This window comes from Talpa europaea, assembly GCF_964194135.1.
Source record: "Talpa europaea genome assembly, chromosome: 14".
Taxonomy (NCBI): Eukaryota; Metazoa; Chordata; class Mammalia; order Eulipotyphla; family Talpidae; genus Talpa; species Talpa europaea.
This window is the reverse complement of record NC_140082.1, coordinates 35,726,579-35,798,667: the sequence shown is the minus strand read 5'-3', so window position 1 is coordinate 35,798,667 and position 72,089 is coordinate 35,726,579. Positions and strand designations below refer to the sequence as shown.

Genomic DNA, 72,089 nt, shown 5'->3' with positions numbered 1-72,089 from the left:
TTTCCAAACTGAGCAATATTGGTGGGGAGACATTGGAGTAAAAAGGGAGCTGGGTGGTCTAAGAGGCTTCAGGTTTCAGGCTATTTCAGAATCAGTGGTTTCTATTTTAATTAACAAAACTCTTGTACTGACTTAGACCCAGCATTTTAGTAATAGAGGATGAAAAAGGAGGTATTGGGGTCTTTAAAAAGTGAGACAGATCCAAGATAGCCTAGGACTCTTGTGTTAACACCAACTCTCATACAAATGATATAATTCTTTACGAGTAAAATAACTCCTATAGTTTTCTCTAGAAGCTATGAGATGCTACTAAAATATGACTATATTTTATTTCATCAACAAAATTTCTTTTATGGAAACCAGAAACATTTAGAAAGGTAATAACACATTTCTAAACATCCCACGGGAGAAAGACGACATTTCTTTGAGTTTTTAGAAAGTCTACTTGAGGAGATAGCCTCATTAATATGTGGTTACCATGTTTTCTTTGATTTAAATCAAGAAAAATGGCGCTGCAGAGAAACATTCATATTTAGCAATCTAATAGCACAGCTTTAAATCATCCACAGTTCAAGTAAGAAATTATATTTTGACCAGATTGAAAGTAAAAAAATCACAGTAGTTTTGTAGTATGCACCTAAAGTATTACTTAAAGGAAAAGTTTTTACATAAAATGACAATATTGAAGAATATAATCCATTAAAATCATTTATTAATGTCTTCACCTCAAGAAGATAGAAAAAAGTACAAATCAAACTCAGAGTAAGTAGGAGGAAAGAAAGAATAAAGATCAATGGGAAAAGATGAACTAAAAAACAATTAGAAATAATGAAAGTAGAAGATGTTTCTTTAAAAACTTTTTGGAAAGTGATTTGCCAGTTATTTTTTTCTTATACTCTGATTCCAAAATACTGCTTCAGGAATTTTATTCTAACAAATAATATGAAATTAAAAAGTATTTGTACTAAAGATATTCATTAAAGTTTTTTTTTTAATGTTAGAATGAAAGGATATATAAATGTCAATGAGTGGAATATAATATCAGCATTAATATTGATGCTTACAATAATTCAATGAAATGAAAATGTGTATAAATATAAAATGCAAAGCATATTATGGAATTATGTGTGTATATATATAGAGAATATGGTATAATTTAGTATGGTATAGCATACATGTATGATATAAAAGCCAAAAAAATGAAAAAGTACTAATGTATTACAATGAAAAAGGAGTCATTTCATTGTGATTAATGGTATTGATAGAATCCTAGCAACATTATTCTGAGAAAGAAACCAAATCTCTAAAGAAATAGAATTAATAATTTAAAACATTGACAAAGCACCAGTCTCAGATAGGTTAACTTTAAATTATATCAACCTTAAAGATAGAAATAACACCACTTACAGAACTTCAAAAACAAAAGAAGACCAAATGTTCTAACTCATGTATTTATTATATGTGTTATATTGTATATAATATATGTATGTATGTGTGATACCTTTTTTTTTTAAGATTTATTTAAGCATACAAGAACTGGAGTACAGGCCAGAGGTGTGGAGGTGAGAGGATTCACCAGAGATAGAGTGGGGAACAGAACAGGCAGACTGACTGAAATACACTGCTGAGGGGAGCAGTGGGCGAGACAGGAGAGGTCTGCTGCACCAGGTGGGTCACCAACCTGGCCAGGGTTCGAACTCATGCTGCAATGGCTGCAGATAGTTTCATAGTGCTGCATCTTAATTCCTTACTCCACCAGGGAGGTCCTGTATTATACTTTAATGGAGTTGACAAAATTAATAAAAGAGAGCTTTCCGCAATAAATTAGAACTTCAAGCTTACTCACTTTTGAGACATTTTGGGAACTCACCCTATTCTATACACTGACATGTTAGCTATAAGCAATAATTAAACGCACGCAAAGAACTTAAAATGTGATGTGTTCCTAATAATTAAATGGAATTCATAAATATATTTAAGCTTAACCTTCCTACCTTAGAGCTACTTTGAAGAAGCTAGGAAAACTTGAAACTGGCTAAAGGGATAAAAAAAAGCTCACAGGAAAGGAAATGTTTTGTCCAAATCTCATGATGGAATTTGAGTGAACATGATTGATTTTGGAGCAGACTGACCATTTATTTATATGTCAAAAGTTTGGCAAATAGTTATTTAACTATAAATACTATGGGAATGGGACTCCCTGGTGGCTCCAGGGGTTAAACACAACACTATGAAGCTATCCGCAGCCACTGCAGCAGGAGTTCAAGTTCAATCCCAGCAGGGAGCTACCCACATGGCACAGCAGACCTCTCCTGTCTTGCCGGCAGCTCCCCTCAGCAGTGTATTTCAGTCAGTCTGTTCTGCTCCCCGCTCTGTCTGTGATGAATCCTTTCACCCCCTGCACCTCTGGCCTGTATCCTAGGTCTTGTATGTTTAAATAAATAAAATCTTTAAAAAAGAAAAGAAAATGATTTTCTAAATTACAACATCTCTCTCTATCCAAATTACACCTGAAATTCAGTCCTTTCCTTGCAAGGAAGGACTCATCCATTTTCCATTTTCTCTCAGGAGAGGTGTTTAAATCTTGCAACTGGACTCCTCTGTGCGTCCACCTGTCTGTTGGGGGCACAGGTCCCTTACTCCCCCTTCCCAGCACCACTTACCTTTCTGCTCCTGGGCCCAGTCACCTGAAATTCTGTGAATTTCCTATCCTTGTTCTCTACACCATAGATATTGCTTCCACTCTTCTCTCTTCTCCCACTTTCTCCTGCCCAAGCTCTTCCCATTTTTCTACCTGAGGAGGGTGTGGGTTTGTTATAGGGCAGGGAGAGGGGCAGCCCAAACCCCGCAAACCTGCCTATGGGCTGCCCCTCTCCCTGCCCTATAACAGGTTCTCTGAAGAAGCCTTTTCTGACCCCAAGTCCCCTGACCTTACCCTTGGTCAGTGTTCTAATAGACTCCCCTTTCTGTCAGATGCCTGGTTCTGTTCAGCATTTCATCACCAGGAATAAGGATGGGAACTGGAATAAAGTAAACACACAGCCCTCGTAAATCAAAGAAGGTGGTGGTGTGACAGCTAATTTGCTTGTCTCTCTTCCTCTTCTTCCATGTTAGTTCGGCAGCAGTTGTTCTGAGACAGGTTTTCTTTCCAAAGCCTGGCATGTGTTCAGTTCCCCTTCCTGGTTCGTTCCTCTACTTCTATTCCAGGTTTAAGAGAAGATGTCTTACTATGTGCTGTTAGCTATTTGCTGTAGGATTTCACAGTTTGTGGAAGACATAATGCATACATGCAAACACCTGCACCTATAAATAAAATATGCCAGTTGGCTTCAAGAATCTAATTTTTGGGTATCACTGTCTGCAATCACTGTCTGCAAAGACAGCACTGAATCCAGAAAGAATATCCCTCTCTGCTATCAATAACTGAAGCAAGATTTTAGCGTTTGCAGGGGTTAGACTATTTGCTTAGCTGGAGTGTTATTCTGCATTGGATTTTACCTTGAATTTGAGGGCCAGGGATTGTGTTTCACTCTCCTCTCCTAGACTAGACTTCAGTAGATAGTTTACTGGGGAAGGAGGGTCCAGTTCACAGAAGGACAGAGGCACAGCTCATTACCTCCACAAGGTTTTTTACTCATGTAACATTTTATTTATAGAAACGGTGTGGTTTCTGTAGATATATAATGTTTATAAGATACATATTTTCAGGCTTCCCTGGTGGCTCAAGGAGTTAAGCACAGCGCTATGAAGCAATCTGCAGCCTCTGCAGCATGAGTTCAAGCCTCTGGCCAGCCAGGGAGCCACCCACATGGCGCAGCAGACCTCTCCTGTCTCACCCGCTATTTCCCTCAGCAGTGTGTTTCAGTCAGTCTGCCTGTTCTGTTCCCCACTCTGTCTCTCACCCCCTGCATCTCTGGCCTGTACCCCAGCTCTTGTATGCATAAATAAATAAATCTTTAAAAAAAAATTAGTGTTGCAGTGGCTGGTGATTGCTTGATAGCACTGTTTCTTTAACCTCTGCACCACCAGGGAGGCCCACCAATACAATTAATGAACATTTGTTTCTTTTTCTATTTTTCTTTTCTTTTTTTTTTTTTTTAAAGATTTGTTTATTTATTTTACACAAGAACTGGGGTACAGGTCAATAAATGATAATGATGATGATGATGATGATAATAATAATAATAATAATAATAATACGAATACAATTTTACAAAAGGGCCTCCCCAGTGACACAGCGGGTTGAGCGCAGTGCTGTGTAGCTGTCCGCAACCTTTGCAGTGCAGGTTCGATCCCAGCCAGCCAGCGAGGATCCCACATGGCAGGGCAGACCTCTCTGTCTTGCTTGCTGCTCCACTCAGCAGTGTATTTTGTCAGTCTGCCTGTTCTACTTCCCGCTCTGTCTCTGGCGGATCCTCTCACCCTCCCGTGCCTCTGGCATGTACCCAGGTTCTTGTATAAAAATAAATAAATCTTAAAAGCAAAAAACAATTTTACAAAAGATTTTTAAAAATTTAGACACGAAGACAATGCCAAATGAAAGAATGAAGAAAGTTGCTGCTTTCCGGCCTGCCGGTGACTAAGCAGATGCTTCTCTTTTTCTTTCTCCTTTTCCTAATAAACCTGTCCATTTAAAATATTTAAAAAAAAAAAAAAAAGACAAGAAAGTTAAAGTCAAACATTGCGGTGTCCTTATCAGGCCAGGCAATGTCAGATAACAGGCTATTATTTGTAGAGAATTGCTAATTTAGGGGAATTCCGTAGGAAAAAGTAGAATTAGCCTATTCAATTCTGAAATATTTTTTCTTGCTAAAGTATACACACACTCACACTCACTCACATGCTCTCTTTCACATTCACACTGTAACAGGGTTATCCCTGGGAAAGGGGGAGGTTCCTGGTTTCCTGCTCCACCCAAAAAGGAGGGTGGAGCTGAGCAGAGAGACAAGCTGCAGAGGAGACTGAGAAGGAGGGAAAGCAGGATGGAGCCAGAAGGAGACCCAGAGGAGGTACATGGAGCCAAGAGACAGGTGAAGAAACTGCACTTGCCTTTTGGTCGTGGACTGGGTGACACAGATGTGGGTGAGAGACCCGTGGGGAGGTGACAATGGTGGATTTTGTCTTGATTTTCATTTTGCTCTTTTTCCCTCCAGACTTGTCTAGTTGTTTTTGATGCTCTTCTGTGGGTTCTCACTGGAAGGTGCCTTAGACTTGTGGGAGGCTTTGGGGCCTTGCTCTGGGCCAATCCTGCTTGGGTGGACTTTTGCCCACGAGGGGACGGGTAACTTTGGGTGCTTGATTTAGAAACTATATTCTTTGCCTTTCCTGTATTGTTCCCTAATTGTATTAAAGTTCCTTCCCATTAAAGTCTCATATGTTTTCTGTTGATGCGCCAGATGGCAGAACCCATTTAGAGCAGGCAGGTTTGCGAGATCTGGGCTGCCCCTCTCCCTGCCCTGTAACAATACAACCTGCTCGTTTAACTTACACACTCATCCTCCTTTCTTGTTCATCCCCTTCACTGCCTCCCTGAGGTCAGAGTCTCAGCCCTCAGTTTCCTAGTCTCTCCTACATGGTACTTTTAAAATAAATATTCCATTGCTAGGATCGAATTATCTCTTGCCTTCAAGAGGTGCACAGTGTTGAGAATGCAAAGCGCTCTCTTACGTGGCTTTATTTTTTTTTTAAGATTTATTTATTTATGCATCCAAGAACTGGGGCACAGGCCAGAGGTGTGGTGGGTGAGAGGATTCACCAGAGACAGAGTGGGGAACAGAACAGGCAGACTGACTGAAATACATTGCTGAGCAGCAGGCAAGACAGGAGAGGTCTGCTGCACCATGTGGGTTGCTCCCTGGCCGGCCAGGGATCGAACTCATGCTGCAGAGACTGAGGGGAGCTTCATAGTGCTGTGCTTAACCCCTTGTGCCACCAGGGAGGCCCAATTATGTGACTTTAAACTATCATTTTACATTCCATTCCTGCCCAAAAGTAATGCAAGTCACATTTTTTGGCACCCAGGCTTCACTTGTTTCCCCATCACTCTTCCCTGATTGGTCAGACACATTTGCTGTTCCTCCTCTTCATGCACATAGTGATTTTTTTCCACATACATCAAATCTGTATAGTGCCAACTCCTTTAATATCCTCTTGTCTTATCATTCGTAGTTTTGGTTTTACAAAAACAGATTTTTTTTTAAAAGATTTATTTATTTATTTATGCATACAAGAACTGGGGTACAGGCAAGAGGTGGTGGTGGTGGTGAGAGGATTCATCAGAGACAGAGTGGGGAGCAGAACAGGAAGATTTACTGAAATACACTGCTGAAGAGGGAGCAGCATCATGTGGGTCAGCTCCCTGACTGGGGATCAAACTCACGCTGCAGTAGCTGCAGATTGCTTCATAGTGCCAAGGCTTAACTGCTTGTGCCACCAGGGAGGCCCCCAAAAACACAATTTATGTTTAAAATCACTGACTGCCAAACCCTGTTCACCCTGCTTCGCTGTCCCTATAGCAATCTACACCTGTTTTTGCAACTAGATGACAATTGATGTAGCTTTTATTTTATTTGGCTCCTTGAAGTCAATGTGATAAAATGGCAAAATGAGATATGCAGATGTTAAGTTCTGGTAAGATTTCAGAGCATTTGATTTTTGGTGGCTGGAATAATAAAAGTGAAACTAATAAAGGAAATGTTGAAATTTCAATGAGTTCTGAAGAAAGGTGAGAAATTAGGTGAAGGGGAAACAGCAAATTCAAGATAAAAGAAAACTTGAAACAAATCTAGACTCCAAAATGTTCACATAAAGACTGTGAAAGTGATAAAGATAGGGTTGGCTGAGTAGGAGTGGGGTACTTAGTTTTGGGGGGGATTGGTAAAGCTTTTAAATTTTTTCTTCAATAAGCACTAATGGAACTAATTAAAATTTTTGCATGTTTCGGGCCTCCCCAGTGGCGCAGCGCAGCGGTTGAGCGCTGGGTTGCGAAGCTGCCCACACCCTCTGCGGCGCCGGTTCGATCCCCGGCTGCTCCCCAGCCACCAGAGGAGGGTCCCACATGGTGCGCAGACCTCTCCTGCCGCCCGCTGCTCCCCTCAGCAGTGTACTTCGGTCACTTCTGCCTGCTCTGCTCCCCGCTCTGGCTCTGGTGAATTCTCTCACCCTCCCGCACTTCTGACTGTACCCAGTGCTTGTATAAACAAAACAAACAAATAAATAAATAAAAACATGCCTCTATTAAAAAAAAAAATTTTTTTTTTGCATGTTTCCCAGGTTTGCATGCTTCATTTTAACAGATGAAAGAACATGTCAGATCAGAAAAAGGAAATACCATGGTCCCTGCTATGGACTAGCTCATGAGGTCCGGGGGCCAGGCAGTCTGAGGTCTAACGCTATCGCTACCAGTTTGACTCTGATTTTGGGAATTAGTCTAGGCTGTGTGTACCTATTAGTCTTCTCCAAAAAGGGAGTTACAATCCTATCTCATTTCTTTTCCCCTAAATTCTAGGTATTTTAAGGGTATGTGGGAAACAAGGGAAGCTGCAGGGGGTCTATATAGATTAGGGGAAGAAAGGATGGAGGTAGAGCAGAGTTAATCACCACATAGTCTTTGAAGATGTAGCCACAGCTCAGGGAGTCTATCCTGTCCATCTGTCTTCTCCTGTTGTCCTCACAGGTAGTGCAAAATAGCATATTTTAATAAGAGTGATCATATATTAACTGAATTTTAATAAAAACAAGAAAACTAAACCTCTTTGGTGTATCCACCAGCATGAGAGCATTGCTTTGGCAAAGGCTCACTTTTAAATTATATTCACTCAAATGGTGCTTTAGCATAATTAGAAGGGTGATATTCAAAGCCTTAGAGCACCTTCACAAGAGCCATTTAGTACAACCTGGAAGGTTTTATAACCAAAAAAAAAAAAAAGGAGGAAAAACAGCACAACCAGTGGATACAACACACAAATCATAGCTCTCCTTGGCTTAAGAATCTGCAATGGCCTTAAGTATGTGTCTTCATCTCAGGATCAGGGACACAGAAGGATGGGAAGGTAGAGGCACCACCTTTTCCGAACAACTTGCCTAGAAGCCCCAAGGCAGGGATATTTGTGCCAAAGAGAGTACTGAAACCTGTTCTTGTCCAGGCCAAAACCAATGAAGATCTGACACCTTAGCCAGAAGCTAGAGCCAGTTTTGTTTATCTTCCCCATGGTTCAATATTCTATTTCTCCAAATGAAGAGGAATTATCTCCAAGATACCAAGATGCTGAGTGAAGCATCAAGCCCCCAAAATTTCACTTATAGATTTTATTGTCCATGTTAATTTTTCATTTCATCATTCTTTTTCTCTCCAGCTTTAGAGACAAAATGTAAAAAATTATATAAAAAGTATAAAATGTGACGGTTTTGATACATATGTATATTGTGAAATAACTATCATAATCAAGTTAATTCCACACCTTTCATCTCACTAGGTGAATGAGATATTCTTAAGATTAACTCTCTTAGCAACTTTCAAGTGTACAATATGGTATTATCGACTATAGTCACCAAGTTATATATTAGAGACTCAGAACTAACAAGTGGAAGTTTGTACCCTTTGGTCACCACCACCCAATTCCCCATCTCCCAGGACTTAGCAACTACCTTCTACTGGCTGTTACTGAGTGTGGCTTTGTTGATGTTATTTTACATATGGAAGTGATAGCCTACAGTATTTGTTTCTCTGACTTATATCATTTAGCAAAACATCCTCCAGGTCATCCACATTGTCACAAATGTTAGGATTTGTGTCTATTCTTTTTTTCCTTTTTTAAATGTTATTGTTGATTTTAAATGATATAGACTTAAAAAAATGAATTGACATTTAACCTCAAAAGAGTATAGACTTAATTACCTCTGGTCTGTACATCTCTACATAGCCCTTGGAGGTTGTTGGAGAGGCCTTCATGTTGGGGGAGGCCATCAAGAGGAGTGATTACCAGCTGACCAAGGAGCAGAACCCAGCAATCAGGCTCCTCACTCTCTTCCCTCTGCTTACAATGCTATTCCCCTAGTGACAGCCTTAGGTAGTAATGTGTTTGCTGAGACCATCTGGGCTGAGTCCATGACAGAACCCCACTCTGTACAGACGCTGAAGGTTCTGTCAGGCAGAAACAGAGAGCTCCCTACCTGGCAGCCTTCATGTAAGTTCCCTGACTGACTGAATGGCCATCTGCCGATCTAGACCCAGCTGCCTTTCTTGTTACTTCTTGCCTTCGTAGTACAAGGGGCCAGCTTTGAATTTCACCCAAGGCACTTTCAAGATTACAAACCAACACACATGCTGCTCATGTTGTGCTTTTGAAAAGCCTGGTCATCTTCAGGTCAAATCCTCAACACACTGGAAATGCAGATCTTACTTTTTAAAAAGTCACTATTTTGTCCTAAGAAAAAAAATACAGTATTTGGCTTCCACAGTTGTTTGACTAAGCTTCTTCTATTACCCTGCCTTGCTTCCCCACATTTCTAAATCATTCTGACGGAAGAAAAAAAATCTTTGGAGAGAGCGATAACCCCAAAACATGTGACTGAAAATTTGATATTTTGCATAGTCAGAAAGACTTTTCCTGCTGAGAAAATGTTTTCTCTGTTACACAGATGTGCTTTTCAAAGCCTTGGAATGTCCTCTTTTGAAAATATGTTGAGCAAACTAAATTTTTAAAGAAAATAATTATATCCTGAATTTAGCTTTGCTGAAAGAGCATGCAAGAATTGCAATCATGCTCTTTGTGAATGTTTTAACGTTTTCCTGGAGTTTATCACGTGAGGATGAAATGAAAGGACTAGAGTCCCAGAGTTAATGTAACTCTGATTTTTTAAAGAATGAGAAAACGCATAGAACTAAATATATATATATATATATATATATATATATATACACACATACATGCCAACATGTATATTATCATTAATCCTCAGAATTTGAAAACCTTGGCTTGCCATATTCAAAATCCTTATTGGTCTTCATCACCTCCTCTCACCTTTTCTTGAAAAGTCATGCCCTACAAAAGCCAAACTGCTTGTATTTCAGTACATCTACTGCATTTCCTTCCCTGCTTTTTTTTTCTTAACCACAATCATTGTGAAGTTATCTGTAATTTTTTTTTGACATCTCCACTTAAGCTCTCATTCAGAAATCTTCTTTGAATCTGTAGGCAAAGTTTCCCTCACTCATTTACACTATAATCGGTAATTCATTAAACACACATATTATACGTAGGAATATATACACAAAAACAAATATATGAAAGTGAAAGTGTTTGCTTTCATAACAGGACTAAACCCCAGAAAAAGGTGGGGTGACAGTGTAATTATATTTCTGTTCCCTGCTTCTAGACCAGTGTTTAGCTAGACACTGTAAGCACCAATAAGTTTGCCAAACTATTCTGGATGAAATAGCCCTGGAGGGTGTAGATGCTTGAGGTAAAATGTGCTTATTATTAGAATTTTATTAACCAATATCCTTACCATCAAATTAAACACCTAGATTAGCAAGAGTAAGTAGAGATGATTGTCTTCTACTTTAATTGTTCATAAGGTCCTTTTGGCACACAGGTCACCTTAAATACACGTGGAGAAGGCTTTAACAAATCTGTCTATGCATACTCATGCCTGATTTTGTATAAAATTCCAGGAAGTTTAGGGGCCTCCTTGGTGGCGCAAGGGGTTGAGACACAGCACTATATCTGCAGCCACTGCAGCACTCGTTCTATCCCTGGCCACGAAGCTAACCCACATGGTGCAGCAGACCTCTCCTGTCTGGCCCGCTGCTCCCCTCAACAGTGTATTTCAGTCGCTCTGCCTGCTCCCCACTCGTCTGTGGTGAATCCTTTCACTGCCCACTCCACCCCCGCTTCTCTGGCCTGTGCCCCAGTTCTTGTATGCATAAATACATAAATCTTAAAAAAATAAAATTCCAGGAAGTTTATAAAACTATTTCTATCACCTTTCCAATGTCTACACAGCCTTTCCATTTTGAGTTGTTCAATGAGATTACAACAGCTTCCAGTATGACCGGTGAACCAGGAAGAAATGGGTGATGAAAGTATGAGTGCAGGACCTCCCTGGTGGCCTAGGGATTAAGTGTCAGCACTATCATCCCTGGGGCCTGAGTTTGGTCTGAGTTCGATCCCTGGCCAGGGAGGTGACCCACATGGTGCTATCAGACCTTTCCTGTCTCACCTGCTACTCCCCTTAGCAGTGTGTTTCAGTACATCTGCCTGTTATGCTCTCCACTCTGTCTCTGGTGAATCCTCTTGTTTTGCATCTCTGGCCTGTATCCCAGTTCTATGCATAATTTTATTTTTTAAGATTTATTTATTTATTTATTTATACAAGCACTGGGTACAGTCAGAAGCGCGGGGGGTGAGAGAATTCACCAGAGCCAGAGCAGAGAACAGAATAGGCAGAGTGTGGGCCTAGCAGGAGAGGTCTGTCTCGCCATGTGGGACCCCTGCCTGTGGCCGGGGATAGAACCGGCGCTGCAGAGGCTGCGGGCAGCTTCGCAGCCCAGTGCTCAACCACTGTACCACCAGGGGAGGCCTTATGCATAAATTTTTTTAAAAGCAAAAATGTGACTGCAGGGGCCTCCCTGGTAGCGCAAGGGGTTAAGACATAACCTATGAAGCTGACCGCAGTCACTGCACAGGAGTTGGATCCCCAGCCAGGGAGCAACCCACATGGTGCAGCAGACCTCTCCTGACTCCCCCACTGCTCCCCTCAGCAGTGTATTTCAGTCAGTCTGCCTCTTCTGTTCCCTCTGTCTCTGGTGTATCCTCTCACCCCCCACACTTCTGGCCTATACCCCAGTTCTTGTATGCATAAATAAATAAATCTTTAAAAAAAAAAAAAGTGTGAGTACATAGAGGAAGAAACCTGAAGAGGCCAGAGCAGACCCAGTGGGTCCTCTTTCAAGCTGTTTGAGGCATGGTAGGAGAACAGTAGACATGCTTACCTTGACTGTCTCTTTCAGTGTTTGTCAGTCCCTGGTACTCCAGAAGTTGAGGTCCTCCAAAGCTGTCCACTAATGGCCAAAATGAATGGTTTTGATTAGGGTGGAGAATTAGGAAGGGGCAAAAGTCCCAACCCCTTGAGGAAATAGTGTTCTGATGAGGAATGTATAAGGGTTGCTACATGACAACTCAGTGGTGGATAATACAGATGTGCCAATTTCTTTTTTTTTTTTTAAAGATTTATTTTATTTATTTTATACAAGTATCGGGGTACAGGCCAGATGCACAGGAGGGTGAGAGGGCCCACCAGAGACAGAGCAGGGAACAGAACAGGCAGACTGATAAAATACACTGCTGAGGGGAGCAGTGGGCGAGACAGGAGAAGTCTGCCACGCCATGTGGGACCCTCACCAGCCTGCCAGGATCAAACCGGCACTGCAGAGGCTGCAGACAGCTTCGCAGCGTGGCGCTCAACTGCCTGCGCCACCAGGGGAGGCCCCAGATGTGCCAATTTCTGAGGACAGAGGCCAGTGCGTCCACCTCACAGCTTGGATGCCTTCTTACTTTCCTATTCCACTGATTCCCATCAAGTATTTCCTCTCTCGTTGAATCTTTCCCCTCAGCATAAACATACTTAGATATCCCATTAACAAGCATGCAAAAACAAAACAGTTAAACAGCAAAATAACGTAAACTCCAAAACAAGGTATCTTGACAATAACCTTCCTCTAGCTTTCATTCAGTATCTTTTAAATTTACAAGTAAATAGTTATAAGGAATAAGATGAATTCAGCATCCCATCTCTCACTTTCCGTGCACCCATAAATCCATGGCAACTAATCTTGCATTCATATGAATTACACTGAAACTGTTCATGGTGAAAGTGACCCATGAACTTTGAAATGACCTGTTTTATCCTTCCTTAAGCAGTTTTTCAGTTGGTATCTATACCACTCTATGAAAACTGACTTATCTTTAGGTTTAAAATTTCAAGTGAAAGTAATCTCGGGGCCTCCCTGGTGGCGCAAGGGGTTAAGACGCAGCACTAAAGCTGTCCGCAGCCACCGCAGCATGAGTTCAATCTCTGGCCAGGGAGGTGGCCCACATGGCACAGCAGACCTCTCCTGTCTCGCCTGCTGCTCCCCTCACCCATGTATTTCAGTAGATCCACCTGTTCTGTTCCCCACTCTGTCTCTGGTGAACCTCTCACCCCCTACACCTCTGGCCTGTACCCCAGTTTTGTATGCTTAAATAAATCTTCAACAAAAACTCTATTATCTCATATAACATAGCTATACTTCATGATTGATTAATCATCAGTTTATAAATCACCAAGGACACAATTGATTTTCATCTTCCCATGGTTCAACTTTTATCAATGCGTGTGTGTTTAAAAAGAGCAAAATCACCCTACCAATCAATGACCACAAGAGGTAGGGAGGACAAGGTTTTTCCAGAAATCCTTCAGCACACCCTCCTAACAGATCACATACCCACCTACAAATGCTACAAATCTATGGGAGAAAAGACCCCCATTCCTACAGGTTCCAAAATAGAGAAGATCCTACTTGGAATTCTACTTATGCCCCATGCCCTCTTATAAATTAATCTGTCTCTTAAGGAACTAGATCACTTCAATGAGCTTAAACTCATCAGCATTTTCTTAATTCAAGTGAAGTGGTGGACAGAGCTCTGCCGGCAAAGGAGAGGATGGACGTTTGTTGGGCAGACAAGCAATGTCTGTACACTTTTTAACTGGACTTTACCTGATTTTTCACTTACAGTACTTTTCAAACTTCTCATCTTCTGCTCATCTCTTAAACGTTCACATTAATAAGAATTGTTCAGTCCCACCAACAACCCACCCATCCATTTTCTCCCTCCCGACTCTTTACTCACTCACAACTTAGGGTCTGTCCACCAATTTACATTAACAATGAAATCTATTTTCAGAATTTTTTTTACATAAGAACTGATATTTTACCTGTGCTCCACCTGATAACCGCTGGGTCAGACAAGACAGCAAATGTAAGCTAAAGTACCCCTCTAAACACACACACACACACAATGACACAGATACACAGACATGTGGACTCATTCCAAATCTTTACTTGGTCTTTTTTCAAAGCATCTGTTGAATTTATTCAGCATAACCACAAAGGTATTGTCTTCACGCTGCCACATACAGACACAATCTCAGACACTGCACCATGTCCATATTTAGCCAAGTGCATTCCTTCTGAGGTTCATTTATACGTCTTCATATGCCACAGTCCATCATTTAAATAATGGATATTCTCAATGCCGATTCCTTTGTTGACTTTTTCAATATCTTCTGCAGACATCTTCATGACTCCAACACACAGCGCATGCTGTTTTCCTTCTGCCATGATTGCAACAATCGTTTCTACTGCAGCAGGGTACAGCTTAGCTCCGGGAGACGTTAAGCCTGGACACATGATATTCGCCCCACTGAGTACAAACTTGATGGCTCCTTTATCAACCTGCTGGTGTGGCAGGATGAAAGGGTATTTGTGCAGCAGCCTTAGGGTTGGATAAAAAGGCCCTTCTCTTTGCCTAAAGAAGAGCAACTCTCCATTTACCGTGAGGATCTCTACGTGTTCGTGGCATCGCACTATTTTGACAGGATCTTTCTTAGGCATGATCTGATTGAGCCATGGCTCAACACCCGGAAACTGTTCTATCAATTGGTTCTTAATACCCTTAATGACTGAAGTTTTCAACTGGATGCAGTTGGACACATTCTCCTTTTCATCAAATTTCTTGAACATGATCCAAGGTGAAGGGGGCGACGATGGGAAAGGGCCCGGAACGCGGAAAAAAAACGGAATTCGCGTGAATCAGGCGGAGTCCTTACCCGAGGACGGCCGGCAGACGATCGGGGCTGTGGTCGTGAACCGGAAGGAGGCGGCCGGCGCGTTTTACGGCTCTCCGTGACTCGACTTCCGCCCGCGAGCGTGGCGACGCTCTGGCCGGCGGCCCTGGGCTACCGAGTCGTCTCCGGGGGAGGGGCGGGGCGGGGCGGGGCGGGGCGGGCGAGGGGGCGGGGCTGGAGGAGCAATCCCCGAGCGCCGCCCTTCTCCTGTTGGCCGCGAGCCCGGCTGGGCGGTGCTCTGCTTTTCTGACTGGGAAACCGAGTTGCTCTGCATCGAGTTACCCTAGCCGGAACCGGTTCCGTGCAGATTCGCCCTGCTGCCCCCAGGGTCACTGAGGAGTCGAGTCTTTCCTGGGCCACCGCTCACGGTTCTCCCGCTCTGCTGCCCCTAAGGTCGCTTAGCTCGGCCCGGGCCCATGCACTTTTGCCTCATGTGCTCTCTGCATGCAGCTGTGTCTCTTCCACGTTCCTGCACCTGCGTGAGGAGAAGAGAGGCTTTGCTGCCAGGGGGAATGCAAATGTTGCAGGATTTCAATCCTTTTGAATTTATTTATTTATTTATTTATTTAATATTTATTTATGCATAAAAGAACTGGGGTATAGGCCAGAGGTATGGGGGTGAGATGATTCTCCAGAGACAGAGTGGGGAACAGAGCAGGCAGACTGACTCAAACACACTGCTGAGGGGAGCAGCGGGCGAGACAGGAGAGGTCTGCCGCGCCATGTGGGTAGCTCCCCGGCCGGAGATCGAACTCGTGCCGCAGCGGCTGAGGATAGTTTCATAGGTTGCACCTTAACGCCTTGAGCCACCAGAGAGGCCCTCAATCCTTTTGAATTTATGCAAACTCATTTTACAGCCTAGAATATATACTTTCTTAGTGAATGTTCCATGTGCTCCTGAGAAAGAATGTGCGGTGGATTTTGGTTCCAGTGCTGCCTTGTACATTTCAATGACAGTGGCTAGAGTTGTTCAGGTCTTTCTACATCCTTAGGCATGTTCTGTACTCACTAACAGTTACTGAGCCGAGTATTGAAGTCCGCAACTATGATGATGGAACAAGTACCCTTTTCAGTTGTCATATATTTTGAAGATCCCTGCCCATTTAAAGAGAAAATACAAGTCACCCTGTTAGGAATTTTATTCTTGTAAATTTTGATTGTCACCCTAAGGAGAACCCTGAGGACAGAGATTGTGTATTTCATCTCTGTTCTTTCACCCAGCACAAGATCTATTTCATACTACTTTACTACATACACAGTAACTCATTGAGGGAGAAGTGACAGAATGCTTCCTCTTTGCCAAGGGCTAGTCCCTTTCTTTCCCTGACAGTCTTTTGTAAGAACATGGGCAAATCCTTGCTATCTGGACACTTCTCCAGGAAACACATGCTCAATTTTGGAAGCATGCACTGCAGCGGGAATTACAGCAAGTGTTGAATATACAGCGGACCTACATTTTGCCATCCTTGGGAGCTTACAGCACATGAGGGTTTCATATACACTCCTTATTCTCAGTACAAAAATCTGTGTTAGTTTGGGTTCTCCAGAGAAACAATATACATATATGTATCTATTGACATCATATTTATTTATTTGTAATAAGTTGGTTCACATGATTATGGAGACTGAGAAGTTCCAACATCAAATATCAACAACAAACTGTAGACGTAGTCAAGCCAATAGTATAATTTGGTAGCAATCTGAAGGTCTGACTACCAAGGAAGATGATGATGTTAATTTCAATCTAAGGCCTAGTGCTAAGGCAGGAAAAGGCCAGTGTCTCAGTTGAGTGGCCACCAGGAAGGAAGAATTCCTTCTTACTCTGGGAGAATCAGCCTTTTTGTTTTATAGACCTCCAACTAATTAAATGAGGGCTGTCCACACTAGGGAGGGTGTCTGATTTACCAATTAAAATGTTAGCCTCAGGCCTCCCTGGCGGCTCAAGTGGTTAAGCACAGCACTGTGAAGCTACCCACAGCCTCTGAGTTCAATCCCTGGCCAGGCAGGGAGCTAACCCACATGGCACAGCAGACCTCTCCTGTCTTGCCTGCTGCTCCCCTCAGCAGTGTACTTCAGTCAGTCTGCCTGTCTGCCCCCCACTCTGGTGAATTCTCTCACCACCACCCCCAGCAATGCTCCTCTGGCCTGTAACCCAGTTCTTGTATGCATAAATAAATAAATCTATAAGAAAATGTTTACTTGCAAAACCCTTATTAATCAGTTACCATAAGATTATATATGTAAAATATATACATGTAAAAATTTGTACAGAAAATTATGGAGGTTTTGGATTGTTTACTAAGTCAAATATATAGTCAAGGGATGCCAGAATTCAGTTTTATGTCAGAATTCTCAAGGGTGTGGGTAATCAAGACATGGTGATTATGTTGAAAAATTAAAATGCGTAATCTCGGTGAGAATGTTTCTCACGTTCCTCAAACTTCCTGAATAAGGAGCTTGATTCACCACCCGAGTCTCAGTAGTTTGAAGCCTTTTACCTTCATGCAGTTTTGCCTGCACTTTGAGAAATGACCACTAGAGGGAAGGAGAACCAAAGGATGAAGTCCCAAATTTTCCATGGATTATAATTTTGTACTGTATGTGTCAGAAGGGATTAAATTTTCAAGTATTTTTCCTCAATTTTACTCCTAAATAAACAAACCCATCTCTATATCTTATTTTCCAAGTTCAGTGAAGGTAACAAAATATTTCCCAAGCCCAGGTAAAGCAGTCTACATAACACTTGATTTACAATCTGCAAATGTTTTCTCCAACTATAAATTAACAATAAATTATTCATAAAATTATTTCTATAAAAATACATATTATCTCTACATTTTTAGCCAGCTCAGCAAATCTAAAAATGCTTTTCTCACATTGCTTCAATGTATGAACTATTTTTGAAAAGTAAAAATTACATTTATAAAAATAATCTAACAATTTACAAGTTAAAGACAAAACTTTTTAACTTTGTCTGCGACTTCATTATTGCATTCTGCAGGTAACACTGCTGTGTTTTTCATATATTCTAAAAACACACTCTGCATACTAGACATCTAGTTGGATAAGTAGAAGAGGGAAGGAGGTACATATGTTATTAGAGACCCCCTCCTAGGGTTGCATATGGGGATAGGGTGTATGGTAGGAATGTGTGTGATGGTGTGTGTGTGGGGTGTTATTAGGGAGCCCCTCTGTGTGTAGATGGGTATGGAGGTGTACATACGGTATATGTAGGGCTGTGGGGGGGGGTATGTGTGTAGAGTGTGTATTGGTGTGTGTATGTGCCCATGTACCTGCACGGGGATGTCCCACTTGGGGGGTGGACAGAGGTCCCTAGGATCTTAGGGTCTCTCATTCCCAAAGCAAACTGACTGGCAGGTTGGCTCCTGGCCTAGGAGTATTGACTTTCCCTTCTCCCCAAATTCCAGTCCCTGCCTCTCCAAGCCCCACCCTCCTCCCTAGAGAGTTGACAGAGAACTACTGGAGCTCCAACCAGGACAGATGTGGAGGTGCTCCCTGCCAAGAGCATGTTCAAGTGTCCCCAGGGGGCAGTGCTTCAGGTTCTTCCTGTGGGGAAGGGGATTCGGAGTCACCAAGGGCTGCAGGCCAAAGGGCAGCACTAATCTGGGAACCAGGACCCCCTGGGCTACCCTACCACAGCCAAGTCATTCTTAGACTCATCTCCAGGCACACAAGCTCCTTTCTCAGCAACTCTCCAGCCAAATTCCCTTCTACCTTTGAGTGCCTGCACCATTGAGCTCCCCAATGGCACACTGTTCCCAGATTTGTGTAGGGTCTGGCGCCCTGATTTTCTGGTGACAGCACATATGTCTCTGTGGAGGCCTTTACTCCACCTAGGGGTTCCTAATTTTTCCTACAGCACCCTATCTTATTTGTCTGCAGCACTTGCTTTTTTTCCTTCACATGAATTCGCTTTTGTCCACCCCTCCAGACTGAGCTCCTGGAGGGCGGAGCCCTGTGGTTTCCAGCACAGCCCCCAAACCTAATGGGGTCCCTTCTCAGGGTAAGTGAGCAGAGCACAGCTGGTGAATGAACAAATGAGAGGATCTCGGAGCCCCTTCCCGCCTTACAGAAGCACACTTTGTGGGGATGCATGCCAGTAACTGGAGGTTGCGTTGCACGGGAGGCAGGGGTATCCGGAGTGTCTCCAGGGTGCCCCTTTACTGAATCAGTGGCTCCATTTGAGCGCACGGGACACGCAGCAGCCCGACCCCTAGTGGCCAGTGCCAACACTGCAGCTTCAGGCTGTGAACCAGAAAACGAAACCTCTTTGGGATCGAGGCTGTGAGGCTCCCAGGACCTGGAGGACAAAGCAGGACCTGGGGGCTCCAAGAGGGGCTGTGACCTCGGGTCTCCATGCTTCCCGTTTCCCCCCACCGTCTTGGGGTGTCCGGTTCACTCAGGGGGCACCCTCACCCCGCCAGAGCAGACGCCCTCTGCCCCACTTCCTCCAGGTAGAAGGGTTTGGTCTCTGGTCTCCAGTCCAGCGTGGCCAGGTTCTGCACTACCCAGGTCCTCAGCTCCAGACTGCCCTCTGCTTTCAGGGACCCAGGGGGTAGGAAGCATTTTGCAAGGTTTAGGGGGCAGCCGTCATATAGACGCAGACCCAAGAGCAACAGGCTCTTCAACTAACCTGCAGGACCCTCAGGTCTGTGCCCGGAGCATTTCAATTAGTAAAGGAGGAATCAGGCTTTTTCCACTATCGGGATCCTGCAGTCTCCTCCCCACTGGGGTGGGGTTCAGGGGCTTACTCTCGTGCCACGAGCCCAGAGCGGGCCCACAGGGTCCCAAAGCAATCCTGGGGATGCCCGGGGAGCCTAGGAAACCCCGCCCACTAGCCGGCGGGCAGCTGCCGTGTTGCTAGGAGACCGCAAGCTGGGCCTCCAGCGGCCTGGGCCACAGCGCCTGGCGCTAGGGCACCCCCCAGCCCCACACCTACCCGCGCCCCACTCCCACCCCCGGCTTCCAGCCTATCGGAGTGTCCACCGGCTGTCCCCCTGCTAACCGTGGTGCTCACCGCCCGCGCTGCCAGCCAAAGGGGCGCACGCGGCGGGGGCGGCTCTCGGGCCTATGGGAGCAGCACTTTGCCCCCGGAACATGAAGACATCCCAGTCCCGGGTCTGCACACCCAGAGGGTGAGGGTAGGGGCGGTGCTTTCCTCGCCGCGGGGTGCCTGGGCAGCCCCCTGAAGGACACTTGGTGGTCCTCCCCGCACTATCAGCAGGCCAGCTCACCTGTACCGCCCTGGGGCCCTATCCTGCAAGAGGCAATTTTTAGATACCAGATTTTCTGAAAAATGGGGGTTAATCCAATGGTACGGTGTATCGAGGCAGATCATGATAATTTCTCAGAAGAAACGGTCCTGAAGCTTGAGGTAGAGCAGAAAGCTAGATCAGGACAGCAGCGTGAATCCACTGACAATGCCCACAGATTTTATTTTATTTTATAGATTTATTTATTCATACAAGAGCTGGGGTACAGGCCAGAGGTGTGGGGGGCGGTGAGAGGATTCACCAGAGACAGAGTGGGGGACAGAACTGGCAGATTGACCAAAGCACACTGCTGAGGGGAACAGCAGGGGAGACAGGAGAGGTCTGCTGCGCCATGTGGGTAGCTCCCTGGCGGGCCAGGGATCGAACTCCTGCTACAGAGGCTGTGGCTTGCTTCATAGTGTGATGCTTAACCCCTTGCACCACCAGGGAGGCCCATGCCCACAGATTTTAAAAAGAAACTTTGAAACTTCTCTTTCTTCCTTGTGTAAAACCTGATGGTGGAAGCACTTTGGACCTTTCTCTGCATTGGACTTCCTAATTCCTATCCGTGATTTGAGACACCGCACTAACTAAAGTGTTTGGGAAAAATTTTTTTTTTAAATTTAGCCTTTGATAAAAAAGACTTTTGCTTAAAAAGTCACATAGAAAGTTATTGCGCAAGTAGGAACTTAAATGGCTAAACCCTGCTCATCAAAATATTATTCAAGTTATTTCTTCTACTCCTTATTAACTTCCAAAGGCCAGGGATGTGGTTATATTCATCGTGGCCCTGAGCATTTAGCCAGGGGCATGCATTTGTGGATTTTGCACTGGATGAATTAAACTGCCTTGACTCCCTTGCCTGCCTTTAATTCTGCCTTTTATGTAATAAGTCTCTTAGCTCCTATGGGAGCTCCACATGATCTTGTACAAGGATAAAGAAAAGCTGTGAAAAATGTGTTTAAGAGCAAAACATCTCCTTGTTAAGGAATGTTCAAGTTCATCTCCTGCACTGCTGATGGGAGTGCAAACTGGTCCAACCACTATGGAAAGCTGTGTGGCGATTTCTGGACCTACTAAACATAGAGCTTCCATATGATCCAGCAATTCCACTCCTAGGTAGTTACCCAAAGGACACAGAAACATCAATTCCAAAGAGCACCTGCACCCCTATGTTTATAGCAGCACTGTTTACAATAGCTAAGCTTTGGAAACAACCCAAATGCCCAAAAATAGATGACTGGATCAAGAAGATGTGGTACATATATACCATGGAATATTACTCAGCATTCAAAAAAGATAAACACATGCAATTTGCAGCAACATGGATGGAGCTGGAAGGGATCATGCTCAGCGAAATAAGCCAGAAAGAAAAAGAAAAATACCAGATGGTCTCACTCATAGCGGGAATCTAGAAAACCTAAATAAAGGACCAGGAAAAAGAATAACTATAAGAAAGAAAAAATCAAAATCAACAAACAACTATGAACCAGAGACACACTACGGAGGGGGGGGTGGGGAAAGGAGGGATTGGGGTCAAAATAAGGGGGTTGTAATTGTATGGGGAATATAAAAATAAAATTTTAAATAAATAAATAATAAAAATAAAAAAAAATAAGGGGGTTGCAATTGTATGGGGAATATAAAAATAAAATTAAAAAAAAAGGAATGTTCAAGTTCAAATTCCTAGAACTGAATTAATTATAATCACTGCTCCCTGATCCATGCAAAGGCTTGTTTTCACTTGTAGCTATTTTTAATAGTGTAGCATCACAAATTAACCTTAAGCCGTATATTACCCCAGAAATGCTGAGTCAATAACCAACCACAAAGTCACCATGCTTTGCTCAGGCACTTGGTGTCTTGCATGTAGGTGGTCAGCTTGTCAGCTTGTTATAGAGCAGCCCCGATGTTGAACGGGTTCCTGGCTGTGGGTCCTCACCCGCGGCTTAAAAGGGACTTAAGAATACTCCACTACAGGCACACACAAAAGGTTCATAAAAGGTTTATTTACAAGGGAAAAGGAAATAAGGAAAATGTACAACTCAGGGAGAAAATAGGGAAATAAAGTCTTTAATGCGTCCTACCCGATCCGACGACCTGGAAACCCAAAGTCACTCTCAGAGCTGGCTGGACGCTGCGAGCTGGCGGAGAGCCAAAATGGGGATCCCCCAAAGCCCACGTGTCTGCCTTTTATATCAACCTGGCTGCTTAACCCCACCCTCAGGTCCCAGTTACCTTCCCTTTGGTGGTGATGGGATTTGGAGTTCCCAGTGTCTTTGGCTTTGGCCTGGGGTGGGGGTGGAGTCCACAAAGCCTGTATGGAATTAGCTTTAGGACATCCTTTTCCCCCTAACAAGCTCTCTGAATGTCAGCTAGTAACAAGTTTGGGGGGGAGGTTGGAATTTTCCCACTTCACTTCATTTTTCCAAATTGTCAGCTTATAGTTATTGACATTTTCTTATCTTTTAAGTCAATCATCATGTCATTGGTGATTGTATTAGTGGAGAAGACTTCAAGTCTGTCATCTATAAAAGTGGTCTACTCTGTTAATCAGTATTAATGGGACTCTCACTGAAATTGTGTAAAGTCAGGGGTTCTAATGGGGTAAGAACGTTGTCAAGCATGTATTTGTCAGAATTAGTTTTGTGTCCGGTTCTATGCATATTTTCCACCTGTGTGTTCATGAATCCATCTCCATAGGCAAGATAGAGATATCTCCCAGGAGGATCCTTCTATAACTACTCCCAACCCTCTGCTGCCCCCATTTCCCCCTTTTCTATTCCAGTTTTATAGAGACAATAAACTTGCTTTTATTTATTTATTTTTTTAAAAAAGAGTTATTTATTTACAAGCACTGGGTACAGTCAGAAGCGCGGGAGGGTAAGAGAATTCACCAGAGCCAGAGCCGGGAACAGAACAGGCAGACTGACGAAGTACACTGCTGAGGGGAGCAGCGGGCGGCAGGAGAGGTTTGTCACGTCATGTGGGACCCTCACCTGGCAGCCGGGGATCAAACCGGCGCTGCAGAGGCTGCGGGCAGCTTCACAGCCCAGCACTCAACCGCTGCGCCACCAGGGGAGGCCCTAAACTTGCTTATATTTAATGTGTTCAAGGTGATAATATATATCAATCACATTTTCTGTATGCACACATCCATTGATGGGCACCTAGGTTTATGATGGCTGCTTTACAATCTTTTTAAATTTTTAAAAAAGATTTATTTATTATACACACAAGAACTGGGGTACAGCCCAGAGTTGTTGGGGGGTGAGAGGATTCACCAGAGACAGAATGGGGAAAAGTGCAGCAGGCTGTGCCTCCCATGCTGTCTCTTGACAAGGTCCGGGCATTGGGGGAGACTCCCGAGAAGCGGGGAGTTCCTGTGCTCCCCCCAAGAGGGAAAGTTGTACTTCCCAGAAGAAGGAAGTTCTTGCACTTCCCAAAGAAGATCTGAACTAGGGAGTCTCCATGGCAATGCCTGCTAATGCTCTCCTCTTTGTTCTTGGTTAATGCTGAAGTAAGTTAGTTATTAATTGGCCTGTGAAAACCTAATTCGGACACAGGTGACAATTGACTTATTGTTCTTACGCATGAACTATCACAGAAGTAAAAAATTGCTTAAGGTATAGTTAGGAAAGAAATGTTTTGGCCCTGAGAACTATGGAGAACAAGCTGCCCTGAACCAGCTGTGCTTGGAAACCATAGCCTAACATGGGAGGTACCGGTTCGTGGCAACAATGCATTTCCTGGTGTATGAGGTCAATAATTCACAGGCCGTGTGGAGGTTAGGAATTTCTAGTTAAGAGTGAGACTTCAGTAGAACTTACGTAGATCTGATGAATTGTTTTTAACCACTTTGAAGTAATTAAAATATTAACCAAGTTAATTGAGTGCTAGGAAATAGATTGCTTTTAGTAATTGAATATAGAATAGGAACTTTACACCCATGTTTGTAATTGGGAAAGTTTAAATGTTACCAAATGTTATACTGTTGATCATGCTAGTAAATGAGCTGTACCTAGGAAACTAATTGTTCTTAGATTACCAAAAAATGGCCTACAGGTGTAAGGCCAAGGGAGTCTTTACATGATCATGAGAAAATATGTATTGTCTTTGCTCTGCTTCAATGCTTATGCTGATGTAATCCCACTGCTCACCTTAAGGTATAAATAAAGACCCGCTGAGACCCTCAGCAGGAGATACTTGCACGAACTAAAGTGTTTGTGTCTTCCTCACTCCTACCTCGCTCCACTATCCCTCAGTCCTCCGAGAGAAAACTTGGCCGACTCCGTCCTCTCCTCTCTGAGACCCCTGACACAACTTCTAGCTAGCTGGGGCTGGTCTCCAGCAGAACAGAACAGGCAGATTGACTGAAATACACTGCTGAGGGGAGCAGCAGGTAAATCAGGAGAAGTCTGCTGCACTATGTGGGTAACTCCCTGCCTGGGGATCAAACTCATGCTGCAGTGGCTGTGGGGAGCTTCGTAGATTGCATCTTAAACCCTTGTGCCACAAGGGAGGCCCTGCTTTACAATCTTTGCCAGATAATTCTGATATCTTGGTCCTGTTACTCTAGGTTATCTTTGCTTATTATCTTTTTCCATTCAGTTTGATACTTCCCTTGTTTTTGATATTATGAGTAATTTTTAAATGAAAAACCTGGATCATTTTTGGTTTTATTAAATAATTTTAGATCCATGTAAAAGGTTTAATAATTTATAATGTGATGAATTCATAGACAGAAGAGAAAAAACCTAAGAATGGCAGACTAGTGAAAAGCCAGACTTTGAAAATTTAAAACTATACTAAATGATTAAATATTTTTGAGAACTCCATATCTCTTGGGATCATTTCCAGGAATACCAGCATTTCAATTTGAGTGGCACAAGAAAACATAAAATAAATTTAAAAAACCTAAGCAGCAGTAGTTAGGTTGTTGGAGATGTATCTTTATTAACTTTGTAGAATAAAGATTGTTTTTATTCCCTGATCCAGTGACTTCTGCCATATTGTGACTGATGAGGCTAAATGACATGGAATCAACAGGGAATGTTCCTTGAGATGCTCTCCATTCAGCAACCAAAACTGAAGAATTCTGGAGTAACCATAGATACTGTTGCTAGTAGTCATCATTAAATGGATAATCTGGATGCTGAGCAAGTCTAAAATATAAAAGCAGAGTCTTTGTGTTTTTGAACTGAGAAAATAGACGTTTCTTTTAAATTGGCTTAAATATGAAAATTAATGTGATTTTCCTTTTGGAGAGTTACAAATCCAACTGGTTTTGGAATAATAATATACTATTGTTGCATTACACTGAAATGAGTGCATTGAAAGAAATAATATATGTACATGCATATGGACACATACACAAAAATAAACTAATACATTCAATATGTGAAAGCATATTATTCTATAACTTAAGGAGATAAACAATTTGTGTTGATACTTTAAACCCCCAGGAGGGCAGAAATGAAAACAATGCCAATCTGGTTTAATATATAAAGTTAACAGACATTTCATTTTACTAGGTAAAAAATTAGACATTAGTCTTAGCGATGGATATATTGATAATAATATAAAGTCACCTAAACAGAGAGCTTCCATTTTAGAAAGTATATATGATATAGTTAGATATCTATTTATATGTATTATATATAGCAATAATTTTGAGATAGAAAAATTTTTGCATAATTATAGGTGATATTAGCTGATATCACTTACTGCTATTGATAATGATTACTGCCTGCTTCTCTACTTACTGCTTCTCCCTTACTTCTTGCTCTACATTTATTATATTACTCATTCAAATATTTCTTGTTGATTACTCAGGAGGAGAGTAGTTTTTAAAAAATCCTTCCCTTGGAGGGCCTCCCCTAGTGGTGCAGCGGTTGAGCGCTGGGTTGCGAAGCTGCCTGCAGCCACTGCAGCCACTGCAGCCACTGCAGCCACTGCAGCCACTGCAGCCCCGGTTCGATCCCTGGCTGCCCGCGAGGGTCCCACATGGCACGCAGACCTCTCCTGCCGCCCACTGCTCCCCTCAGCAGTGTACTTTGGTCCTTCTGCCTGCTCTGCTCCCCACTCTGGCTCTGGTGAATCCTCTCACCCTCCCGCGCTTCTGACTGTACCCAGTGCTTGTATAAATAAATATATCTTTTAAAAAAAAATCCTTCCCTTGGAATCTAACATTCTATGGTAACCAGAAAAGAAAGTAAATTAATTAATTAATAAGTTATGAGGTATATTAATTAGGGATATGGGTCAAGAGGAAAATTAAGCAGATAAGAGAGGAGGAAGTGATGAGCAGGTGGCATTTTTAGATATAGTGACAGAATAAGGTATTTCAATGGTGACATTCAAGTTAAGTCTTTTTTTTTTTTTAAGATTTATTTGTTTATCCATACAAGAACCGGGGTACAGGCCAGACCCCCTCCGGCCGGCTGGGATGGAACTGGCACTGCAGAGGCTGCAGAGAGCTTCGCAGCTTGGCACTCAACCATATGCCCCACCAGGGGAGACCCCCTCAAGTTAAGTCTTGAAGGAGGTAAAGGGGTGAACACTCAGCTATCTGGAGGAAGAGCATTCTAAGCAAAAAGACCATCCAGTGTAAAGGTCCTGAGACAGGTGTGGCATATGTGACAAATGGTAAGGAGACCATTTGTTCTGCATTGGACTGGAAAGGATAGAGTAGTAAGATGTGGAGGCTGGGATATGAGGGAGGGAGTATATTGCTAGCCTTGTAGGTTTTGTAAGGAATTTGGCCTTTTTAAAACAAAAATTATTTATGCATACAAGAGGTGGGGTATAGGCCAGAGGTGAGGGGGCCAGGGGTGAGAGGATTCACCAGAGACAGAGTGGGGAGCAGAACAGGCAGACTGACTGAAGTACACTGCTGAAGGCAGCAGTGAGCAAGTCAGGAGAGGTCTGATGTGCCATGTGGGTAGCTCGCTGGCACCAGCCGGGGATTGAACTCGTGCTGCAGAGGCTGCAGACAGCTTCATAGGTTGAGTCTTAACCCTTTGCGCCACCAGGGATGTCCAGGAATTTGGCCTTTGAGCAAGATGCAAGGCTGCCAAATACCATGAACAGCAGTGTCTAATCATACCCACTTTTTAACCTACGCGGATGAAGCTTAGAATGCTTTCTTAGCATCTATTGATCACATGATTTTCATTTTTGATCATATGATTTTCATTTTTCTTTTTGTTGATGTGGTGAATAATATCAATTGATTTTCAGGTGTTGAACCATTCTTGCATCCCTGGAATAAATCCCACTTAGTCATGACGTATAATCCTTTTGATGCGTTGTTGGATTAGGTTTTCTGAGATTTTGTTGAGGTAAATTTTAGCATCTGTGTTCTTTAGGGAGATTGGCCTGTAGTTTTATTTTTGTATGTGTCTTTGTTTGGTTTTGGTATTTGTGTGATGTTGGCCTTGTAAAATGTATTCCTTCTTTCTCGATTTTTTGAAAGCAGGATAGGTTTTAGTTCATCTTTGAAGATTTGGTAGAATTTGCTTGTGAAACCATCTGGTCCTGAGCTTTTGTTTTTTGGAAGAGTTTTGATTACTATTTCAATTTCCTTGCTTGTGATTGGTTTGTTCAAATTTTCTATTTCTTCTTTATTCAGCCTTGGGGAATTGTAGCATTCTAAGAATTTGTACATCTCATCTAGATTGCTGAACTTGCTTGCATATAAATGATCATAGTAATCTCTAATTGTCCTCTGGATTTCTGCTGTATCTGTTGTAATTTTTCTCCTCTTTCAAATATGATCCTATTTCTTTGACTATTCTCTGTCTTTTTCTTTGTGAGCCTCGCTACAGATTTGTCTATTTTTTCAAAAAACACCTTTTGGTTTCATTGATCTTTTAGGCTGTTTTTATTTATTTATTTATTTATTTAAAATTTTTTTTTTTTTATAGAGGCATGCTTTATTTATTTGTTTGCTGGTTTGTTTGTTTGTTTTGTTTATACATGCACTGGGTACAGTCAGAAGTGCGGGAGGGAGGGTGAGAGAATTCACCAGAGCCAGAGCGGGGAGCAGAGCAGGCAGAAGGACCGAAGTACACTGCTGAGGGGAGCAGCGGGCGGCAGGAGAGGTCTGCGCGCCATGTGGGACCCTCCTCTGGTGGCCGGGGAGCAGCCGGGGATCGAACCGGCGCCGCAGAGGCCGCGCGCAGTTTCGCAACCCAGCGCTTAACCGCTGCGCCACCGGGGAGGCCCTAGGCTGTTTTTAAAATTTCTATTTCATTTAATTCTGTTTTAATTTATTTCCTTTAAAAAAACATTTTTTCAACAACTTTCCTGAGAAGACACAAGAGTGGACTGGGGTAAACTGAACTCCTTCACCCTCCTGCTCCCCAGGGTGTACAGTGGAACAAGATACTCACACAAGATCTTCCAAATAACGAATGTTTCTATTTAGGCCATCTAATTTCTTCATATCCTCTGGTGTCAACTGGAAATCAAACACCTATCAGAAATTTGAGACAATCAGTTCAGTTTTCCTGAAAAAAATACTATCCTCTCAACACACAGAGATACAGCTATACAATATTATGTAGCAATTTAGGTAGGTCTTTATGAGGCAGTTGTCATGAACCTGGGGCTCATTCCCTGACAAAAGTCATGAGCATTTACCAGTTCAGATAACTAGCAATTCAGATTGCCCTCAGGGACTTCTACTGGATGACTGTGGCTGTAGTAATGGAATTCTAGAGACTTTTGAGCCCAAATCTCATCTGATCTAGCTCCTTCATTTTGCAGCTAAAGAAATCAAGTGGTGATTTCCCCAGGTCATACTGTCAGGAAAAAACCAAGATTCAGATCAAAACCCATCCTGTGTTTAGTGTTCTTTCCAATCACTGTGTTCTTCAGCCTTGTAGCAGTCAGGGGGATAACAGTTAAATATGCATAGGGTATAAAGGAAGATGAGTTTAGCTTAAATATACCTTGAGAGCCTCACAAATAACCACATACCTGGGGGAAATGCTGCCCACAGCCCTGCCCAGTACCTGGAAGTTCTCTTTCATTCTCTTCTCATTGAAGCTCTTGGCCAGGACCACCACCCCCCGCTGCAGCTGGTAGCGCAGGGCAACCTGAGCTGGACTTCTCATGTGCTTTTCAGCAATGGCTTTGATCACTGGATCCTCCAGGAGGGGTGGCTTATTCTTGGTCACCCTTGGAGGAAAGCCAGAGGTGCTCTGTATGCCTGTATCCATTTTACCTCAGGGCTGTTCAATCAGGCTAGGGGAGATTAGTCCTCTAGAATCTTCCTTATTACCCTCTGACTGTCTTACTGTTTTGCTTCTTTTAGCAAATCCAAAGGAAAAAAAGAACAAGAGCAATTAAGGCAGGAAGGGAAACACAGGTTTTTTCATTTTTAAACATGTCTGAGAAACTTAGTAAATGATTGAATAAATCAAGAAGAAAAAATTGTTGTCCAAACTAAGAATGCATAACTATAAATAACCTATACAAACTAATTATAAATATTTATATTTATAAGTATAAATATAAATGATCAATCATATAGGTCAGTTTGCTATTTCAAAAAATGCTTTCAATTAATTCTCTCAATTTGTCCCATTTTTATTTTTCTTGAGGAATTAAAGAAACTAAAACTAACATAAGTTGTTAATTTTTTTCCTATCACTCAGCCATTAAGAGTCCAAATCATGGCTTTGGGCTCCCTTGGCATTTTTTAAAGCCAAAACATTTGAATTATTGATATATGTACATTTTAAGCAGTAATTTTATTATTCAGTAATGTTATATTGAATCCTTACAGTCCTTACAAGTCTGGGCTAGGTAAAGAGTTTACAAAGATTAATCCTGCCTCTCCTTAATTCTTCTAGACAATGGGGAAATGACTTCAGAAGGTACAGATCTATAACCAGAATAATTTATAGATAATATTACCAGTCCTTCTCTGCGTCGGACCCCAAGGCAGCAAATGCAGTCAAGACAATGTCCTTGGATTTGCAGAACTCCAGAAGCTTGCTCTGGTTCAGGTAAGGATGGCACTCCACCTGTAGAAGTATTGGGTTAGCGGACCACCAACACCACATTCATGAGGAATATACCGTGCTGTATTGCATGGTATCAGTTATTTAAGAGTGCCAGCCATACATGCCAACCCATGACCATCAGCCGACAGAGCTCCTAGAAACATAAATTTAGATTATTTCCCAGAGACATTATAGCAAAATTATTTAGCTCAGTGTTTGTGTATGTCAAGTTCACATTACAAGGTCAACAGATATTCTTAGTCTTTCCGACTGGAAACTATGGTGACATCCTTGGGTGTTGCTCATGAATTTCTTGTACACAGTAAGCCTCAGTTTTTGCCTTTCTTCATTCACTACTCTAATTCTTCTGTTTGACTATTGACTTTATCTATGTTTAGAAATTAATAAGTTGTCCTTGAAATTTCAGGAATTTTTCATTAGACCATTCTTTGGTTCCAGAAACTAGAATGCTTTCTTTTTACCTACCACATTGTATGCCTTTGCTTGACCCTTAAGCTCTTCCAAAAACAGAGCCTGCTGTAATCCACTGTGCCTATACCCACCCCTGAGCCTCAGTCTTGTCCAATGTGCAAGAGACTTGGAAATGCTTCCATCCCTTCATCATCAGGTGGAAATAAATTGCTAATTGTTATTAGTCAGGAACATTTATTTGTGTTGTGATATTCACACATAACTCATGAGAGGTGTCTGTGCTAGAGAAGGTAGTATGTGGCGCTATAAACTTACTTTCTAGTTTTTCTATGAACCTAAAGAATAAGAAGTCTAGAACCTTTGCAGTGAATTTTAACTACTTCTTTTCTGCTCTCCTGTCTGGATGATATGGGAAATAAGACCACTGCTATAGCCTTGGTGATCTAGAGGCCATCTCAGCCTAGGCCATCTGGGCATTAGAAGCGATTGTACTTAAAGATAAATTAATCAAATTTATTTTTACAGAACAGTTTCAGGATTACAGAAAAAAAAGCATGCAGAAACCACATAGTTCCTGCAGACTCTCTCCCTCACTCCCCAACTCCAGTCTCCCTTATTATTTACATCCTATATGAATATGACGTATTTGTTACAATTGATGAACCAATATTGGTACATTAGTATAGGGTTCACTATTGTATATTCTATGGGTTTTGACAAATGTGTATTGACAGGTATCCATTACTACACCATACAGAATAGTTTCAATGCTCCAAAAAAAATTCCTTGTACTTTATATATTCATTCTTCATTCTCTTCCCATGGTAACCACTGATCTTTTCTTTTTTGGCCTTGAGAATCATCTCCAACAACTTAAAATGCATTCTGTCCTCTTGAAGAAGTTGATATCCAAAGGTGCAAATATATAGAAAATATATAAGAAAAGAACACTTTCAGTGAGCTTGTTGAAACAAGGAAGGAGTAAATTAAAGGGGAGAAGGAAAAAGAAATTCAGAAGGGGGTTAGTGGAGCTTACCTGGTTGCAGACAGGTTTGTACTTGAGTCCTGGTTTGTTCAGGATCTTCTCTATCTGCCTGCGGTTAAAGTTAGACACACCAATAGACTTGACCAGTCCTGCGTCCTTACACTTTTCCAAGATCTGGGGAGGAAGGGGTGGTGAGGAGAAGTGTAACAATGGCGCCATAAGGAGGGTGGGCCTGGGGATAGGAGAAAATAGGAGAAAATAGGGCAGGAGAAAGAAAACCTCAAAAGGTACAGATATCAATAGATAAGACAGGAACTGACTGGGAAGGAGGAGAATGAAAAACAATAGGAAAAAATGGTAAGATGATAGAGTAAGGAAAGAATGCAAGTGGCTACAAAAATAAAGGAGTCCGCATGATCTTTAGCCAAATATCTGGGGAAATTTGGCCAAGCAATGCAGAACTATCACCACTACAACCAAATGTACTTAAAAATAGAGCCAGGGTGCCTCCCTGGTGGCGCAAGGGGTTAAACACCGCACTGTGAAGCTATCCACAACCTCTGCAGCATGAGTTCCACCCCCAGCCAGGGAGCTACCCACATGGCACAGCAGACCTCTCCTGTCTCACCCGCTCTCCCCGCAGCAGTATATTTCAGTCAGTCTGCCTGTTCTGCTCCCCACTCTGTTTCTGGTGAATCTTCTCACTCCCTACACCTCTGGCCTGCACCCCAGTTCTTGTATGCATAAATAAAAAATAAATCTTTAAAAAAAAATAGAGCCAGGTGCAGCATGGGGAATAGGAAGGTGGCCATATCCTTCTGCCAGATAGTCGCAGCTTGTTTTCTCTTTAAACTCATTTCCTATCAGTGTCCAACAAACTCCCTCTGTTTCAGTCACACATACCCCCATGCTGTTTCTTGAACATTGTCAATTCTCTCCCACCTTAAAAATTTTGACTTGATCTTTTTTCTTCCTGTATCACTCTTCCTTCAGATAGCCGCATAATCAATTCCTTCATCTCCTATCCTCTCAAAAAGGTCTACCCTACCCACTTTGCTTTTAATTGCCTATTTGCACCTCATACACACTGTGGCATTATCAGTTCCCCTACTCAGTCTTCTGTTCCGATACCACCTATCCCCTTCACAGCACCTACCACTCATTGGGGTTAGAGCCCTTGGTTTTGTTCCCTGATAGGTAGAGACTACTGAGTGCATCAGAGGCACTCAGTAAATATTTATTGAACAATAAAAAGAATGAAATGTAAAAACCAAGGCAAAAGGACATTCAGGCTCTTGCACAAGTCTACCCAGGGGAAGAATTGAACTAGATCCTGAATACTTACCCATCCCCTCCCCCCAAGTTACAGAGCCATGGCGCCTTTGAAGTTGTACTTACCTCCCATGTGGCACAGATATCCACTCTTTCAAAAATAACATTCCCTTGTGTGTCCATTGGCATAAGCTCCTTCCCAGGCTGAGACACAGGAAAAAAAGGAGAGTGTGTATAAAACTACATATGATTTCAGTCCAGCTGTTTGTAGCCTGTGGTGTGGCCCTTGAGGCTAATGGAACAATCCATCCTTATTCTTGAAAGGAATTGTAAGGTTAGGCTAAAAGGAAAGGAGGTATGTTGAGGAAGAACACTTTCAGAAATGCTTTTAACTGCTATATTTTTAATAAAAGTGTTTGTGTCAAGACTAACTTGAGACACTCAGGACCCAATACTAGAGGGAGCCTGCAGGGGGCCCGGGGGGGGGGGCGGGGAGCCATGGAATATTGTGGGATGAGTTTGCCCACCCTTGCAAGTTAATCCCGCTTGCTGAGGTTTATCCTCTTTGCATTTCTGGTGCCTCAACTGGTCTCCACATCAGGATATTCCCCAGACACCAGTAGGCATGGGGTTGAGACTCTTGAAAATAAAAGGAATATGCCCACAAGACAGAGGCAGTGACTTTGAAATCTGAATCCTTGTCACTGTGGGCATGGAATAGTGAACTGAGATGGAAACTGTTAAAGCCAAAAAGGGGAAATCTTAAAATATTGTATTTGTTTCTTTTCATTTTTACAAACTAGCCTCTCTTGTACTCAGCTGTTTATTTTTATGTCGATAACCAAAGTAAAATGTTTGCTAACCTTCAGACCTCCCGGGAAATGAATAAGATAAAGATCCACATAGTTCAGCTGAAGTTTCTTCAGTGTCATTTCCAGGCCAGTTTGCACCAATTCTGGACGTAGATATGTACTCCACAGCTAGAGTGGTAGGAAGAGTAGTGTGGGGTTATATCTTTAAGAATCTTTAGGAACAGGGCCTCACTGGTGGTGCAAGTGGTTAAGCATAGCATTATGAAGCAATCGGAGAGTTCAATGCCCGCAGGCCAGGGAGCAACCCACATGGCACAGCAGACCTCTCCTGACTTGCCCGCTGTTCCCCTCAGCAGTGTATTTCAGTAGATCTGCCTGTTCTGTTCCCCACTCTGACTCTGGTGAAGCCTCTCACTCCCATACCTCTGGCCTGTACCCCACCTCTTGTATGCATAAATAAATAGATTTTTTTTTTAAAAAAAAGAATCTTTAGGAGCAAATAATAAAATAACAAAGAACAACCAAAAACCCACTTATAGTTATGGGAAGTGACAAGCCACCCCTGAAGCTCGTAATCATCATAGCTTACTTTCAGGCTGAATTAAGACAATTATGTAGAAAATGAAACTGTGGTCCTATGCAAGGTTCTCAACGTTAGGCTGTAAAATAATTATTAGATTTGTGTGTGCAAAAAACTTTTCTGGACTCTACCTTAAACAGATAAATTACAGTTTGAGGTAGGCTGGCTGGGAAATTGTATTTTTTTTTTTTTTTAAAGAATGTGGTGTTTTTATTTATTTATTTATTTTTTAAAGATTTATTTATTTATACAAGCACTGGATATAGTCAGAAGCGCGGGAGGGTGAGAGAATTCACCAGAGCCAGAGCGGGGAGCAAAGCAGGCAGAAGGACCGAAGTACACTGCTGAGGGGAACAGAGGGCAACAGGAGAGGTCTGCGCTCCATGCGGGACCCTCCTCCAGTGGCCGGGGAGCAGCCGGGGATCGAACCAGCGGTGCAGAGGCTGCCGGCAGCTTCGCAACCCAGCGCTCAACCGCTGCGCCACCAGGGAGGCCCGGGAAATTGTATTTTTAAACAAGCATCTCATGGGATTGTGATTCAGGAAATTCTGTCTTAACTGTATTAAATAGTTAGGACCAAAGAAAGTAAGACCCATTGGGAATTTATAGGGGATACTTTTGTTACATCATTTTAAGAAGTAATAATATAAAGAAAATTAATCAGAATCACTAAAGGTGAGACAAAGGATATTGCAAAAAGGGAGATTAATAAATGAGAGCGAGAAGGCTGATGTTAGCTGGTGCTATCACTATACCACCATCTACATGTCATATGAAGACACAAACGGGGCTAGAAGGAGGAAATATCCACTGATAGACCAGCTTGCATGGTAGTCACTTCGTGGACCTCCACTCTCTCTTCTTGGGTTACCTCACCTCAAATTTAATTTCTTCTTCTAGCAGTAGATAGTTCAATGAACAAAATGGAAGAAATCCTCTTGGGTTCCTATTCCATTCTGACTTAAAATATGTGTTTTCTTTGTGTCAGAAAAGTGTCAGTTTGCATGGAGAATATTAAGAGAAAGTAGTTCTTGATATAAAAATGTACCTAAGTACTTTTTATAAAAAAAGCTTTATTTATTTATTTATAAATACAAGAACCTGGGTACAGGCCAGACTTGAGGGAGGGTGAGAGGATTCACCAGAGACAGAGCGGGGAACAGAACAGGCAGACTGATGAAATGTACTGCTGAGGGGAGCAGTGGGTGAGACAGGCCAGCCGGAATCGAACTGGTGCTGCAGAGGCTGAGGACAGCTTCACAGCGCTGCACTCAATGTCTGCGCCACCAGGGGAGGCCCGTACATAAGTACTTTTATTAAGATTACTTTCATCCTCATCAATTTCATAGTATTATTTTTTTCCATTTCATAGGAAATACACCATGTAATAGATTAAGATATGAGGACCGATGTTCACATATATTAAAAAACTGTTTTAGTTAAGAAATTTCAGGGGCCTCCCTGGTGGCACAAGGGGTGAAGATTTAAACATGAAGCTATCTGCAGCCTCTGCAGCACTAGTGAGATCCGCAGCTAGGGAGTCACAAACATGGCGCAGCCGACCTCTTCTGACTCACCTGCTGCTCCCCTCAGCAGTGTATTTCAGTCATTCTGCCTGTTCTGTTCCCCACTCTGTTTCTGGTGAATTCTCTTACCCTCCACACTTCTGGCCTGTACCCCAGTTCTTGTATGCATAAATAAATAAATCTTTAAAATAAAAAGAAAGTTCAGAGTCAAATATAAAAAAATTTAAAGTACTAAAATTTTATCACAACTTCCAAAACCTACACTTTCTGATTATATTGCATTTCTTCATACTATAACTAAGTAATATGAAGTTACTTTATTAAAGTGGGGAGGGGGCTCAATGGACTATGGGGGGGAAACTATTAGTGTTTTGGTGGTGGATATGATGTGGTAACATACATCTGAAATTCTGTGAACCTAAACATATACAGTGTTGTAAACAACGTTACCGTAGTACAAAATGATGAAAAGGAAATATTAAGTCACTTTGCATTATTGGGAAATCCCAAACCATGCCTGAGAGTTTATAAAATATGATAATAGGTCCTCCCCAGGTGGCGCAGCAGTTGAGTGCTGGGCTGCAAAGCTGCCCTCAGCCTCTGCTGTGCTGATTCGATTCCCGGCCACCGGCAAGGGACCCACATGTCATGCAGACCTGTCCTGCCATGCCTGCTGCTCCCCTCAGCAGTGTATTTTGTCAGTCTGCCTGTTCTGCTCCCTGCTCTGGCTCTGGTGAATCCTCTCACCCTCCCGCGCTTCTGACTGTACCCAGTGCTTGTATAAATAAATAAATAAATCTTAAAAAATAAAATAAAATAAAATATGATAATAATACCAGCTAGATTTTCATGGCATTTAAAATACATTAAATCCTTTCATAAAAACTACACATGTAATAATCATAAAAATTCCGTGAGATCTTCATTTTATTCCATGAGATCTTCAGTTTGGAAAACTAAGGGACCAAGTTTAAGTAGTCTGCCCAAGATCATACACATTTTGCAAATGGCAGAACCTGGATATAAGTATAGGAAATCTGATTACAGAACCATATTTCTAGCCAGCATTTTCCTATCTCATCTTCCCATCGTGCACCATCTGAAACTGAATGAAAATTGGTAAGAAGAGAATTTGACAAGAAACTCTTCAGCTCAGACTGGGTTTCTCATAGATACATATGCCACTATACACGCCACCTTTGAGGTGCAGAATATGTCCTCTCTCTTCACAGTACCACTCTCAATCTTCTTTTGGATGGCCCTCCCAACCTCTTCTTCATTCATGTACAGATGAGCTGAGTCAATATGGCGATAGCCGATATCAATTGCCATCTTGATGGCCTCCTCTGCCAGACTCTTAGAAACCTACAAGAGCATGAAAAGATGAAGACCTACTTAATTCAGAAATAGATAACCAGTCCCATAAGCAGAGCTACTCATCAGAACCTATTGTTTTTCTGAAGGATAAGACCTGGAGATCACAAAGCTATGTTGACTTATGGCCCCTGGAAAATTTTTTATAACTGACTCTCTGAAGAAAAGAAGCCCTGATTTGTTGTATTTGCCAATTTCTTTGGTGTAAATATTCCCACCAGGGCTAATTTCAAGCTACCAGAAAAGCTGCTCACAGTCTACTCATTTACTGGCCCCAGCATATCACTGGCGTGAGCTCTGTGTCTGGATTTACACTATCTACATGATCTATATATTTACACAATGTATATATTTACATAATGTATTATTTACACATTCTGAAATTATCCATCAATACAATGAAAACATAATGTTAGATAGAACAAATTAGTAATTTACCTGTGTAACCTGGAGAGACATTTAACCTAGAGAGGCATTTTAAACATCTGAGGAAGAACAAAAATGTAAAAGAAAATAAGTTCTTTTCACTCAAAAATACCTCATGATTCCTTTTTTGGTTCTATGTAGGTGCTCAGGTGACACTTTCTCCTTCACAATTTAATTTTTCTCAGCTGCTTACTGTTCCACTGGTCCACCAGAATAGACTCCTGAAGTTGTCCAGATTTTTTTTCTCTCTACTACTCCTCACTACCTCACTCAGTCATTGAAATGCAGTCCTCAACATTATATACCAGGTAGCTCTTATGCAGGACAATCAATCCTAAAACTTTCTTTAACCATTATAAACTTCTTCCAAGAACCATTTAAGATGTGCTCTTGTAAGTTTGCAGTGTTTGATCCAGAAGCCCACATGGAACTAAGTCTTCCAAACAGAGAAAGGATATCCAAGTCGTCACTTGGCTTTCCCCTGGCCCAATCAGTGCAACTTGATCTGTAAAAAACTGTGTCCACCCAGAACACAGAAACTGTCTTCAGTATCAATCTTGATTCTTTCTCTGGGTCCTCTTGCCACAGAGATTTCTCTGGATAGTCTTTGTTTAATGGTGGACAGGGAGAACTTGGGTATTAGAAATTACAAGGAAACTTTATCACAAGCAAGCTTGCTGTAAAGTCTCTGACATGTTAACGGTGACTACTAGGTTTCATTTATTCAAACATACTGTGGAAAAGCGGCAACTGGACAGCAGGTGAGAATAACAGAAACTGACTTACCCACCCCTGAATTAATGAAAGGTGACACACACCTTCATTTCCTTCACATAGTGTCATTCCGAAAGTGCTTCTTGGACAAGCAGCAACAGAATCATTTACTAACTTGTTAGAAATGTGGACTTTTGAACCCTATTCCCGATCTAATCTATCAGAGCCTTTGTAGTTGGCGCTCCCACATCAGCATTTTTAGGAGGATCATCAGGTGTTTTTATAGCCATTAAAATTTGAAATGTGGGCCTCCCTGGTGGCGCAGCGGTTGAGCCCTGGGCTGCGAAGTTGCCCGCAGCTTCTGCAGCACCGGTTCCATCCCGGGCGGCTGGCGAGGGTCCCACATAGAGCCCAGACCTCTCCTGCCACGCCACCTGCTCCCCTCAGCAGTGTGCTTCGTCAGTCTGCCTGTTCTGTTCCCGGCTCTGGCTCTGGTGAATTCTCTCACCCTCCCGCACTTCTGACTATACCCAGTACTTGTATAAATAAATAAATAAAATCTTTAAAATATATATATATAAAAAATTTGAAATGCATTGATTTAATAATAAAGTAACCTAACATGGAGAGAAGCATCTTACAAAAGAGGAAATTGAGGTCAATCTGAATTCCTCAAATTCCTACAGTGATGGTTCTGATCTGGAGCCCTGGTTGCTCTTCCTCCATCGCCAATCCACGTGATTACCTTATTAGGTGCAGAGGTGCCAAACCCCAATGTAGGCATGAGGTGTCCATCATTCAGTTTTACAGAAAAAATTCTCATTTGATTCATCTCTTCACTCTTCTCTCTAAATTAGCACTGGTTTTCTTCTTTACCAAAAGAAATCTGCAGAAAGAAGAAAATAGTAGAATTGTTTCTGTTTTTTGTTGTTGTTGAGTCTAGGGTTTCCTATACACAAGATCATAGCATCTGCAGAAATAATCGCACTTTTTCCTTTCTGATTTGGATGCCATTAATTCCTTTTTCTTTCTTTGCTTTAAGATTTTATTTATTTTTGCATAGAGGAACTGTATATGTTTCCCTGTAAATGTAAGTGCAAGCTTCAGATATCCTTAGCAGAAGGGAAAAATGCAGAAGAAGCTTTTTAAAATTACAGATGACTATAGAATCTCTCTTGCCCAAAATCTAACTTACAACTCCAAAAGATTGTTTGTCAAGGACAAGCACAAAGTCTTAAGAATCTTCCCCACAAATATTGATAAAAAGTTTTAGCATCTGAACAGGTAAACTTAATTTATTTAAAGTTATTTTATAAGTTATAACTTATCAAATAAACTTATAAATTAAAAAACTTACAACTTATTTTATAAGTTATAAATTTTATATTATCATGCCCATCTGATGGCTACACTTTAAAGCAAAAGTCATAAGTTCTCTATGTATGTTTATGCCTCTATCTGTATGTGTGTATCTTACAGATACATGACAATTTTCTACTTGTGGCTAGTATTGCCAAAACTAGTTTGTGAGGAATTCCACTTAATTGACTTAAAATTAAAAAGTTAATATGAATTAAGAATTCTTAAAACCCTCCAATATATAGAAACCCACCTGAATGCTTTTGTAGCAAACTGCATCTGTGATAAATCTTTAGCAAATATAAACTAATTTAAGGGCCTCCTCTGGTGGCGCAGCGGTTGAGCGCTGGGCTGCAAGGCTGCCCGCAGCATCTGCAGCGCCGGTTTGTTCCCCCGCCGCCAGCCAGGGTCCCACAAAAAAAAAAAAAAAAAGAGGATAATTGAAAATCCAGATAGACTAATTTGGGGACTCCCTGGTGGTGCAGTGGTTGAGTACTGGGTTGCAAGGCTGCCCGCAACCTCTGCAGCGCCGGTTCAATCCCCGGCCACCGGGCGAGGGTCTCACATGGCGCGCAGACCTCTCCTGTCGGGTCCTCTGCTCCCCTCAGCAGTGTACTTCGTCGGTCTGCCTGTTCTGTTCCCCACTCTGGCTCTGGTGAATTCTCTCACCCTCCTGCGCTTCTGACCATACCCAGTGCTTGTATAAATAAATAAATAAATCTTTAAAAAAAAAAACTAATTTAAGTTTGTCTGTTTAATTAAAATAGACATGATTTAAAGTTACTAGCATTACATGCAATACCTTTTTTTAAAAATTCTACTTGGGTTTACTAGTCAAATAAGGTCATGTTATCTCTTACAAGATTTGTCAGCTAGAAAAATAGGTTGAGCTAATAGCTGACTTTGTCTAGTGTCCAGGGAATTTTTTATGGGTAATCTAAACATAATTGTTAAGAAAATATAAATAAAATAGATGTAGGAACAGAAAAGTTTATAAGCAGATTTTCTAACAATGGTGTTTATAGTTTGTGTATTTAAAAATAAAATCTTTTTTGTACTTAAAACCTTAAAGGTTTTTTTTATTATTTTTATTTATAGATTTTTTACATCATTGTTCATTTTTAAACAATATTTGCTTCCCCCCACCCCCTCAGGTGTAGTCCCCATAGAGTTTCCTCCACCAAGTCACCCCTGCACCATCACCTCAGTCCCCTGTGCTCCTCCCTCCCTCCCTCTGATCCCTCTCCCTCTCCCTCCCAGTGAAACAGTTACTGAATATATATTTACCTACTTTTGACTTGCTATGGAAAAAACTAAAGATACTCGAGTTTACTAGCAAACATATTTACTGCATCATTGGAAAATTTACTATTAGGAAAAATATGCCTCTAGAAATTACAAAATGTATTTATAAGTCTGCCAATCCACATAACGCTAGCATAAGAGAGAGTCCACAATTGTTTACTTCTTAGTTTTCACTAGAAATTAAAGTTTTAAGGTTATGAATCCCAATTAACATATACAATTTAAACTACGAGGAATAATAAAAGGAAGCATTTTTGTATACAGGAAAGTAGAATGTATGTCTTTAGTAAGAGTAGGTATTGTTACAGAACGTGTCACTATGAAAGGGGGAGGAGTGTTGCAATGGTTGTAGGAATGGGCACCATCTTTCCCACCCCTATTTCCACACTGCCAATATCTCAAACAACTTGGACTACAATTCTCAGCATGCCATGAATCAGACTTCCAGAATGAGAAGGGGGACAGAATGAGGTAGATACATGTAGATAGTGTGTGTGTGTGGGGGGGGGGGGTAGTGGTAACAGAGAGGAAGGGGAAACATGTGGGTAGTCCTTAATCTTAGTTGCCTTTTTTTTTTTTTAAAGATTTATTTATTTATTTATTTATACAAGCACTGGGTACAGTCAGAAGCGCAGGAGGGTGAGAGAATTCACCAGAGCCAGAGCGGGGAGCAGAACAGGCAGAAGGACCGAAGTACACTGCTGGGGGGAGCAGCGGGCGGCAGGAGAGGTCTGCGCGCCATGTGGGACCCTCCTCTGGTGGCCGGGGAGCAGCCGGGGATCGAACCGGTGCTGCAGAGGCTGCGAGCAGCTTCGCAACCCAGCGCTCAACCGCTGCGCCACCAGGGGAGGCCCAATCTTAGTTGCTTTATTGTTTTGGCAGGTGGGCAGGATAATGGCAGCCATCATCTTAACCTTGTGTGGATTATCCAGTTTGGATGGTACATTGTGAATTCCGGTTCTCTTCTCTCCCAGTCTTTTGAGTTCTTCCCAACTTATTGCTTGTTTTTCCCTGACAGGAGGTACATTAAACTCATTCTCTGAGTTCAGCTCTCGGTTCAGCTCATTTTGCTGGTCTTTTGCCCACTAGTGCATGACGATTGCAGAGTTTGATTGGGAGTCTGTCCTCCCTCTCTCCCTCTCCCTCTCTCTCTCTCTCTGTTTCTCTCTCTCTCCTCCCATTTGAACCTCGATCAATTAAAGATCTTTGAGCACACTAGAATAATTTCTTTGCCTTTATGTGTGGGGTGGCCAGATCCTTTTTAGAATGGGCCAAATGTTTTTTTTTTCCCCTTAATAGTTTCAGGTCTCAGCAACAGCAGGAAGTATCGAAGAGTATTTTGTTGCATGAAAGATTTGTCCTACTGCAAAGCTGGTTGACTCAGAATGAGGAAGAAAACTTAATTAAAAACCTGTAAAAAAAAAAGAAACTTATAAAAGGTCTGTGGAAAAGAAATCTTTGGAATTTTGTGTGAGATCAGATTGGATAAGAATAAGTAAATTTGTGTCAAGTGTTTTTAAAATAAACTTTAGTATCAATAGTGTACTTATATAAAATTACACCTTAATTTTAATCTTTTGAAGATATTGTCTTAGAAATTGTCAACAAAGTCCTGGACTTTTGGTCTGCTTTTAAGAGGTTTTCGCTTGTCTTTTAAGTCATCTTCCTAAATGACATCTGGAGGTAATATAAACACCAAATTGCTATAAGTCACAAGTAACTTAAGGGGAAAAAATTATCAAAATATTTTCTTATGTTCCATTATGTTCTCATTAGTTTCTCTGATTACTTAAAAAGCTGTCTTTTCTATTTAAAAAGGTAAAATTTTTACAGCTTTCTGTATTTGCCTGGAAGCCTGTAATTTTCACTTTAGTTAAATAGATAACTGGATATTGCCTCACAGTGACCTATGATCTTAATGAATTAGGAAGGCTGGTCAGATCTTTAACTATGGCCATTTTTAAGTATTTTTACCAAGTACTGATGTTATTGTTTAACTCTGATGCTTTTGGATTCTGACAGTAAAATGGTTTTACTTATGCAAATTTTATACAGCAAGTTATCAATAGTTTTACTGTGATTATCATTGATAAAAACGGAGTGACTATGAATAGAAAAATTATGTTTTTGTCTTTCTAGATATTACATTCTACTCTTGGTGATTATCTCTGAGATTCTGTTATATAGTTATAAATTGGATTGGAACTTTAATTCCGTAAATTTCTCAAGCCTGGTTATCTTCCAAACTAGTTTTCCAGTTTTTTTCCGCCCTTCTGAACTGGAATCACTGAGAATGGTGAGACTTGAATTTCCTTGAAAGAGATTAATACCAGGCCTGCCTCACTAACCAGACAGAAGCCAAAATTCAGAAACTCAAACCTTGGGTACACCTTCTCACAGTTAAAAAAGTTTCCACTTGCTAACTGATTCTATGGAAAGCTAGACACCTCCAAATCAAATTAATAAGGGGAGAAGTAGTTGACATCCACTGAAAACCAACTAAACATGAAACCCTCTTTATTCTTTTTTCTTTCTTTTATTCTGGCATTGACATGAAAAGATAACACCATCATCTGTATCTCCCTGCCCACTGCCAAAGTGGGTAACCACTCAGACTGTTGGATTTGCCACTATACTGGTGATCTTGCAGTCTGCCCATTGCAGATTTACAATGCCTCAATTTCTCTGAAACACACAGTTTCTCTCTATTGTCTCAAGACTTCCTAACCCTTGGGGTTCATTTCTCTGTCTGTTCTTAACAACTACAAAACTGAAACCTTGTATCTATGTTCTATTCAAAGAAAGGGACACAAGGCAAGGGTAGCCAGAATAAAGCCTCCTCTGTAGCCTACCAACCTTCAAATTTTACTGTCCCCTATTTCTGTCACTTTTTAAAAAGATTTATTTATTTATGCATACAAGAACTGGGGTACAGGCCAGAAGTGCGGAGGGTGAGAGGACTCACCAGAGACAGAGTGGGGAACAGAACAGGCAGATCAACAGAAATACACTACTGAGGGCCTCCCCGGTGGCGCAGCGGTTGAGCGCTGGGTGGCGAAGCTGCCTGCGGCCTCTGTGGCGCCGGTTCGATCCCCGGCTGCTCCCCGGCCACCAGAGCAGGGTCCCACATGGCGCGCAGACCCCTCCTGCCACCCACTGCTCCCCTCAGCAGTGTATCTCGTTCCTTCTGCCTGCTCTGCTCCCCACTCTGGCTCTGGTGAATTCTCTCACCCTCCCGCGCTTCTGACTGTACCCAGTGCATGTATAAACAAACAAACAAATAAAAAAAAAAAAAAGAAATACACTACTGAGGGGAGCAGTGGGCAAGTCAGGAGAGGTCTGCTGCGCCATGTGGGCTGCTCCCTGGCTTGCTGGGGATCAAACCCATGCTGCAGAGGCTGCGGACAGCCCAATAGGCTGCGTCACAACTCCCTGCACCACCCGAGAGGCCCTATTTCTGTCACTTCTTAACTCGAAAATATTGCAGAACTTGCTGCTAGTATAATAGCTGCTCAAAAAAAAAAAATTCCTTATATTTTCTAAGCACAGTTGCTTTTGATAATAGAGTAGTCCTTGAGCATCTGTTAGTGGAACAGGAAGTATTATGCTATGCTCGATACCACTTGCTTCACCTGGATTAACACTTCTGGAACAGTTGGAACTCAGCTACATAAGATTATCAAAAAGGCCACTTGGTTTAAGTAATTGACCCCTTCAAAGGAGTTTTTCTTTGATTTATTTGATTTTGATTGGTTTGAGTTCAGGGGCTGTTATCTTCAAAAGGCACTCCAGACTTTGGAAATTATCTAATTAATAATAACCATGATAGTCTTCCTAGTGCACTGTCTTCTCTCAAAAGTTTTAAATGCATGTTTGCAGCCTCTAGCCACCCACTCCATAATCTTCCTAAGACTGCAACGTTAGAAAAGGAATGGAAAGACATATTATTACAAATATGTGAACCTAAAGGCTTTAGGTTAATCCAAATCCACAGGTCACAGGTTTCTGACCTGTGAATATCAGAAAGATTCTGTAAAAAACATCATCTGTGAATAAAATACAGCATCAGTAAAGGCTACCAGAACCATGGGACAGTATTAGAAAGTGATTCTAATGCCTTAAATCTTTATCATATCTCTCAGCTAGGTTATAAAGTTGATTAAGGGGAGGAGGGTGAGAATTGTTTAAAAAGATAATCACTTGTTTATTTAAAAAGCAGGAGATTGGGGGAAAGGAAAGGGTTTCTAAGGCCACAAGTTGCTGGTTGTCTTACCCCAGAGAGCGTCTCCAGTGTCCAGAATTCCCAAAGGCTGCTCGTGGAAGATGAGAAGACAGTGGAGCAGCCCACAGCAGCCATCAGAATACTGGGCTGGATGGTGGACCAAACAGCAACTGACTCAGCAATACCAAAAGGCTGTTGTCAGCTCTTTGAGACACTGGGCAGAGCCCAAAGGTGCTCTGACCCCAAATAAACTAATTATCAAATTATACTTTTCCAAGGAACAACTCATTCAAGGGTCAGAGTTTTTAAGAAAGCTAGGAGAGTATTCCTTGGTACTTTTGCAATTCGTTTCTTCATATGTATACAAGATTTGAGATTACAATGCTTGTAGTGTACACTCATATTCTTAATCCAAATCCTTAAAGCAACACATTATGACAGGGTAACTGGTTCAGTCTAAGTCACACACTAGGACAAAGCAGGCTTTCCTCAAGAGCTCTTACTTACTCCTGCCATGAGTGCGTATTTTCTTTCTTTTTTTTTATTTTTAAGATTTATTTATTTATGCATATAAGAGCTGGGGTACAGACCAGAGGTGTGGGGGGTGAGAGGATCCACCAGAGACAGAGTGGGGAACAGAACAGGCAGGCTGACTGAAATACACTGCTGAGGGGAGCAGCGGGCGAGAAAGGAGAGGTCTGCCTTGCTATGTGGCTTCTCCCTGGCCGGCCGGGGATTGAACTTGTGCTTCAGAGGCGGTGGATTGCTTCATAGTGCAGTGCTTAATCCCTTACGCCACCAGGGAGGCTCTAGTGAGTACTTTCTTTTCCTCAAGATAGTTTAAATCAGGTATGGTTGCCTTTCCTTATCATATTTCTTTTCTTGTACTATTTATATTCTTGCCACACATCTAATTTCAAATGTTAAAGTGGCAGACTACTAAGTGGTCAAGGACTATAGCTAGCTGATTTCATCTAGATTTTAAAGCAGTAATTCTCAAAGTGTGGTCAAGGGATTCAAAGTAGTCCCTGAAGTTCCTTTTTGGGGCATAATAAAAAGATAACTTTCATTATACTAAGACACTATTTTCCTTTTTCATTCTTGTTCTCTTATATGTATGCAGTGGAGTTTTCCAGATATTTACAAGGTATGGGCTATTGCACTAGATTGAATGCAAAAGATTTGATATTCTGACTGTCTATATTAAAGCTACATCATCAATTTTCAAAAATATATCAGACAATATCACTCTTCTTCCTGATTTTTGTTTTGGCAAATATTATAATGTTTTATAAAAGGTCTTATTCATACTAATATGTAATAGGTTAATTATTTCTAAATTAAATGATATATAAATACATAAATATTTTAAATTTTCTCAGTTTTAATTTTTTAATAAAGATTTATTTATTCATGTATACAAGAACTGGGGTACAGGCCAGATGTGCAGAAGGGTGAGAGGACTCACCAGAGACAGAGCGGGGAGAAGAACAGGCAGACCAACTGAAACGCACTGTTGAGGGGAGCAGCCGGTGAGACAGGAGAGGTCTCCTGTGCCATGTGGGATTCTCTCATGCTGGCCTGGACCAAACCTGCGCTGCAGAGGCTGCGGATAGCCTCACAGCGCTGCACTCAACCGCCTGTGCCACCAGGGAGGCCCTTAATTTCTAATATAATATGAAATTTCTTATATAATACAGAATAAAATAATTACCAACTCATAGGAACCAAGAATGTATTAGTGGTTACCAAGGCTGGGTATATGTGGGGTAGAATGGATGAAGGAGGTCAAGTTTATAAATTTTTAGTTATAAGATGAATAAGTTCTGGAGATCATATGTGCAGCATGGTGACTATAGTTAAGATTATTGTATTGTATACTTGAGGTTGGTAAGAGAGTAGATCTTAAAAGCTCTCACTAAAAACAAACAAGTAAACAGAACACTATGTGAGGTGATGGATATGTTAACTAACCTTATGGTAGGCAATCATTTTGCAATATCGTGATGTGTCAGATCACCTTAAACTTACATGTTTTATATCAATAGAGCTAGAAATATATATAAATTAAATAATACATATTTTATAGATATAAAGTCAATTTACCAAAAACAACAGTGATTTAATATTGCAAAATGCCAAATATTTTGATGATTAAACTTAAGATCTGATATTAAAAGGATGTTAAACTATAAAAATATACACACATTCAAGCCAACTATAGTCAAACTGTCTTGGAGGATGCAAATACAATAACAAAAGAGCTGGTGAAACAGAGTATGTTGATACAACTTGAAAACACAAGATATACAGAGAAACCCCACCGACTGGGAGAACATTTTTGCACACAACACTAATGATAAAGGACTGATCACAAAAATCTACAAAGAGCTGATGAAACTCAACAAAAGCAAAGAAAATAATCCAGTCAAAAATTGGGCAGAAGAGCTAACAAGAAACTTCTCTGAAGAAGAAATGCAAATGGCCAACAGGCATATGAAAAAATGTTCAACATCACTTACAATCAGGGAAATGCAAGTCAAGACTACAATGAGATACCATCTTACACCAGTGAGAATGGCACATATTAAAAAAACTAGCAACAACAAATGTTGGCGAGGATGTGGAGAAAAAGGAACTCTCCTGCACTGCTGGTGGGAGTGCAAACTGGTCCAACCACTATGGAAAGCTGTGTGGAGATTTCTTGGCCTACTAAACATAGAGCTTCCATATGATCCAGCAATTCCACTCCTAGGTATTTACCCAAAGGACACAGAAACAGTAATTCCAAAGGGCACCTGCACCCCTATGTTTGTAGCAGCACTATTTACAATAGCTAAGCTATGGAAACAACCCAAATGCCCAAAAATAGATGACTGGATCAAGAAGATGTGGTGCATATACACCATGGAATATTACTCAGCATTCAAAAAAGATAAACACATGCAATTTGCAGCAACATGGATGGAGCTGGAAGGGATCATGCTCAGTGAAATACGCCAGAAAGAAAAAGAAAAATACTGGATGGTCTCACTCATAGCAGGAATCTAGAAAACTTAAATAAGGGACCAGGAAAAGGAATAACTATAAGAAAGAAAATATCAAAATCAACAAACAACTATGAACCAGAGACACTCTATGGGGGGTGGGGGGTGGGGAAAGGAGGGATTAGGGTCAAAATAAGGGGGTTGTAATGTATGGGGAATATAAAAATAAAATTTAAATAAAAAAATAAGGAGTGTGTGCAATTGTATGGGGGAATATAACCAAAATGAAAATGCATACATTGTGCAAAGATGAAAAAAATGTAAGAATTATATAAAATAAAATATTTAAATAAAAAAAGAAAACACAAGATATTCTAGTAAAAAAAAATACGAGAGTATACTAGCATTTCTTGTCATTGATTGTGTAGGAAACAAAAACAGAGTCCTCAAATAACATAGTTCTATTCAATGTCCTTTCATTATAACATTGATGGGAAAAAAAATGATTGATTCCCAGCTGGGGGCACTGCATGTGGAGTTTACATATTCTCCCCATGTCTGCTTGCGTTATGTCCGGTATTCTGATTTCCTTTCACACTCCAAAGTTGGGCATATGCGATTCATTGGCTTGTCCCAATTGTGCCAGTTGGAGGAAAGGAAAGAAGAAGGAGAGAGAGGGAGAGAGAGAGAGACTTGGACCCTGAAATTGAATAGCATTCAATGTAGGGTTGGGTCTCACCTTGACCCTGGTTTGCCTGGAAAGGCTCAGGACCCCTTTAACCATGAATGTATATAACTGGGTTTGAAAGGAATGATGAATACTAATTATTATTTCATATATTTAAATATTTGATGATGTTTATATGACCAGAAACATATTACAGGAACTTAACTGTTGTTTGTATTAAATAGCCTATGGTAAAATTGGTTTATCCTTACATTTCATTACATAAAGACAGTTTCTCAGAACATATCAATTATATTAAGTGAGGACTTACTGTAGACAAAATATATGCTAAAGTACTGCAAAATGGAAATAGGTAAAATATTACTTTCTTTCTAATGATAAGTTCAAAATATACAGGGATAAATTTAACTAGAATGATAGGGCTTCTACAGAGAAAAAAAATCTATAAAATATTGTGGAAGGCATAAAATAATAAAATGAAAATACAAGCAAATGTTTTGAATGAAAACAGTTCATTAAATTTCAAGTTCTCAAAAATAATGTCTATATCCAAGGAACTCTAGTTCAAATTGTTAGTTTTGTTTTGATTAGACACAATTTTTTTCAACTGTATATAGAAAAATTAATGTGTGTGATAAAATTGATAGAAGAAAAATTAGTGATAAGGATTTCTTTATTGGTCCTCCTAACTTTTCACAAATCTAGTATCTAAGCAATAGTATTGGTATAAGGTTACACAGAAATAGCAGTCAAACAGATTAGAAAATGCAGAATTCAATCTTATTTATAGATTTAAAATATATTTATTTAAACATATTTAAATATATTTAATTTATAAATTCCCAATTGTGAGCATTTAAGATATGATTAAAAGAGTAGTAGTATAATTCAGAGGGAAATCATGAATTATTTAATATTACATTATGCTAGAACACTGTCTACCCACTTCAAAGAAAATAGGATTGAATTTCCCACCTTATGCTATATATAAATAAATTCAAAATACATACAGTATGGAGTGTGAAAATGGAGGAGAAAAGTACAAGAAACTCCAAAGAACAATTTGTATAAGAGAAAAGTCTTATTAAATATGCCAGAAAATCAAATGCTTTATTATAAAAGAAGAAATACACATAAAATTGACTGTAAAAAATTAAAACTTTCGCATTGCAAAATTTACTGCTGACTTAATAGACAAATGGTAAATTTTTAAAGCATATGAAAGGGAGCTAATATTTATAACCTAAGAGAATCCTTAAAAATTGACAAGAAAAAGGGCCTCCCCTGGTGGCACAGCGGTTGAGCGCTGGGCTGCAAGGCTGCCTGCAGCCTCTGCAGCACTGGTTCGTTCCCGGGCCACCAGCGAGGGTCCCACATGGCGCGACAGACCTCTCCTGCCGCCCACTGCTCCCCTCAGCAGTGTATTTCATCAGTCTGCCTGTTCTGTTCCCTGCTCTGGCTCTGGTGAATTCTCTCACCCTCCCGTGCTTCTGACTATACCCAGTGCTTGTATAAATAAATAAATAAATCTTTAAAAAAATTTTGACAAGATAAAGACAGATAATCTATTAAAATTTCACAAAGGTCATGAAGAGACACCACCTGGAAGAATGATCCAGGTCACCACAGTGTGAGGCAAAATGGTTAAATTGCTCTCAAATGCTATAGCACAAGAGAAGAAATAATTTATCTAATTTTCTTTTTGAAGTTTGTAGTCACAGACAATTTATTTTGCAGATGCAGCCCCAGCAAACAGAAGGGACTAACCTTGAACTGAGCTGCAAGACTGGCTGGAGCCAAGAGACTGCAGATGCAGAAGAGGAGGATGCTCAGAGGTGAGGAGCCCACCAGCAGAAATTCAGAGCTCCAGGTATCTGAAGAACAGCCTCTTCATCCTTCATGTATGAACTGCTCTCTTACTCGCCTGTGAACTTCAGCCAAGTGTGTATTTCTTTGCCCTTAGTCCCTTCCTTAACCAACACAATTTAATTCCTTTTCTCTCAACCCTGAGCCCCAAAAACCTATGTAACCTCATACCATTTTTTTTTAAGATTCGTTTATTTTATGCATACAAGAACTGGGTACAGGCCAGAGGTGGGGTGGGGGTGGGGGGTGAGAGGATTCACCAGAGAGAGAGTGGAGAGCAGAACAGGCAGATTGACTGAAATATACTGCTGAGGGGAGCAGCTGGTGAGACAGGAGAGTTCTGCTGCACCATGTGATTAGCTCCCTGGCTGGGGATCAAACTTGTGCTGCAATGGCTGCAGATTGCTTCATAGTGCTGTGTCTTAACCTCTTGTGCCCCAGGGAGGCCCTCATACCCTTTCTTAACTAGACAGGCAAATTTGAGTTTATCTCCTGTAACCTTGCCAGTTGACTTGCAATAAGGCTTTCTTCAAAAGTTGCTGTCATGGTATATTGACCTCTATGCACTTTAGGAAGAGAGTCCATTGCTTGGTAACACAAGCATAATAAAAGATGTTCAGATTGACTAGTAGTTAGGGAAAGGCAAATTAAACTAACGAGGAGATATCATTTTGTAGTCACCTGGTTGGGAATAATTAAATAACTCACCTTCTCTGTTGTGAGAAGGGTGAAAAATAATCTCATACACTGCAACTATTTATGCAAAATTGAATTTGAAAAGCAATCTCACAACTATAGAATGTAAATTGTAATATATCCTTTAACTCACTAATCCTGATCCCATGGAAGTAAAAGCACGAGTATAAGAGTATTTTATATAAGCATATTACGTGCCACACCAGGACCCCTATGAACACTCAGCCATGGAAAAATCTGTGAAAAACTACATTGCGTTCACTCCACGTCCTGTTTGCTAAACTGTGCTCTTGGAGGAATTTCCATTTGCTAAATAAAAGTGTATATTAGGATTCAGTTCTGTTAAACCATAACAAATACTTTCCACATGTTGTGTGTTTATACTTGTATAAACATTTATGTATTAAATGAGCATAGAGAAAACATGGAAAATGGATATTAAAATGTTAATATGCATTATTATGAGAGTTGCAAGAAAAGAGTAGAAAAGAGAAGGCATAGAGGGACCCAGCCCCCCAAAAAAATTTCATGAATCTGATCATTTATGTGTTTAAAATTCTATATTATAATTTTTCTTTATATATATAAAACTTAAATCCTGATATTAATATCAAATTACAGATACAGCAAATGATAAAACACTCAATTGAATCACTTAAAAGGCCAACAAGTGTGTATTGTAATTTAGAGCTGAGTAACTGAGAATGGTTCAGTATTGGGACAGGGAGAAACCCTTACATCAGAGAATTATTTTCCAAGATTTTGGTGCTTACCTCTAAGTGGATACTAAGACATCTCCAAGCATGAACATTAATGAAAAGGAACAAGTAAAAACAGAGATGTTGCCCAGTAGGCAATGGAAAGATTTTTACCTGCTAATCTGCCTGTTGATTTTTGCATTGCAACACTTGCAGAACAAATATGTGTTTATTGCCATTGGACTTTTGATTTTTAACTTCTGTCCTCTACCACAGTTAAAGTTTATGATTTATCATAATCCAAGCAGAAACAGTCAAGTGCAGTTTTAAATATTAGTAAAGGAAAAAAGATCATCTCTGATGCTCCTCATGGCAAAGACTAACCCTTCTTGAAGTGTGAAAACTTGGCGGTGAACAGGTGTTCCCTGTTCTTAAAGTTTACATTTATCACTTTGTGTTTACAAAAGATCTACGTTAGGACCATTCTTCACTACTGAAAGAGATCCAAGTGATCAAAGGTGAGAAACGAAAATTGCATTCAGACTTAGCTCTGCGTCAATCATTCTAGAAACTTAGACATCCTTGATTGTACCTTGAGCAACGAGAATGGCCGTGCTTAGCTCCTTTCTGATAACCATTTCATACAGACCAGGTATTTATCATGTCAGTCCTGCTTTTACTATATGTTAGTGTGATTTTAGATTTTATGTGTTATTTGTTGTGATTTGATAGGTTATCTTCTGGATCTCGGAACATTCAGAAATTTTTCCATATAAATTGATGATAATTGCTTCTTTGTTTTATACCATCTTGGTTTAGGGAAAGTTCACAGGAACACTGTGCTTTTGAATACAGGGGGGAACCTGTACCTGTCTTTCAGGAGTAGTTCTTCATGTCATGTGGGAAATAAGAACATATCCAGACAGTATATCCAGTTGGCGAATACTAACTCTTCTAATATGTGTACAATAAGTCTGTCATTTAGAGAAATAAAACTATGGCTATGAAATGAATCAAGTGCATGGACAATGAGAAAAACAACTTATTTTACTGGCCAACTGTTCATTACTGACTACTAAAAGAAGCAAGTCCTCTGAAGAGCCTTTTTGCCTTCCATCATTTCCACCCTCTTCTCTTTCTTCCCTGCATATCTATGGCAATGAGATGGTAGCTTGGGGTGGGGGATTGTTGCATTCCCCACACTTTGCGAGACTGAGTAAATTAAAAGAGAGGGAACTGATGTGAGTGGAAGCCTTGTAACAGATGAGTAACCTCCAGGGCTAAAGAGGATGGGTGTTGTCAAGGCTTGTGTTGGGGTAGATATTCTGCAGTTCTACCAAGAGACATGAGTGTTTGGGATGTCTCTACCAAGTCTCTACCAAGAGACATGGATGTTTGGGATGTCCATGATTTCATGGGCATTCCCCACTATCTCAAGGAAAAAGATGTTAATGAAGTTCTTATGTTGGAAATGGCAGTCTGTAGAGCTAAAGAGAGAACGTGGATGTCAGTGGAGGTCTCATTGGAAGGATTATTCTCTAGAATAATTTGTAAAAGAATGTGACTATTAGTGGAAGCAAGAAGGGACTTGTTTGTGTGAGAGAGCATGGCTGTTGGTGGACACCTCCTATTCTATGGGTATGGCCGAATGTGAAAGAGACAGTGGGTGTTGGCAGAGGCCAAATTTAGAGACGGACACACTCTAGTGAAAGAGAGTGTGTTCAGTGGAGGCTGGATGTGGGATGAGTATTCTGCAGGGTAAGAGGGACAATTGGTACTTATGGGAACCTTTTGTTGAGAAAGATATCTTCTTGTGTCAGTCAAGGGTTGGGGTGGTGGTGAGATATTTGTGTTGCCTCATGGTGGTATGATTTATAGCCAAAAATAAAGTCTCCTTGATTTTTCAGGTATACAGCAGGCAGGCTCTCCCTCCAAGAAATCACCTGGACTAGAGAACATGGTAATGTTGGTGGGTAGATTTGTTCTATGCTCAAAGAAGGTGGACAGAAGTTATGTTGAAGTCACAGTCATGAGGAGTGAGACTCAGTGGTGCAAGTGCTCTGCAATGAGCAGGGCCAGAGAACCATCCAGGAAGTCAGCTGCGTCACAGGCTCCAGGCTTGGAGGTGCTTGGTGGCAGTCTCAGTAGGAACTCCTTGGTGGTCTCAGGGAATGGAAGGACAGCATTGGCGATGTCTGAGATGCCATCATCTCCCTTGGTAAGCTCATGATCTGGGGCAGAGTCATGGTTGCTGCTTGCTCCTGCCTTTCTAGGTGACTGCCCCAGGTGTAGGGTTCCAAAGTCTAGATTCAATAATACAAAGATTGACCTAGCAATTTGGGTGAACAGCTGGCATTGTTGGGCTCAATGAATGAACTCACAAATATCAGCAAGGACAGTGAGGTTTATCAAAGTTCTGATATGCTCATGTAAAACTTTCTGAGTCTGACAAAGCTATTTACTGAAAGCTCATGGGAAACCAATGTAACTGAAACAGCAGTATGGGTGTCAAACAACTCAAGTTAACACTGATCATGCCATGTCCTGGCCTCACATCAAGACCAGCTACCTTGGCAATCTGGATGCCCGTCAGCAGAGCATGAGCCAGGGATAGGGAACGTGCTCCACTGTGATAATGATGAAATGCTGCTGTGTGAAATTTTTTGTGTTTTCAACCTATTTGGAGAAATGCCAAGAATTCATATTCATTATTATCCCAAATAATAATGGACAAATTAGGACAAATTTCAATAAATAGTCTTTAAAAAAGTATTTGATGAGACATTATGAATATTAATTTTTTAAAAGATTTATTTATTTATTTATACAAGCACTGGGTACAGTCAGAAGCGCGGGAGGGTGAGAGAATTCACCAGAGCCAGAGCGGGGCCCAGAACAGGACCAAGCCGTCTGCCTGTTCTGCTCCCCACTCTGGCTCTGGTGAATTCTCTCACCAAATAAATAAATAAATAAATAAACCATTATTAAAAAAAGAGATCACACTAGATGTTATATGGTGAAGAAAAGGGGGAGAAACCTGTTTTAAGATTTTATATAGTAATTTTGTGAAGAGGATTTTGGCTTGGACTATAGTGTGAGATAAAGATTGTCAGAATGTGAATATGATTTCAGGGCAGAGTCAACACCCTGTACAGGGTGTATGGGAAAGGAAAACATGAAGTCAATGTTGACTACAGATTTTTTCAGTCAAAAGGCTGGACACACAAGCCCAAATTTAGAGGAGAAGTCTAGACGACAAATATTTATTTTGGAATTCATTAGAATATAGTTGCCACTTGAGACTTGAAATTAGATGATTAGAGAAGTACATTTTAATGATTAGAGGTTGATATCATCTTGACCTTATTCTCTTTTCCGCTTCTTGTTGCATTCCTTTTAATCTTTTAGTTTGTCATTCCTTCCCGATATGCTAAAAATATCCCTGTTCATGCAGACAACATAAGCTGTTCAGTTTATTGACATTCCCAGCTCCTCAGAGTTTCTATTTGTACCTAGACTACACTAGGAACTCCTCCATGTGTACTACTTACATTTTATTCATGTGTAAAATCTGTGAAAACTTTTATTACATTCCACTCTACCCAATTCTCTTCTTGAATCCCCATTTCTACAAGAGCAAGTCAAAGAACCTAGATGATACCTGAATAGGTAGTGGGTTGAGTTACAGGAGTAAAGTACAGAAGTTAGGAAACTCAGATCAATTATATCAGGCATTACATATGCCTGCCCTTTTCTCTGGAGGGAGATATTTTCTTTATATTACCAGGCAGTAAAATCACTCCTGTTTCTATGGAATGAGACACTATCCCTATAATCAATGGCTGTTCACTGAACAAAGCTCTTCATAGTATAATGTGGACTGCAGATTAAAGTGGCTCGATTTAACAGGTGTATGGGAATGTGAGACCCTGCAGAATTAATTTAGATCCCAACAGGAATTTACCCCTTTTTTACTTCTTCTCCACTAGATCATAAACTCAAGACAATACTTATTTTAATTTCATTATTGCCTCCTTTATTGATAAAACAATGCCTGGCAGACACAAGATGTTCATTAAAGTATTGCTGAATGAATAAATTAATGAATGGCAAAATATACAAGAACTAATCAAAATGAATATAGGCAGATGATGTAAAAATTCAACAAATCAGTAAGATGCACTGCTCCAAAAACAAGCAAATATTATATTGGATCTTTAAATACTATTTGGTAGCTTAGAAAAATAATTAGGTTTGGTAAAAATAAAGATGGCAAAATATATATTGAAGATTATTCCATTTTCTCATATAAACACTCATTTATATAGAAAAACTATGAAGGCAAATGCACTAAAAACTAAGAATTTTAACATACCTGGGCTAATTACAGGTTATTTCTCTTCATTTCCCATACATTTTCCAAATTTTCTTAATGTATATTATTTTGATAATCAGACCAAAAAAATCCTTATTTTAAAATCTTTATTATTTCATAAAGAGATGACAAAAAAGGCCAGCAGCCTGATACTACAAGCACTGGTTTCATTCACCCCACCCCTCTCCCCCAAGTATAGAAGACCTTTCCACAGCCCTGGAAGCAAGAAATTCTGGTAAAATTCATGGTGCCAACTTATGCTCAGTATTCTTCCGAAAATGGGTAATACAGGTGATTGACAGCACTGGAAGAAAAAGAAGGGCATTAATGGGTTGACTTTGTCTTCACACTGTTAAAGATGCAGCTTCTCTGAAGAGGGAGCCAGGAAGGCCTGGAAGCTGAATTCACAACCACATCCCTCAACTACCATGTGGGCTCCTGACCATATGCAACCCCCTCCCCACATCCCACCTTTCATGCGACTTAAATGCCAAAGTGATCCACTGTTTGATTTAGATGTCAATTTACAGGAGGGTGTAAGAACCTTGGCTAAAACTGTGTGGTCATTTCAGCCTCAGGGGCAGCTTTTGCCCTAGGTAATGAGGATGAGCACAGCAAGGATTTCGCTCCTCTTTTCCATGCATTCACGCAAGGACCATGTACTGAGTGTCCCCCACAACACAGGGTTCCTCTGGAAGGGGCTTGCCCTCCATGGAGGAGATAATCTGTGCACCTGAATAGGCACATCTACAATGTGAGGACAGTTTCCTTAACGTATAACTTATGAGAATCCTTGTTACTTGATAGTTAGAATCATCACTGTTTTCCTTCGCAATCCATGCTCTTGTTTTCCTTTCTAGATTGGTCCTTTTAAATCCAAATTGGCTAAAGAGAGCATCTGAGTGATCCCATGTGCCAGGAACTATGCTATTGACACAGGTCCACAGAGGTGAGTAAACCAGGCATGGAAGGGTGGAAGGAGGTCAGATGCTTACACTGAGCAGTCACTTCCCACCTAGTTTTCACTTTTGTCTTTTCTCCAGAGTCATGACACAGCATTATTAGAAACAAACAGGAGATTATGAGATTTTTTTGGAACCAGCCTTCATTCGATCTCTAAATGTTTATTCCCCTTATCTCAGGACTCCCTCCCAAACTTCCCTCAGTTGCAATAATTTTCTTTCTGTTCAATCCTAAGCCCTTCCACAGCAATGGAGACATGGCAGGCTTAGAGAGTGGTCAGAGACAGAGGAGGTCAGGTTCCCCAGAGGACAGTCTCCAGATGGACAGAGGCAGCACCGGAGTCTTAACTCACAGAGGCAGAGAATCCAGAGGATCTTACCTGGGTATGTGCCCCTGGGGATGCATCACAAACAAGCCAGGAATGATTAACTTCATGATCTAATTATAACCCATTTGGGTGAGGTTACTTGAAGAAATCAATTAGAAGGAATTGATGGTGTCTTGGAAAAGGAGGGTCTGTTCAGGAGAAATGCCACTGGCCCCTGAGGAGGGGCTATGAGAGCGGGGCTACCTATGATGTTCACGGTTCCTGCACACCTGACTTCAGGTGTCCTCATGGCATCTTACAACTATGACATGTAAAATGAATGTAGTCCAGGCCCCCTTCATCATCACATGGTCATTGTTAATGTAATCATTTCTCCCAAACTTAAAAGAATTTACATGTAAATATCCTTAAAAGAACATTTACATAGTCCGTGGAAGTGCAGTGGGCAGGGGACGGACCTCTCTGTGTAATGGTCGCGTCTCAATTGAGTGAAGACCTTAAGACAGGTGTTAGGGGCATAAAAGCAGTGAACTCAAAGTGATGTGAACTTCAGCAACAGGTAGAACTGAAAATACATCAAATAAATAGCTAATATGACATTGATATATGTATGATATTTTTCTGATTGGCAATTTCCCCCATGAGCCTTCTACACTACCTTTAAATGCCATCAGTTATCAGATTGATGAGACAGTTTTCTTCTTGTTTTTGTAAAATGATTAAGAATGTTATGCCTAGGTTGTGATCTCTAACAACCACTTCCTATGGAAAGAAACCAAGATTACTTAGAGAAATGGTTGATTCCAGTACTGGGCACAAAATCTACATCATCTTATATTCTACAAAACAACGAAGACAGGGAAGATGATGAGTCAAGTCAAAGGTTTGGAACTCACTGGAAGACTCTCCTGAGGACCAAACTATAACAGTTTGATCATAGGATAGTACCTACAGTGGACGGGACAACTTCATAGGTGTTCAAATTCATGAATTCTCAACGACCCAATTGAATATATGTGATCACATCCATCTTTAGATCCAAACTACAGTAGGACATAATTGTCCTACTGTATCACTGGGATCAATCAGTAAAATAAACGTTGTGCAGAAAATTTAAGGAGAAAACATAAACTTCTTTCACAAATGAGTGAGTGAGTGAGAGAGAGGAGAAAAGAGAAGTAACTGAAAGAGTCGAACAAAGAGTAGGAAAGGAAAGAGGAAGGGATGAAGAGAGAGAAAGGAAAAGAATATTGTTTGATTAAAAGAGGTTGAAGAGCCATATCAACTAATTGCAATATTTCAATCCCAGTTGGAATAAATCAATTATAAATGATACAATCAAACTTCAGCACTCTTTATATTATTGATATTAAGTAATTATTTATAGAATTTGGGTGGCACAATGGTACTCTGGTTACTTTTAGTTTTTGAATCCGTAGATTCTTAGGACATATGTTAAGTATTGACACTTAATTCTGCCTCCAAATAATCCAGGGATGGGAGTACTAATTGTCTTGGATATAAGATAATTGCTGCTTATGTTTGGTAAAAGGGAAGAGGTCATTATAAGTTTTGCTGTACATTTTTAGTTTGAGATTTTACCAAGCAAAAAGATTTCTAAAAGTTATATAAGAAATATTTTTATGGTATTTATAGGAAAAGTACCCATCCATCCAGAATAACAAAAACAATATACAATTGTAGGGTAAGGAAAATGTCAGGCTTTTCTGCCCTCCCGGCATCAGGATAGATGATGGACCCCTGCGGGCCTGAGTGCACGCCTGATGGCGGGCACCTGGAGTAGGGTGTGGGCATAGGTAGATGGGATTCACCTGGGCTGAGACTGGGCTTTTAAGGGCGGCATCACGGGGACACCAGAAGAAGCCGAAAGAGAAGCCGAGAGAGAAGCCAGAGCAGAGAAGCAGAGAGAAGGCCGGAGAGCCCAGAGTGGTAGGCTGGCAGGCCTCCCAGCCCCCCAGCGCCCATGCCTGCCGTGTACCTGGTAATCCCAAATAAAAACCCGCAAAACCACTGAGGACTCTGACTCCTCCTTTACCCGGTCTGCTGGATCCTAGAAAACCTGCTCAGTGGCCATTCCTGCCCCTACAACCATCTACTTTCATTTTCCTATGCCTAATTTTAGTTATTTTTTCAAGTTATTTTATAACTTTAAACAAATGAGTATTGTTTACATAAATGGTGAATATTATTGACTCACAGTCTTCCTTTATTCCTTTTTTCAATTATTTCTCACTTTTTCAAAATTTCTGTTACCCAGAAGTTGACCCCCCTCTTTAGATTAAATTTCTTTTGATTGCAGTTTGCTCACTGATTAATTCAGGAAAGGGTATGTTGTTCTACTCAATAACACATGAGAAAATTGGCTGCAGGCTTGTGGGAAATATCTTCCTCCATCTCTAGAAATAGACCCAGGTATCAATCTTCTCTCTTTCTCTCTGTCACTCTGTCTTTGTGTCTCTCTGTTTCTTTCTCTCTCTCTCTCTCAAAGAAGGAGACTTAGCCCAATTGCCAGTGTGAAAGCATTCTTGCGAACAGGCAGAGCAATGACAAAATATATTGGATCCAAAATCTAATCTTTCAGTTTCTACACCAACAAAACCCACACCGTCCATAAGTGAATCAGCTTCCTTTCATTTTCATCCAGTTTGAATTTAGTTCTGAGTTTGTCATGGCTGAAAGCATCCAATGGAAACAGTACAATATAATTTAATGATATGCTTTTTAAAGTAATGTAGCTATAGCCTTTCCTTTTTTACTATTATTCTTCATAATATCCCAATATAGATCCCCACCATATTAAATTGTGGATATAAAAAATCTATTATGGGATATTCAAACCTCTAATTTCATAGACACATAAACTAAAAAACTGGATTATAATGTTCATATATTTATGTGGTTTTTATATTTTGAGTTATTTTCTATAAATTGGATCCTAGAAAAAAGTAAGATGAAAAGAATAAATATTTAAAAGGCTTCCTGCATAAATTTTAAGCTATTTTGTGAATGGACTGCACAACTTCACAAGGCATAGTGTCTGAAAATTTCAGCAGCATTTTTAAAAATATTTCTTTTAATCATATTATCATTTCCTCATTTTATATGCCTTTACCCTCAATCTTTTTCTCTCACCACCATAACAAGTCCTCTTAGATCTCCAGTGAGCTCCTCCTGGTGGAATCCAGCAACTTCTCTGGTCCCTGTTTGCATTGCTGCTCTCAGCAGGATCCAGCCTACAATTCACTCACACTTTCAACCTTTTTTGGCTTCCTGACACCACGCTCTCCTCATGTTCCCTCTACTGGTCTAGCAGCTCCTATTCCATCTCCTTGCCAGTGCCTTTTCCCCTGATCCTCACAAGCTGACTCTCCTCCCATCCTGCTGAGTTTTCCCAGGAGAGCTGATCCACTGCTGTGGGCTCAATTGCCACCCATAAGCAGTGAGCCCACAACCTGTACCTCTGGCCATGACCCTCCTTGAACTCCTGACCAACACTCTCATTGGCCAAGTCACATCTCCACTGAAAAGCCTCAGAAGAATCTTGAAGCTCCTGCTGAAGAATCCAGATAATACTCCCCCCACTGCACTCACCCTGTTTTTTCTTTGGCATTTCCTGTTGCAGTCAAAGCCAGAAATTTGGGGGATGTTTTCAAGGAGAAGGTGGAAGATCAAGGAGACCCTGGAGGCCCGCACGCTCACCTGGTTGCACACTGGCTTGTACTTGAGCCCTGGCTTGTTCAGGATCATCTCCAGCTGTTTGTGATTGAAATTGGAAACCCCGATAGACTTGGTTAAACCTGCATCTTTACACTTCTCCAGGGCTTAGGAAGGAAGCAAGTGTGTGACCAACATTTAGTGTAGTTTGGTCACTTCATTTGACACTGACCTTTTAAAAGCTGCAAATTTGTTGACACATATGTAATAATGTCTAGACTAGTTTATTCATTCCTAATGTACTTTATTGCTATGCACAGATAACTGTCTCCTTGAGTCTGACACTTGTACATCCAGACAATAAAGAAGACTTTAAGATGTTTTCAGATTCCTCCCTCAGCACCTTTCGAGGTTCCTATTTTGCTGTAAAGAATGTAATAGTTCTTTAATAAATTGTATCATATTTTAGCTATTGTAAATGTGCTGCAATAAATATAGGAGTACAGATTTCTTTTTTTTTTTTTAGGATTTACTTATTTATTTATACAAGAACCGGGGTACATGCCAGATGTGTGGGAGGGTGAGAGGATTCACCAGAGACAGAGAGGGAAACAGCAGGAGAGACAGGAGAGGTCTGCTGCACCATGTGGGACCCTCGCCTGCTGGCTGGGATCAAACCCGCATTGCAGAGGCTGCGGACAGCTTCACAGCACAGAGTTCAACCACCTGCGCCACCAGGAAAGGCCCCAGATTTCTTTTTGAATTTGTGTTTATGTGGTATTTGGGTATATACCTAGGATGGAATTGCTGAGTCATATAGAAAATCCATTTTTAGTGTTTTAAGGAACTCCACACAGCTCTCCATAGAAGCTGAACCAGTCTCCATTACTATCAACAAGAAAGGGTTCGTTTGTCTCCACATACTCCCCAGCAGTTGTTTCTCTTCTCTCTTCTCCTCTACCCAACTCAAAGGAAAGCAATTTATTTCCTTAATAGCATCACTCACTAGCTGTTTCTACATGTTTCCTGTACCTGTGTTTGATGGTACAAATCTTGGTAGCAAACCTGTATGCTGGGGTATAGGCTAAGCTTCAACACAACCATTGATCTTTAACGAAATAGTGAAAAATGATTCACCATGGGAAAATCATGTCAAATTCAACAGTCTGTTTTATGAAAATAACAGGAAAACCTCTGACACTTGGATATAGATGTAGACAAAGATATAGATGTATAAAGATGTATAAAGATGTATAAATATATAGATGTAGACAAAGATATAGACATAAATCTAGATTATAGAATCTATTTTTGGCTTACAATTGGATAAATCAATAATACCCATCCTCCCTCCAGTTGCCACTCTGCCATTAACGTCATTCATAACTGTTTTTTATTCTTCATTCCCCTGATGCTCTCATTCAATATTTATGCAAGAAGCATCATCAAGTGCCTGTGATTTGTCTGACATTGCCCTAGACCCTGAAGCACTGGACAGGACATCTAGACATTTGCAAGAGACCTGTGTAAAACTCCTAGAAGAAATAATGGGGTTACATTTCCTGACATTGGTCTTGGCAATAATTTTTTGGATTTTACACCAAAAGCAAAGGCAATAATAGCAAAAATAGACAAGTGACATGCAATCAAAGCCAACAGCTTCTGTATAGAGAAGGAAACTACCAATAAAATGAAAAGGCAACTATAGAACAAAGAAAAAAATACTACCAACCCACAAACTGACACAGAATTAATATCTTAAATACACCAGGAACTCGTAGAACCAATAACAAAAAAATAAATAAACTATCCAATTTCAAATAGAAAAATAACTTTAACCATTTCCCCAAAGAAGTCATATAGATCACCAACAGGTACTCATTAAGGGCCTTTTCTGGAGGCTTGCATTAATCCCCTGGCATGCAGGCAAGCAGATGCACACACTGGCACCTGGGAGTCAGGCTAAGCCCAGGAGAGGTCAAGGTGAGGGAGTAGGACACCAATCCCACCAGCCATATCGTCCCATCTTGATCCCCAGTGTCCACCTGGGGAATCTGTGTGGCCTGTTTGCTCATCTTCAGGATCTCCCAAATGAAAGATCCTGATTCTAGGGGGAAGCTTCTAGTAGATGAACAGGAAGGTTCCCACACAACCTGATGCCACCTACTGGTTTGGGCTGCTTTCTGCCAGTGGATCTGGAGTTAAAAAGGAATTACTAGACTGGTCTGGCCATGGCAATTGATTCCATTTTTGAGAAGTAGAGAGAGTAGCCTTCATATAATGGTGGCAGAGAGGAGTATGTCAGGAATTAGGGGAAGTTACTGGGGCAACGCTTGGTACCAGTCACCTGGTACTAACTGTGAGTTGACAATATTAGTAATGACCATTAAATGAGGACATAGCAACCAGGGGCTCAGACCCCTCATTGGGCATTACCCATTAGGCAAGCCACACACCACAGTGGTGACTAAGGCAGCTGCGATGTAGAATGACTGGCAGAGGGGACAAAGAATGTTAGAATGGTCTCGGACCCAGCTGGAGCAATGGGGAGTGTTTCCTATGTCTTGGTGACATGCCAGATACTTTTTTTTTTTTTTTTTTGTGGGACCCTCGCGGGCTGCCGGGGAATGAACCGGCGTTGCAGAGGCTGCGGGCAGCCTCGCAGCCCAGCGCTCAACCGCTGAGCCACCAGGGGAGGCCCTGGATGGATACTTTTTAATGACAACACCATGAATGATTTTTTTTATATCATTCCAATTTTTGCAAATAAGCCTAAATTCGTTCCCCTTTTCCACATGAAAAAACTCCTCTGCCTGAATTCCAGTAATTGTACCAGTCAATTTTCTTTCCTACTGTTGTCCTTCATGCCTCCTATTCATATATGTGCCTATGTGAAGGTGTCCCTTGCCAGCTTTAGATGTGAAGGGATCAAAGTGGAGGCAGGCCTCTCCTGCTTGGATTGAGCCACTCTGCATTAGAATGCCTGTCCCTCACTTCAAACCTTGCTTAAACTCAACACACTTCCTACTTGAAGACTTCCCAGAAAGTTCCAGCTCACACTGGCCCCCTCTCTCTGAACACCTCCACTTCTGCTGGCATTTAATACAATAATATTGAGCACTGTTGGGCCTCCCTGGTGGTGCAGCAGTTGAGCACTGAGCTCCGAAGCTTCCTGCAGCCTCTGCAGCACCTGTTCAATGCCCGGCCACCGGCAAGGGTCCCACATGGCATGACAGACCTCTCCTGCCACGCCCTCTGCTCCCCTCAGCAGTGTACTTCATCAGTCTGCCTGTTCTGCTCCCCGCTCTGGCTCTGGTGAATTCTCTCACCCTTCCATGCTTCTGACCCAGTGCTTGTATAAATAGATAAATCTTAATATATATATATATATATATATATATATATATATATATAGAGCACTGTTATGCAGCTTAGCACCCAGGCAAAAAGTGCCTTTATCTAGCCAAGGTCCCAAAAAGAGCAGCCGTCTTTGATTCAAACTCCTAGAGTTTCTAGCAATAAAAAAAGTTATTGCTAGAATAAATTTTAACACCACATAGAAACCAAATCATGTCAAATTAGCAATTTATTTATTAATTAATGACTACATATTCTTCCTGAATTTTTTTGATAACCATAGCCATAAGTTCAAAAGGTTCATTATCCTTTCTGCCTGCCACATCAACAGTTAATTTATTCTACTAGGTATCTCAACTTTGAAGTAACTAAAATCCACAACTATTTCTAAATCCAGGGTCTTACTTGCAGCTGCCCCTTGATCAGTGTCAACACATCTGCAAAATACTGAGGACAGGACATGGGGCAAGTTCAAGAAAAACTCTAGCAAGAGCAACCAGAATCCCAGAGATGTTAACAATCAGTTACTGACACACAGCTTCCAGAATATTCTCCCTCACCAAGCTAACCTCACCATAGGCATAAAGTCAGCACAGCATTCCCAAAACCTCCCTCAAATTTCAGTGCCAAAATCTGAGATGCTGAGTGTGCTTGTTTTCTAAAACACACTCAAATGAACAAAAGTAGCTTCATGTGCAGACGCAGAAAAGTGCTTCTTCTTCCTGCAATGACTCAAAGTGCTCTGTCACCGGCGCAGGGGAGCACATTCAGAGAAGGAATATGCAGATTTCTACCTTTGCACTGTATTAAGCAAAGGCACAGGTTACTTTTACCCTTCTATTTTTTTTTTTTTTTATTTATACAAGAACTGGGGTATAGACCAGAGTTCCAGGAGGGTGAGAGAATTCACCAGAGTCAGAGTAGGGAACAGAACAGGCAGACGGATGGAAAACTCTGCTGAGGAGAGCAGCGAGCAAGACAGGAGAGGTCTGCCCCGCCAAGTGGGAAGCTCCCTAGCTGGCAGGGATCGAACCCGTGTTGCAGAGGCTGGGGACGGCCTCACAATGCTGCGCTCAACCCACTGCGCCACCAGGGAGGCCCCTGTTTTGTGTTCTTTTTTTTTTTTTTTAAGATTTATTTATGCATGCATGCAAAAGCTGGGGTAAAGGCCAGAGGTGAGGGGTGCAGGGTGTGTGTGTGAGAGGATTCACCAGAGTGGGGAACAAAAGAGGCAGACTGACTGAAAAACACTGCTGAGGGGAGCAGTGGGCAAAGTCAGGAGAGGTCTGCTGCGCCATGTGGGTTGCTCAGGCCACCCTGGTGGGGCAAAAGGTGAAGCACAGCACTATGAAGCTATCCGCAGCCTCTGCAGCTCGAGTTCCAGTCCTTATGTTTTAAATCTATTAATGAAGAGTAAACCCCTGTTATCCTAGATCCCCACTCCCACCCTGCTAAAGCAGGAAGCCAAATCCCAGAGTACTCTCTCCCCTACTCCCTCACCCCACCCACCTTGTTCTCACTGTGTGTACTGGATACACTGTGTAATTTCTAACCCATATTACTGTGATGAGAAAATATATTATTGAGCAAATGAATATAATAAAGATTGCAACAGAACTGCCAGCACAGGTAAGGTGAACACTCCAATGCAGGCATAATCAACAAATTTGCTAATTTAAGCTCTTTCCTTTTACAGATTCATGGCCAAGGCCTCAGCACTCTTATCTAAACAAAGTTGCATTTCAGAAGGGTCTGGCAGTCAAAGCTGGTCTGTTTCTCCAAGGCCATCCTGGTTGTCTGCCTCCTTCCACCTTTGCCCTGCCTCCCCTGCCTTGACTCAGGACTTTGCAGCCAATGGTTGTGCCTGTTGAAAAACAATGCTATCAATGTAACAAATATGAAGACAGTTATGTATAAAAGGAACGCTTTGTCTTTTAACCAGGGCTCAGACCTTACCTGGCTTCCCAGGTCTGGGACCTCATCCAGGAGTAATAAAGCTTTTTCTGACCTCACCATTGCTGAAGTACTGCTTATTCTTCCTCTGCCTGGGTAAAAGGCCAAAATTTCTACAACAATTCGAAGTAACAAACCTCTACTTTTTCAGTGTTTCTTAATGGGTGTTGCTGAAGGACATCTTGCAGTCAAAATAAGAATCATAAGCACCAATCCAGATGCTTTTAAAGGCCTATAACTTCAAACCTTTCCTTACCATGGAAAAAAGAACAAGAACATATGTGTCATTATTGGGTATTGATGAACTAAATTTGGCTTAAAACACTGGTTGTGATTCTATCATGCCACATATTTGGAATTTTGTGTTACCCTCTCCTCATCAGATGAGACCCCTTCTCTCTCCGAACATTCTATATTCCCGAAACTGCCTTAGGTTAAGCACTATAAGCACACAGATATCCCTATTGATGTGTATAAATGTGTATTAGTATGTGTGCATACCCAAACATGCATGTTGAAGGGCATGTACACATAGACTAAGTTCTTGGTGTAGCCCTGGATATGGAGTTACAGAGGGTGAAGTACCTAACTTTGCCAGGAGGAGTCAGTGAAGGACTTGCAGGGGAGGTTGCATTTGTGTTAGCTTTAAAAGAATAAATGTGAATTCACCAGAGCAGGGGAAAAATGAATTTCAAGTGGAAGGAATCATGAATGCAAGCGTGTGGACGCATTCGAGAGTATTGCTAATGAGATGATTGTAGTAAGTGGGTGGTGAGTGTGCAGGGTTCCTTTTACCACCTTCCTGGTATGGAGGCTTGGTCAGGTTCTAGGCTGATGCAGGGCTTTGGAAAGTATATGCTTAAAGCCCGGCCTCTATCTGCCTTAGTAGACTGAAATTTAAAATGACTTGCCTCGGGGCCTCCCTGGTGGCACAAAGGGTTAAGATGCAGCCCTATGAAACGATCAGCAGCCACTACAGCATGAGTTCCATCCCTGGCCAGGGAGGTGACACACATGGCATGCAGACCTCTCCTGTCTTGCCTGCTGCTCCCCTTAGCAGCATATTTCAGTCAGTCTGCCTGTTCTGTTCCCCACTCTATCTCTGGTGAATCCTCTCACCACCCCACACCTCTGGCTTGTACCCCAGCTCTTGTATGCATAAATAAATAAATCTTTTTAAAAAATAAAATAAAATGACTTGCCTCAACTACCCGTTTTCACAATTAGCACGTACAAACAAAAATGTTGAAAATAAAAGGATAGGAAAATAAATTCCTTACATGAAGTTACCCAAAACATAGTTGTAGCTCTATTTCTGTAAGACAAAGCTGACTTCAGTGAACAACTGTTTTCAGATATAAGGTGTTGGTTCAACAGAACAATATAAAAAATCTTACTTTTCATTGCCTGTCATAACATTGTTTCAAAGGAAAGGAAATATAGGCAAACTCACAAACATAGCTGGAGATTTTTTTTTTAAGATTTATTTATTTATTTATACAAGCACTGGGTACAGTCAGAAGTGTGGGGTGGGTGAGAGAATTCACCAGAGCCAGAGCGGGGAACAGAACAGGCAGACTGACTGAAATACACTGCTGAGGGGAGCAGCGGGTGGCAAGAGAGGTCTGTCGCGCCATGAGGGACCCTCGCCAGCGGCCAGGGATCGAACTGGTGCTGCAGAGGCTGTGGGCAGCTTTGCAGCCCAGTGCTCAATCGCTGTGCCACCAAGGGAGACCCCATAGCTGGAGATTTTACACAACCTCTCGAACTAACTCAGAGCCATCCCTTCAACATCAGGAATGTTCAACATTAGGGAAGCCTGTCAGGTTTGGAAGACTAGAACAACATAAGTAACCAATTTGACCCAATAAACCTTACATTACACATAACAAATGCAGAATATAGATATACTTTTCCATTGTGAATGAAATGTTAACCAAAACATATGCTGAATGATAACTAAGTCTCAACGAAATTCAAAATACTGAAATTACACTGATTATGTTCTCTGCAACAGTGGAATTAAACTGAAACAGAAAGAAGACTTAAAAAATCCCCTCATTTTGGAAAGACCCCACACACTTCCCTATGACCCATGCACCAAAGAATACATCACTTTAGAATTTAGACTAAATGCAAATTAAAATATAATATACTAATCCATGTAGGGTGAAACCTGGAGGGGAGATTATAGCTTCCAATGATATTAGATAAGTAAGAATGGTGAAAATCAATTAACAAAGTGTCAACCACAAGAACCAAAAAGGTAAGTAAAATTAAAGGGAAGCAAACTATAAATATAAGAGCAGATTATCAGTTAATAGAAAGCAGTGTATAATGGAGGAAATCAACAAAGTTCAAAGTGGATGCTTTGAAAATGAATTTAAATGATTTTAAAATACCAGTATCAGAAAAATTCGGCAACGGCAGGGATGACACTGGGGATCAAGGAAGAGCTGGAACATTGTCCAGATGTCAGCATAAACAGTAACTGCACAAAGTTAAGCACTTAAGCTCTTGTCTCACATTTCAGTAATTTTCTTGGCTCTTCCTTCCATGGCACCACAAAACCAATTGTTACTTAAACTCCCAAGAGTAGCATTACCAGGGCCCTTTCTGTGTCAGGAAACTTCTTCCACCCCCTTTCATGCTTTCAACCTTGACAATTGTCTATCCACTTTTGCCATCATGGTGAAGTACTTCCTTCCTTGAGTAGCTTGCTTCTGAATTGAAATTCTCCGAAGCGGGCACTCACACCCAGCTAAGTTCTTGCATTCTTTAGAGTTTTCTTTTTAACCCTGTCAGTAGTTCAATATCTTTTACCCATCAATAATTCATCATAGGAAATTATTCCGGCTCCAGTTCTGATGTGGCATCTGTATCCTAGTGGAAATATTATTATCAGCTTCAACATATGTCTGATTTTGAATTCAACAGTCTGGAATTTGAACTTCTGTTTGGTACAAATTCCATTTTTTTTTTTATGACATTGAACTTTTGTGGTGTGCAAAGGAACAGAATCTGTGGGCTATTAGGGGTTTGAGTTGACCTGGAAGCTTCCCTTGTTGTGTGAACTGTTGTTCACACAAGATGTGGTTGATACACATTTTTAAAATGAGCAAATTTCATGATAGGTAAGTGAAGCCTCTATAAAGCTACTGGGAATTGTCATTAAATATTGCTTGCTGTGACTTTTCCTGATCTAACGTCCTATGGCCTGGGACCCAGTACAGGATCTCATAGGTGCCAGTCATGCAGAGTCTGCTGTGTTCAGCTCATTGGGCCTTGGTGCAACAAGACGGCTGGCTCTATCAAGTCTTGGGGCTCTATTAACTTCTGATCACCCTTTTTTGGACTCTGGGTGCTTCCTCTCTGCTTATGTAACAGGGTGGTCCCCAGGAAAGGGGGAAGTTCCAGGTTTCCTGCCCTACCCAAAGGAGGGTGGAGCTGAGCAGGGAGAGAAGAAGCTGCAGAAGAGACTGGAAAGGAAGGAAGCAGGATGGAGAGCCAGAAGGAGACCTGGAGGAGGCACATGGAGCAGAGAGACACGTGAAGAAACTGTACTTGCCTTTTGGTCATGAACTGGTTGAAACAGATGTGGGTGAGAGACCGTGGGAAGGATAACAATGGCAACTTTTATCTTGATTTTGATTTTGCTCTTTTCCTTCCAGACCTGTCTGGTTGCTTCTGATCCTTTTCTGTGGGTCCCCACTGGAAGGTGCTTTAGACTTGTGGCAGGCTTTGGGGCCTTGCTCTGGGTCGATCCTGTTTGGGTGGACTTTTACCCTCGAGGGGACAGGTAACTTTGGGTGCTTGATTTAGGAACTATATTCTTTGCCTTTCCTGTATTGTTTACTAATTGTATTAAAGTTCCTTTTCATTAAAGTCTCATATGTTTTTGTGTTACTATGGCAGGTGGCAGAACCGATTTAGAGCAGGCAGGTTTGCGGAGCCTGATGTGCCCCTCTCCCTGCCCTGCAACACTACACCTCCAGCCATGTAGCAAGGTGTGGGAGAGACCAAATGCAGGAGGTTGAAATCAAAACATTTTGGTCCAAAAGGACAGCTCTGAGTGTCTTCATTTGTGCCTCTGCCCAGCAGCGAGCCCCAGATCCATGATGTGGATTCTGAGGAAGATGAGGTGAAGAATATGTAAGCTGAAATCCCACTCAGAAATCTGACAGCCATTGAGAAAGCAAGCCTTGCCTCTCATGACCAGGTATTTTAACTTACAGAGAGCAGAGCCAGCATACTCAGCCTCCTGACATCTGTCCAGGTTTGACCCATAGCATACTCCTGGGTCTTCAGACTACCACGTGGAAGGAACTTAACCTTTCCACTAGGGACTTTAAGATTGAAAGGATTGGAGTGATAAAGAGGAGAGCCAGGCCAAGTTTCTCACAGGCAGGAACTTTATTGCGCCTCTGGGGAGGTTCGCTGACCCCCAAGGGGTTCAGAAAAGTTGCGCCCATTGTCGGGGGAGATGTCCTTTTATAGGGTGAGGAAAGGTTAGGAGGGAAACTGGGTATGCAGAACTGAATTTCTGGTTTTTGCTGGTTTCTAGTTGATCACTGTCAGGTCCTGTTTGTGTTGGGTGGAGGCCTCTGGTTCCAGGAGCTGAGGCAAAGGTGGAATTCCCTCTGCGGTTTCCAGTCCTCATCTTGTGCAGGTGGCCTGGAGCCCTCACCCGGCCCCCTGCACCAACCTTACAAAGATCCAACAATTATGACACATATTCATTTCCTAAAATAGGCTCTTCTTTCAATGATAGGAAAGGTTGAACTTACAGACCTATAAAATCAACTTTTGGAATTTGTAGACCTGTTCTTATGTACATGACCTCCAGGAAACAAACAAAAACAGTGTTTTGTGAGTAAAGGAGACTCAGTGAAAGTATTTGCTGAGCTGAGTGTTTATGCAGCCCCACCTGTGCTAATCCCATTCTTTGGCAAGGATGATAAAGGCTTTGCTCTGTTTCCTGTGAGATGGCCTGTCAGTTTCCCAGAGTCCAGCAGAGTTTTGGCTGCATCCTTTGAAAAGGATTTTCATTTTGGGTCTCACAGAATGTAAGGACAGAACTGAGAACAATGTGAAACAAACAAATGTGGTTATGCTCAGGACTCAGTTTCATTCATTCCCTGAATCTTTATTGAGCAGCAGTGATGTGCTGGGAAGTCTTGCTAGTTTGGTAATCCAGACAATACATTTGAAAACACAAAAACAAAAACAAACAAACAAACAAACAAAAGGCTGAGGTAAGCAGCAGAGGGTGGTCAATGTTCTGAAGAAATTAAAACGGAGGGATGAGAAAGTGAGAG

At 41.3% G+C, this 72,089-nt stretch overlaps 2 protein-coding genes across 2 annotated transcripts; both read right to left on the bottom strand.

The window, feature by feature from the left end:
• Positions 1-14,239: 14,239 nt before the first annotated feature.
• LOC311184068 (malignant T-cell-amplified sequence 1) lies at positions 14,240-14,785 on the bottom strand (the record flags this gene model as incomplete). Its single annotated transcript, XM_084253891.1, has 1 exon — positions 14,240-14,785. The coding sequence occupies one exon, from the start codon at positions 14,783-14,785 to the stop codon at positions 14,240-14,242; it is 546 nt and encodes a 181-aa protein (XP_084110017.1).
• A 13,769-nt stretch (positions 14,786-28,554) lies between these two features.
• LOC311184144 (aldo-keto reductase family 1 member C1-like) lies at positions 28,555-39,131 on the bottom strand (the record flags this gene model as incomplete). Its single annotated transcript, XM_084254023.1, has 8 exons — positions 28,555-28,641; positions 29,183-29,348; positions 30,090-30,199; positions 31,647-31,769; positions 32,994-33,071; positions 33,731-33,847; positions 36,983-37,150; positions 39,045-39,131. 8 exons carry the CDS (start codon positions 39,129-39,131, stop codon positions 28,555-28,557), a joined length of 936 nt encoding a protein of 311 aa, XP_084110149.1.
• Positions 39,132-72,089: the final 32,958 nt, after the last annotated feature.